This window comes from Phaenicophaeus curvirostris, chromosome Z (genome assembly GCF_032191515.1).
Source record: "Phaenicophaeus curvirostris isolate KB17595 chromosome Z, BPBGC_Pcur_1.0, whole genome shotgun sequence".
NCBI classification, from domain to species: Eukaryota; Metazoa; Chordata; class Aves; order Cuculiformes; family Cuculidae; genus Phaenicophaeus; species Phaenicophaeus curvirostris.
Window position 1 is genome coordinate 8,301,255 of NC_091431.1, and position 62,487 is coordinate 8,363,741.

The following is a 62,487-nucleotide window of genomic DNA, read 5'->3' on the forward strand; positions in this document are numbered from 1 at the left end:
ACCAGAATCTCCACAGAAGTAACTTCTCCCCATTGTCCCTCATCTTTTCCATGTGACTACTTGTAAAAAGGGAATCTCCATCTTCTTTGTGACCACTTCCTAAGTAAATGGTGATTATGTACCCCCTAAGCCTTCTTTTCACAAGGCTGAACAAATCCAGTTCTCTCAACCTTTCTTCCTATGGCTGGCCTCCCAGTTCTTTGATTATCTTTTTCACAGTTTTTCTGTTGCTGCTGTAGTTAAAGTAGTGATGGCAAACACAGTAATCATCTAGCTAGTAAAATTAATAAAAGGACATTTTAACTGGTCTAAAGCTTTTAATAATGGACCAAAGCTGTAAGGAAGGTAGCCCATCTGATGGCCAAATCTTTTGACTGTACCACAGAACATCTTCAAGCAATAAGTAGTTAGACAACAAGGAATTTTTTTCCACTAAAATAAATAGTTCTTTCTAGTTACCAGCAGCTAAAATTACAAAACGTAGCAAATATTTGTAGTTTACTGTGTCACAAATATTTTTCAGTGTTCAGATAAGGGATAAAGGTTAAATTCCTTATATCTGAGTTGCAGTTTTGTTGCCAAATTATTTCACCATTAAGGCAGCCATTATTCTCTTGCTGTTCTGGTCTGATTAATTCTTATAATATTAAGGAGCAATTCATTTTATCCCTCCGTATCACAAGTCCAGTCAAAGGAGATAAGTGACTGATAAAAGATCTTTGAGAGCAGTTACAAATTATTCACTTTAAAAGAATAATAAAGAAGCTGTGCAGAGCTGAGTAAATCGTCTATCTACTGCACATAGCTTACTTAGAAACCTTCAGCAAATTTCAGTCGATAATTTTTACTGTCAACTTGCTCTTCTCCAAACTTTGGCACAGAAATTTGTGTTTGAAACACAAAAGTTTAATTAGTTTTTAATGGTGAAGTTTATTTTTACTTAATCTAGTCATGTGTCTCAATTATTTTCTCTTTTTTTTTTTGTAGTTAACAAGCAATTGTCACTTCAGAAGCTTTCTTTTTCCTTCCTTCTGTTTTGTATTTCCCTCTTTGAAGACTCAAACTTCAGTGAAAATGATCAGCACACATCTCCTGAACAGGGACCCACTACAAGAACCCACCCAAGGTCATTTCCCCCAGGTCAACCCACCCCAGGACAGATTTCCAAGTTCGTGGGCTCAGCTATGAGGGAGGTAGTTGGTACAAAATTGGGTCTGCGGAGCATTGTTGAAAAGTACATACATGAGTGAAAAGCAATGTATCTTGCTTTATTTGAATGTAAATATCTGGAAGGAATGGGAACCATTGGTAAAATATGAATTTAGACATGTTATGGCTCTTAGGTGTGAGATGTGATGTGCAACCCATCCAGGGGCTAGGAAGAATAAACAACTTTGATCACTCTGAGCAGCAAAGGTCTCTGCATTTGTTTCTTATTCTGTGTTGAATATATAATTCAAATCTAATAATAATGTTAAAGGTGTTTTTTCTTATAATGTATAATTACCTCCTTTGGGCATCTAAGACCTGTGACACCTATGAAAAAGTTCACAAAATTTTATCAAATTATCTGTTTCTTCTTCCCTAGGCCAGAAACCAACTGAAAATATTTGAAGCAATGTAATTTCTTTCTCCCTTTAAATTTGATCTAAATAGTAAAAATATTGCATCTTTACTTATTGAATTGTTTACTAACATACAGTAGTTCATCATCAGGCTTACTATCATGGTCTGTGTTTTAGTAATCATACTTATGAAATTTAATCTCTAATGACGCAAACGTTTTATATGGTAGATGGCACTATCTCCTCAACTTAGGGCCTCAGGTCAGAGAAAAAAAAGTTTCCTCTTATCTCTACATTACCTCCTTTTTACATGACAAAATGAGTGAATTTGGTTTTAACCCAGTGCTAGCCATAGCCTGAGCAGTCTACTAAGAGAACTGTCTGCCATGAGGACTGCTCAGATGCTCCTGGGGCCAGCAGGAACAGTAGGTAATTTTGAGGACTGTGAGTCAGTTGAAAGCCTTTGGTTCTTTTGGACATATGCTGCACTTTTCACCGACTGCTCCTAACTAGAAGAACTTTGCGGTCCTTATAAGATATGAAGCTTCCTTGTAAATTGCTGTGATGCTATGGAAAGGTAGATTTCAGGAGAAGAGTATTGTTAGACGGATAATCTGGGCGGTGAGCAGTCTACATCACAGATTAATTAATACAGAAAAACAGCATAATTAGCAATTCCTTGGAAAGGTTATCTTTCAGACATCCAGTTGGAGCCATAGAAAATCTGTAGCGGTGAAATTAGCTGTCACAGTTTAGCAGACCCTAAATTTATTTTGTGCTTTAGGAAGGAAGAATACTATATCACTTGTTGTAAACAAGAACCAAATAGAGGACCACCTCCCTTGCACATCAAGATTGGTTAAAAAACAATGAAAATTTATTTACCAGTGTTTGCATATGATCCTCGGCATAGTAGTAAGTTGCCAAGGAGATGGGCTGTATAGAAAAGATATTACTCGTAAAAATGAGGTGGTGGTCAGCCTTGTAAGAAAGATGCTGTGTATTTTACACATGCTGTCAGTCTCACTGAACAAACTGTCAAGGTTTATGTCCCTAACAGCAGTGATATGCATGTGCTAGGCAGGGGGTCTTTATTATGATTAATTTCATAGAATCATAGAATCATAGAATCATAGAATTGCTAGGTTGGAAAAGAAGGGGACAGTCTCCATCCTACCTCTCCCTGTGTCACACCACACAGACAACATCAGATCCCCAGGGGTCTCTTGCTTGAGACCTACACAAGCAGAACTGAAAGGTAAACTCAGATTTGTTCTTAAACAGAACAAGTCAAAACAGCATCCTGCTGGTGATCATTTCTGAAGTTCCATACTTTGTTGACTGACTAGTGCTCCTACACTATGGCCAATCAATTATTAATCTTGCCCATACACTCAGAAGGTATTTTTGATGTATCATCTTTTTTGCAAAGAATGAATGGCTGATTATGCTGGGATTGCTACTTTGTAATAGTGATTTCTCAGTGGAATATTCTAAATTCATGTAATTGTTTGTGAGGATACTGACTTACAAGTTCTTTTTGAAAACAAGCTCCTTAACTTCTGGATTCCCGAACTAGTGACACTTTTAAGGGGTCTTACTGTCAGAGAGTGGTTTCCTAACTCCAACCTTTCCATCTTTCTCAAATTTAGCACTCCAAAAACTAAGATAGGGAGTAAATTCAATCCCATCATCATCATGAAGGAAATTGGGCTTTTAAGGGCTGATTTTACAAAAGGATGTCTGAGAAGGCACGCGTTGTTCTTGCATTATGTATTGTGTTGTGTGGATTGCAGAATAAAATTTTGCTCCTTGCCCTTTCTATCACTTCTCTTTTAATGCAACAATCATAATAACTGCAGAGAACATTTTATGAGGGTTCCTGATATATAGCATTTAATATCCCACAAACCCTATCACAAAGCGGTTTATAGAGCAACGAATTATGTTCTTGAAGTGCACTGACTTGCAAGCATACATGCCAGCCCTATCATGAAAAAAAGCAAGGCTATCATGAGTTCCTGTACTACTGGTATGTAAACTGCAGTGATTTACTGAGTGAGGGTGTGTTAGTCAGGGCATTGAGCCCACGCTCCTCTCCTTTGCTGAGTTGTCTTATGGGACCATTCAAATCCTTTACATGAACACATCACTAGGAAAGGAGCAAGGAGATTAAACATCTGTCTTTATGTTTCTTCCTGTCAGTTGTTTCCAGAGAAGATGAGAAGAAAAGTCTCATCCAACAGATAGTTTGCAAAGGGATTATAAGAGAATTCAAATGTCAGAAGAGGAAAAAACATAAATTTTCTTTAACCGTTAAATATCCCCAGATGCTGTTGAGTTAATTGGGTAGCACTGACCCCCAATGTCACACAGAAATGTATTCTTAGTAAGTGTCACATTGAAACAATACAATACAGAAACAAATTTAAAATTTTTCCAATATAAATGATGAATCACACAAAGCATGACCCTTTGTGGAACATTATAGCTCTATTTCTGCCATGCTATATGTTGATGTGAAGAATTCAACTGAGGGTTGTGATTTTGGAGTTGATCCTTATCTTTGTATATATGCACAGACACAAAAGAATATAAGGTTCTTCTCAACCTCCCAGGGAAAAAGAAAATTAAGGGACACTAATGATATTAATATTGTGGTACAGATCAGGCACTCTAAAAGTGCCTTTACCCACCTTTACCCACCTTCCTCCACTAATTCTCTCCACTAAGCTAACACTTCTTCCCCAAAGTTACCAGCAGGAGAAAGCTTATGTAACGTCGGCTGTCTGCAGAGGGACATTGAAGAGTGTAGCTGGATAGAAAAGTAAGATCAAGTACAGATAAGGAGGCAAAATATCCTAGATTAGACTTAAGGTCTCAGGGATTACACTTGAGTGGCTAAACTCCCTTTATAGATCTAATATTAAAATTATTAGCTAAGTTCACTGAAGTTCAACAGTGACGGGCTATGAAAATCGAAGAGTAAAATTAACTTTGCTTTGATGTTTAAACATGAACTGAACCTAACAGCAGAGCTGCAATGATATCTCTCAGTTGTAAGGAGCAAAATCCAAGCAGCAGATGGAAACAAGCTTCAGAGACTCAGAGGAATATGTATACTCCCAGTTCATGTCCATATTTTGTGATCTGCATCTGTTTCTGCTCATGACTGGCCAAAATTATGAAGATGTGAAATGGAGATGTGCTGATTTTCACCTTTTTGATAATGACTTCTGCCAATAAACATTCTGCTTCTCTTTGATTATTTCCAAAGGCAATGAATAGATTCAACTCCCTACATTATTGAACTTTAATTAGGAGACTAGTTTGCATACATTTTAAATGTTAATCACTGTTCAGTGAGCTACTGAACTTAGATGGGTCACAACCTGCTCGCTACTGGAATAGTTTGCAGCTCTCACTGCCTGCTGGTATTGATGCTGGAAGCCAGGATAGGACATGTCTGGACAGCACAGCAACCCCTTCAGAAACGTAGGTTCACTACAGAGGCAAAATCATTAAGCAGAGAATTTGAAGTGTTTCAAAGATGACTTCTCTCTGAACTGTGCCTTGGTGTCTATGTTTCTTCAGGCATTATCTGCTGGCAATAATTTCAAATACCGTTTTTAAAATGGTAAATGGCACCAGAAAAACTCACAGAAATTATATTTGTCATGCTATGCTTACAATGAGTAGCAATGTGCCAAGTAGAGAGTGTGACAAATTATGGAGCAAAAACTGAAGAAATTCAGTATCATCTGCAATTTCAGTAGTTCTCACCTGTTTTTATAGGGAAAAATAAAATAACATTTCAAAGGACATGTTGCTACATTTTGATGCAGCCAGGCTGATCAGGAAGGACAAACACTTGAAAAGTGCAGTTACACAAGGTGCTTGAAGATATTAATTATTTCCTTAAAGTGTTTAATCATGCTTTCCAAAACCACTTCCTCTGGTGACCTAATCACGTAAATCATAGTAAAAGGTTAAAGACGAAGTTCAATTGCACCAAATTATATGTGATAGTTTCTCTGAAATGGATTGCTTTCCATTAAGGAGTGAACTCATTCCACTAAATAACCATATTCTTTGCATGACCTCTGGACCAAAACCTGATACCCTGTCGCATACTTGTATGGATAGATTTTTTTGCCTCCTTAAAACTCTGCTACATGGGAAAATAACAACCAGTCAGCCACTTTGTGCCTTACTCTGTGCAATGAAAATGTTATGCGTGACATGGCTTCTGCCGAAATTCCTTGAAACTACCCTTATTTTAAAGCAGGGAGAAACAAAGCATAGAGGTACAATTGGAGAGCATGGAGCTGGGAGTTGTCCCACTCCTAGGCTTAGGCACTGCACTGTCTTCTTCCTCCTGGCCCCCAAAAGAGATGTTTCTATCGCAGATTTCTTGCCTTTGTGTATTTATTTTTGGTGACATCAATGTGTTTACTGGGTTAAAGTTTGGAGTCCTAAGGTCACAATGCTTCCAAGGAACTGGTGAAAGACCGTTACCATGTTGTGCTGGCTGTAGAGGATAAGTGTCAGTCTAGAAGCACTCTCTGAAAGCCAATAAAACTCCCAGACTAGGAGTTAATTTAAAGTTGATAAGGCAATAATAAGCAAGGAGACACAATAAGCCAGACCTGGCAAGGATGTTACACTGCCCCTACACATAAAATCAACAAAAACATACACCTGAAGAAAGTTTTATTGTATGCATCTTAGAAGATATTGGAGACTAACTAAAGGTTTTGGCAGCTGCCGAGTAGATGGCAGGCACACAAAAGTGCCAGAAATTGTGTGCTGTAACAGACATATATTACCTGGAGGAATCTCCTGTAAGATCATCCCCAAGAATGACTTAACAATCTTAATATTCAAAATATAATCTTTAGATTTAAAGGTCAACATTCAGCCCAGAAGAACTAGACAGAGTTTACACCTCTGATAAATGATCTAATTTCAGATTCACCTCTCATGAGGTAAACAGCATTTTATCAGTTCAGATAATGGTGTACACTTCAGAAAATGTATCCTTTAAATCTATGCCTTAAGGAAGTCCATGTACCTTAGTGTATATTTAAACAGATAAGGACATTTTAAAACTTTAGTAAGGCATTTCAAGTAATATTTTTAAATAACAAACTTCCCTAAATTTCCACACCATAAATTATTATGTAAGAAGACCCTAGGCCTTTTTGAAAAATCACCACCAAATATCTGCAATATATAGGAAAACCACAACTCACACAACCACAATTTTTATAGGCCAAATTGCAGCTGAGATTTTTGCTCCAGTGTGTGTGAAAGACAAGCCAACACACTGGCATGCAACCAGTTCCCTGCTGGTAGCCTGCTAATTACAAAGTAGTTTCAATAGAATACTGTAATTCTTAACAGTTAATTAGGACTTCATAATGTAGCTTTGATAGCACTACTTGAACTTAATTATGAAATAGGTAACAGTCTTGTCCCCACAACAGGGTAAATACATCATTACAGGGGAAATCACATTAAGAAACAAAATAAATCTAACTTGATTGTCATGCAGCTAGTAAAATTAATACCAAAAGCAACAAAGGTCCTATCAAATCAATAATACTTTTTAAAAGATTCACATGCAGTAAGATGTTTGAACTGTCCACATATGGAAATATGCTAGTCTTAGAAAACAAATCAGACAAAAGAGCATTCTGTACCACCTATCAGAATCTCAGGTTTTGTGTGAATCTGAACATCTGTGTACATACATGTGTGTATATATACATGGTAGGTATATACACATGGGCACAGCAGAGCTTATCAACACCAACTTAGCCACTGCTGCTTGTTTTGCCTCTTGAACCTACATGAGCAAGGTGTTCACAAAATGTGCAAGTCTTCCACCTCTGCAGCTGTGGTCTTGCTCATTCCTCAGGGGAAACTGGACCCAGCTATGCAGGTTGTGTTGAATTGTTCAAGATGACTGTGGCTGTAAAACATTTCCTGGAACCCTAAGCACTTTGTGGGAACATAGTTATTACATTTGGACCAGATTTCCCTCAGCAACTGTAGCTGCCTTTGTATAAGCATTACAACCCTGGTTTTGCTCTCCATTTCAAGCAGAAAATTTGAAAATATTAGTGTATAGTGTGCAGTCAGGCTTCCTTACTGGTGTACATCTGCTATATTTGCACAGCCTTTGCAGACAAATGTGTGCCTAGATTTTTTTTCAGGCAAATACGCACTCTAATATTTTTAGGCCCTGAAAACATGGTGGTGTAGGTAAAGCAGAAAACTCTGCCAAGAATACCATGTCATGTTATGAACTGACACGGCTTTTGACTGGTCTTTGAATGTAACCACAACAAGATCGAGAGAGACTCTCTGTCCAGGGAGGAAGATTGCCAGCAGCTCACAGAAAGCATGGCTAATAGTCACACCTTTATTTTTTAAACTGTTCCTAGACAAGTCAATAGGGTAGGCATTGACCTTCCACACCGTGTACACTCCCATGACTACTGGTGAGTCTTTTCATTGCATTCAGAACCTCACTTTACAAATAAAAGCTTTTAAGCTTCTAGAACTTTACAGGAGACAACCAGAAAATTTGGCTAAACATCCTCTTTTCCAAACAGACTCAGATTCCCCTAGTCCTAATTCAAAGTGAAGCAAGCAGTTAATGACATCCACAATATAGATTTGCTTTCTTCTCTTAAGGCTATTGTAATGTCAAGAAGGGACAATACAAATGAATTAATCTCAGGAAAGAGGATTCAGAAGAAGATTAACAGAAGGGAAATAGCTGCTTACACTCTGTGCTATATTATGCTCACTGGAGGGTTTTTGTTTGTCGGGGGGTTTGGGGGGTTATTTGGGTTTTTTTGTTATTTGTTTTTTTTTTGTTCTGGGGTTTTTTTTGTGTGTGTTTTCAGCATATTTTTTCTCGTATTGTGGCTCAGGCAGTACCTTAAGATGAGGGAACTTAAAATTTCTGGTCCTGGTAGTGGAACCCTCTTCACTGTAATTCCATCTCCTCTGTTTACATATGAGTAAATTTCTTTGAATACTTGAAAAGTACTTCACAGCCTCATAAGATCTGCAGGAAGGGCTAAATAATTCAAAACTCATGCACACTCAGGTTGAGAGACACATCTGTACTCACATATCCCAGTCATGTAAGAGCAGAATGTGATTTCTCCACCTGTACAGCCCTATTCCTTTATCATCTGATCCCTTAATCTAACCTTCCAGAGTAAATATGACTTCTAGCCATTCCAGTGGCATCGTATCCATGTGGAGCGGGAGAATTGTCTCTAAATGGGTCGCATTCCCATTAAAAATAAAGGCAGGGGAGGTTTGTTCTCTGCCTACTTCTTTGTGAAGTCCTTGCTTATCAGTTTTGCCCAAAGGAGTAATTCTCCAGATTTGTCAACCTCAACAGCAGTATTAGGAAAATATAATGTTGGTTCATTGCTTCATTGCCACTTTGAAGTAGAGGATAACCCTACCAGACTTCTCTATGTCAGGTGGAGTACCCAGAAATAGCCACTGCACACAGAAGAGCACTTTTGCACATAAGATGTTCTGCACTAGCCTACTGCTGCTTTATATGCATAATGACGTACCCACAAAAGGTCCATCATTCGGTCTGGGTTCATCAGACCAAACCGTTTTCTTAAAAGGATTTACGTATGTGCACTGGTGTTAGTCTACCAATCATATAGGTGCATCTTCAGTAGGTCCGGTGATGGCAATATATGGAGCCTGTTACTTTCAAATCAAGTAGCTGGGCTAGTCCTTACACTGTGTGCACAAAATGGTACACTGAATACTTTAAAACCACAAGCCACAGAATTACTATACATGATCTGGCAAAACAAGAAAAAGGAGTTCTTGAGGAAATTGTTCGGAAGAATAACTGCTTGAAGAAGAATTCTGTATAGTGTTTTGAATTTTCACCATCCCCAGTATTATAATCCACTGAGCATTTTTTGTACTACATTCTTTGTGCCACTGTCTTATCTTATGCTTGGCTTTTAAATCCTTCATCACAAATTCTTTTCTTTTTTTGCTGAGTCATAATAACACCTAACACAATGAATACAGATGTTTACCAATATGGCAAGACACTATTTGTTGTAACACTAAGTGACAATTTGTTGTACGTCTAATATATGCCGAGCCTCAAAACAAAGTGCATCCATACATGTTACTGCAGTTCTTTCCTGATTTGTAGCAACATAAAGCTAGAGCCAGCTTGAAAACACTCGACCCATGTATACCACACCAAGAAATGAAGTTTAAGACAATGCTTTGTACCTCATCCAGTGAATGTTTGGCTTGGTGATTCAACATGTTATGTAAGATTTTTATTCCTATATCTCTGTTGTGGTTACATCTGAAACACTTTTTTTCCTGTTATACGTGTCTGTCAGCTCTGCCTCTCATGCAGCTGAGATGTTATTCACTATAATGCAGAGGAGCATGAACAAAATATCTGTATTTCTTTTAAATCACCACACTAGGTCTTAATTAGGTCACTATTACATTGAACAAATACTCATCCTTAACTCTGATTGACTGTAATGGAGGGTAAGGCCACTTTGCCCTCATTTAAAATGATCAATAGGTGGAAGACTAGACTCTACAGGCTTGTCCTACTGCAGGAGTTGAGGAGAGTTTATATCGATAAATAGAGTGTGAGTTGATATAAACTCATAGAATCATAGAATCATAGAATCATAGAATAACCAGGTTGGAAGAGACCCACCGGACCATCGAGTCCAACCATTCCTATCAACCACTAAACCATGCCCCTTAGCACCTCGTCCACCCGTGCCTTGACGAACAACCCATGAAACTGAAAATCACTTCTTTCATATTTTGGCCTCAGACTGTAACCAACTTCAAAAATCAAGTTTACGATCCCATGGAAAGAACACTACACAAGGGAATTAAAATCAAAGGACTGCAACAACTGAAATGTATGGGGATTAAGTGGGTCAAAACACAACATATAACACAGCTTGTTTCCCCGCTGTCCAGGGGACTGCAATAAAATGTGTTTCAGAGAAACACAGTTACTAATATTTGAGTTCTAATATTCAAAACCTGATTCTTTCTACTCACTTGAAGGTAATAATTTGATAGCAACAGAACTGTATCTTTGTCTAACTCCAAAATGTTATATTATTATAGGTATATCCTAGTATCTAAAGAAGAATATAGTGCCAACTCATTCTTTCTGGTGTGATTATGTTAGGAGTTAGCTTCTAGGTGAATGACATCCACCTATAATTATCACATTAAGGCATTCATTAACTAAAGATGAGGTCTGATTTTATTCAATTCTGGTGTTAGTTGAATGACCCGTGGCATTTCTTTAATAAGAAAAAATTATTTCTTACCTCTTCTAGTAAAAGAAGAAAAAAATGTACATGCTATATTCTCATATAAGCATAAATCAGAATAACTCCACTGGGGTCCAATACAGTATAAGTATTTCTAACTAAGAACAATATGCACCAAACCATAAAATAGCCTTCCATGATCTCAGAGTTTCTGCTTGCTGCATAGGAAAACTCCAGTAGTACATCTTCAGAGTAAAACAACTAATTTTCTGTTTGTGATGTTGGAAATGAGTTACCCTAGACTATTTTTTTCATAGTAGTTTCCTTCAATAAATGTAAATTAAACATATTTTTCAACTCATTTTAAGCTGTATCCTCACATATTTTGTCCCACAGAGATCCTGACTTAAAAACCTCTGTTGGTTCTATAAATAAATAATACTCATAGACAAATTTGAAGCCAATTTCATGTTTAGTCAGTTTCTCTGAAGAAAAGAAGTGCACTTGGTAGAACTGGCAGATCAGATTCCACTGTTGTTGATGTGAATTCAGAGCAATATAACAAAACCAGTGGCTTTTTTTTTTTTTTTAGTTCTAGAGGCATCCATGGAATCAATGTGTGGCTTGACATTTTAAGCAAGACTAAGCACAAATATAAAACCAGATCAAAAATCTCATTGACTGTCTTCTAGCCCAATTAAATAAGCTAATTGGCTCAAGAGAGGGAAGTCTACCTCCACAATATAAATTCTGCACCCTGAATTCTAGAGAAGTTTTGTAATTTTTTTTGATCTCCATGGCTTACCCCATGTGTAATTTTACACAGAGACTTTGCAACAGTCTCATTGTTTTGTGGACAATGGATTAGTTACTGTATCTGCTCACTACTTACTTTCTTTTACAACAATACACTGCTCCCTAGCTGCCTCCTCCAGCACTATTCAACTTAAGTATAAACAGATACAATTGGTATTGCAATAAGATGCATAAATTAAAAGGAGCAATATTTTGTGCTTACCTTGGTACAACATGTTTCATAACCAAATGGAAGGGACTTTTCTGGCTTCCTTCACAATCCTGCAATGGGATTACCCTGGTGTAGGTTTCTGTTTCCTAATATTTCACTCATTGTGTCACAAACATATCACCAGTTTAAAAAAAAATCAAAAATTTGCAGATCTCTGGAAAAAAAAATAATTCCAGTAGCAGAGGCTATTAACATAATTCCACTATTTTGCATATCAATATCATCTATGTTAAGTATATTTTATATATAGCTAGGTAGGTAGATAGATAGATAGATAGATAGATAGATAGACTGAGATATCTATCTATATCTATATCTATATCTATATCTATATCTATATCTATATCTATATCTATATCTATATCTATATCTATATCTATATCTATATCTATATCTATATCTGTATCTGTATCTGTATCTGTATCTGTATCTGTATCTATATCTATCTATTCATCCAGCATTTCTTTTTGGCAACAAATTTGCTGGGCTGGGAATTGTCTGCATTTAACAGTTTAATGCATCTTGTAGATACTAATACAGAGAAATACAAGCAAATAAAAGGCCTATCACAACTTTCGTATCTCCTGTTATGTTGAAAGGTTGACACAACTGAAGGAATGGTAACTATAGTTATTCACTAAATGAGAAGATGAAGTTTTCTGGCCTTGATACTGGGATGCAGCCAAAATGTACCTGACTTTTATGTTCTCTCTCTCTCTTTTTTTTTTTTTAAACCAGTGGTGCCCTCCCATCTAAAAGGACAAGTTCAATTTCTCTTCAATTCAGCCCTCTTCACGTGGCACTGAACAGAATTAATAAATCCATCTATAATTTCTTGAAGTCTCTCACAGTTCTCTGTTCAACCAATTCACATGGTATGTACTTTTTAAAAAATGATTCTGTCACCTGGAATGAGAGGATACAAATACTGGACAAAACAGGATCAGACTAACTGTGTTTAATGACTAAACTCACAAAAAGCTTTATGGCAGGCTTCAGAAATACCCTCATGTTTCACCATAGCTGAAATAAAGCACTGATTTATATGTGACTGCTGATCCTCACCTTGATTAGTAACATCTTTAAATCAAAAAATGTTCATGAAACAGAAAGTCTACAGCTAGCTGAGTTACAGGGCATAGCTCTTGAGAGAAATCTATGAACCACTATCAGCCCAAATCTCTCACAAGGGTCAGAAAATTAGTAGAAACACAAAAAATATCATTTTACTACACAAGGCTGTATCACAAGGCTGTTATGGAGATTATTTGGGCCAGCAATCATCTTCCCCTTTGAAATGAGTCACTTTTCAATATGAGTAGTAGGAATGTGGCCTCCAGCTTAAGAAAAAATGTCAGGATGAAGTGAATGAAAAGTTAAGTTGAATATGGAAATACCATGACATAAGATATTTATCTAGGGTCAAATGCTTTTCCCGTGTGGTAGCAGTACAGCCCTGAAAGAAGGGAAAAGGGCTTTTGGAGAGGTACCCAAAAGAGAAATGAACACAATTACCTTGTGTTCCAGGTAATTCACAGTGATGGTAAGGTTAATTCATTGCTTATTCAGTGGCAGCATTTCACATTCTGTGTATTGGACTTGGCTCCCTTTGTGCTGCATGCCATAAAAGGGAAAAAAAAAAACCCCAAAAAAACAAAAACAAACCAAAAACAAAAACAAAAGGAAGATCTTGCTGCAGAGAATAAGGTGTAACATTTGTTATTTGAAAAGAAGCAACATCCCTGTAGGTGAAGCACGGTGGGGAGGGGTGGGGGTGTGGTAGAAAGTGGGGTGCCTGCTAAAAGCATCTTCTGACATTCATGAGTAAGAAAATAAGACCCAAAATAATTTTCTGAATTTTAGTTCGACTACTATGGAAAAGTGGAATAAATGTAATCAAAATATAAGAAAATTATAGAGGTATTCATTGTCTCCCTGCTACCAAAATGCTTCAAAAGAGACCTCAGGGTTGAATTGACTCGAATTAGCTTTCAAAAGCATGAAATGTATACCAGTCCTACAAAGCAATAAAAAGGACATAAGTGCTAAGTATTGAACTTCTAAGTTTTCTTCTTAAATATCTGAGTGAAATGACATCTACATCATGTCCTTCATGTTTCTTTACACTACTCAGAGTGAAAGGTGAAATCAGCTTCACTTTCGGACTCTTCCTGAACTCCAGTTAAAATAAATTTAAGTTTTTCATGTTTATTTAAAAATAGATATATGTTCATTAAAGCTCTTTTTTTACAGATGTGCTTGATCTCTCTTTATTGTGGAAATGTCATGACTATATACATAGATGCTTTTTTAGGAGCTAACAGGAGCTGAGGAGGCATTAAGAAATTACACTCAGTTCCAAATGAAATTTTACTATTAAGATTTTTGGAGTTTTTTAGACTATTAGTATTTGGGGGGGGGAGGGGGGGAGGGTGCAGTCCTGTATGTTCATTTAATTAAAAAAACTGTCAAGATTCAATCATGCACTTCTTTTTAGAGGTAAGTACTAGATGATACTGCCAAGAATCAGAGTTGCAGAATGTCTGAGTTTGGAGATAACTCTGGAGATCATCTAGCCCAGCTCTCCCAGCTCAGACCAGGGTCAGGGAAAGCAGGTAATCCAGGACTGCATGCAGTCAGGGTTTTAATATCTCCAGGGATAGAAATTCCACACATCTTGAATTAGGATATAAAAACCCTCAGGAACGTCTACATTTTTAACATCTCCTGAGGCTTAATTTACCACAGAAAAGAAATTTAAGTTTATAGTCCTGCACTTGGAGGTTGGATTTGACTCAACATTCTCTTTTATAGAAAAACTAGGGAATTATTTTGGAACATGATTCCAATGTCCCTAGAGTTTGTAAGAAAGATAACAGAAAGAGCTTTGGCTTCAACCTATGTCTTGCCTCTTTCCATATCTTGCTCTATGCTACATCATCCCCGATGGGTTTGCAGGTTTATGAATCCATGTACGAATTTACATTATTTTTTGCTGCATGCTCAGCTGTGCCTATCAGCCTATTAAGAAATTAATAGAGTCTCAGTATCTGTCATTGCTAATTTTAAATGGGAACAAGGACATGCCAAGCCATAATATTGATGCATTTGAAAATATGTTAATTGTCTTTCTCATTATTCAACCTACATAGCTATTTTCCAATACTACTTTTCTAAATGCAAGTCATGAGAGCTATTTTAACATTTTAAAAATCATATCTGACTTCCTTTGAAATATCAGAATTTTCTTACTATTTGCTATTATAGAAAAAGAAGTTTCATGAGTATTTTGTAGAGAAATCACCAGAGATAAAAGTTAATGTACATTTGGTGCACACTATCAGCTGCTTTTCAACCTTAATTACTAATGAAAATTAGTTATCTGAACTCAGCAGAAGTGCTAACTATCTTTCAGTATCAGCAGTTCTCAACCTGAGTTCAGAACAGCTGCAAATCTTATGTTGCAAAATATCTGTGGTAGCTGTAAAATGGGAAGTAAGCAGGGGAGTATATTTTTCTCAGCAAGCCTGACTGATTGCTACTAATTCTAATTAATATAGGCATGCCTGTGCAATAATGACTCTAGATTCCACTCAGACTGCAAAATGACAATCTTACAGCATATCAGTGTGTGTATAAGGAAGCATCATGAATATTAACTATCATTGAATGCATAATTTTTCCAGTTTCTCTGGAGAAACCTGGAATACTGGAAGCTCCTACTCCATTTTAGGTTTTGAAATGACAATGCAGGAGGGTTGGATATGTATGAAGTAATAACTCATTTGATATTTAGATGTCAAGCTCCCCATTCTGGTATTTCATTCATGGGCTGCAAATATCTTTTGTCGTGCCTGAGATCTTAACTACACACATTATTTTTTTTTTAAAAAAGTGCCTTTCAAGTGATGAAGATAGATGCCTGAGCCTTTCAAGTAATAAACTGGGAAACATCTCCCTAACAGTGAATACACCCAACAGAGGGACAAAGGAATGTGTGAGTCTGTGTGGGTCTACGTGTATGTGTGTGTGTGTGCGCATGTGCACAAGTGTGCATGCAAAATTGATGATTTTGCACAAAAAAAATCTGGGGACGGACTTCTTACAAAGACATGTAATGATAGGACTAGGCGGAATGGCTACAAATTGGAGAGGGGAAGATTTAGACCAGACATAAGGAGGTTGGTGGGTCAGTGACACAGGTTGTCCAGGGAAGTTGTGGCTGCCCCATCCGTGGAGGAGTTCAAGGCCAGATTGGATGGGGCCTTGGGCAGCCTGATCTAGTGGGATGTGCACCTGCCCATGGCAGGGGGTTGGAATTAGATGATCTTTAAGGTCCCTTCCAACTCAAACCATTCTATGATTTTCTCCATATATATGTTCTTTAAAATTAGTGGCAAATATCTTATGGGCTATAACTCCTTTATCTCTATTACTCAACAAGATTTTGTGCATCACTCTTCCCTGACACTGGAGGAAATTTTTTGTTCAAAGGGTGCAAATAAATCTCACTTATTAGAACTACAAACCACACTCATTTTGCACATATTCATGTACATAATAATTCAGATCAGCAGCTAAATACAAAGAAGAAGAACAAAAGACATGATCCAACTAAGAGATAGAAGAGGAGGATATGGGTTCAGAATTTCAAGAGAGAAGAATTTTGCTTCTGCAATTTGTTCTCAAAGGAAATCAATATCTTCAAGCTAGAAATTCTCTGCAACTTAAGGATTTCAGCTTGGATTTTCAAAGAAACCTCTGAGTGATCTGGCACTCAAATCCTGCCAAGTTCCATGTAAGATATTCAATAGGTTTTTAACAACTATCCATGCAAAGAGAGACAAGGGATGCTTTGCATATCTGTAAAAGTAAGCCTAGAGTTCAATATTATTTTTAGCAGAAAGCAGGCAGAAAATTCATGTGTATAAATACCACAGTCCACACAGAGTTATGTAACTTCACAGCACTATGTAGTACTGCTCTGAAGGAAGAAAAAATTCATGAAAAGCAGAAGAAAAAGGAGGAATCAGCCATTTCTCTCATGGTCTTAGACTAGCAAAAATCCCAGCAGACTGAGAGAGTTGAGTCCAAGGCCATGACAATTAGAGATAATGAATTTTCAGCTGCTGGACAATAGTGTGTTCAGGGGCCATCCTAAGCCCAACTAGACTGTGGTGGTGACTATATATGAAAAGCTGTAGCATCTTTCTGTTGATTATTAGCTGTTATGCCTTAGCTTGGGAAAGAAAAAGTGTTAGAGGTTCTTATAAAACTGATCAGGTATTGACTTCGAATTGCTTGTTGGCTCCTGCTGAGGGCCGAACCATTCATACTCCATGTGGATTTCAAACAGGAATTTCATCTGATGCTGCAGTGACAGTGAGCATCCAGCATTATGGGAGAGATAAAGCTTTGATAAGATGCTGCAAGAAGGTCTCTCATGGTCTATTTGGAAAGTCTGTGTCCAGACTACTACTGCACTGGGAGACTTTCCCCCATAAGTGGCCCTGCTGGACCTTTAATTAAACCCTAATTCAAGGCCAAAAGCCAGCCCCAAGCTGTGCATAAAAGTAAACACATACTTCATTTTCTCAGCTTACAAAAACAAGGCAAAAGAGAAACTCTTCTGAAAGGGGCGATATCGCCCATGTATGGCTTGCAAATAAAAAGAGGTTGTTGAGTTTGACTGAGTTTGAATTCCTTTTGACAAAACAAACAATAGAGGAAAAATCAGAACCTCTCACTTGTTGAAGTTAAAATGTTTCTCTTTGCATCCTGCCAGTGTATACACGAAATAACTCCAGAGGCAAGGTTCCTGGTATACTCATTGGACCACCCTTCCAAAGCCATATTACACTGACACATATTTTGCATATAATCTTGTCTCTAGTGAAGAAGTACAAGATTCGTCTCTCATTTCATTGCGGGCAGGGCTTCATATTTTGGTAGCCTCTGGCAAGGACATTTAGTGTTCTGCCTGGTAAGTGCTTTAGTCAGTTTTTAAGCAGCATTAACATATACTTGGGCTGAAGAAAAAGCTGTGGCCAGTAACAGCAGTAACTTTATGCTAGGTCCTCCCAAACTGACTCAGCTGCAGTCCAGGCCAGCTGTAATGCAATGAACAGCACTGAGCTGTGAAAGACAAAGTAATTATAGCGGAATGCTGCCAACCAAAGGAACCTAATAAAGACATGAAGACAAAGAAATAGGAATCAGAAGCATTAAGGGATAGAAGACAAAAGAAAGCACAGATCATATTGCATCTCTGTGCCATGCATCTTATTAGTACTACAAAGAAAGAAATCATGACAAATCTTCCCTCATTTATTTTCCTTTTACACAATGGATGCCTAACACATTTGGTCACTACTCTCCTGCAGTAATCAAGTGGTGCAATAATATACACTCATAACAGTGACTATTATATCAGTAACATTTTAAATCTGCTTCTCCAAACTGAAGAAATTTGTGTTATTTGGAAAAAAATACAAAGACTGACAGAAAAAAAATAAAAAAGCTGTCTACGTTTGTGTTTCACAAAATTTAAAAATACTACAGGAAGCGACACTTACACTTTTCACTTTTCCTACTTGCTCAGCTCCTGATTTGCTGTGACATTTATTTGTGCCTTCCATGCATTTTTTATTACCCGTAGATAAGTGTGTCTGCACGGGATACACCAAGCTTTACCAGTTTCTTGAACTGTCTGGATTATGTGTCTAGTTCTAATATTTCTTCCTGTATAGCTGACACTGTATGTGTACTCCAGCAGCTGAGGGAGATGGTGGAGTGTCATCCTTGCTCATCTTTCATTCACTCTCCAGGAGGCAGGAGAGAACTAAATGCAGAGGTTGAGGCAACTGTGGGGTAGGATTTTACAGGAAGAGCTACTCTGGGTCTAAGCTATATGTGCCATTCTAAAATCTCTTTCTTCTGCCATTAACATCCAAAAATCAAGAGAAGAAGCAAGCAAAAAAATGTCATTTTCCAGTTCCACTGGTGAAGAACATGTGTTCTTACGCCAGGTAATCCAGTTCATGGGAGCCATAATGATGCTTAGAGTTCCCCATGAAAAGAAATCTCAATCTACTTGTAACTCTTGTTATTTTTTATTTATTTGTTACTAGGATAATATCTTCTTTAGGTCCCTCTCCAAGGTGCACACCTGTGTTTTGATATGATTACTTCCAGAACTTGGGCAACTTACTATTCATCATGTTGAGTTTGACTGAGTTTGAATCCCTCTCTACACTTTTGACAAAAAAAACAATAGAGAAAAATCAGAACCTCCCACTTGTTGAAGACAAAATGTTTCTCCCTGCATTCCCCCAGTGTATACATGAAATAACTCTAGAGGCAAGGTCCCTGGTATACTCATTGGACCACCTTTCTAAAGCCATGTTACACTGACACATATTTTGCATAATATTTAGTTCAAGTGCAAGCAGGTAGCTCCCAATATACTCTGGAGACACCATGTTTCAATTTGCAGCCTGTAAAGTCCAATGACAAACTCAGTAATCAGAAACAAATGACCTCCCCATGCCCAAGATGTGAGGCAAGGAGTATGCTTTCCATGAGAAGCATCACCTGGGACATCAGAAATAAGAAATTAGAGCAGCTCTTCACCACCAAAGCTTGTGTTAAATCAAGCTGTACAAGAGAGAGCTTGCAGCTATATTTTTTTTGCACATAATCATCAGTTCGGACAGGACCAGAAGTGTGTGCCCAAATGAAAGGAGAATATACCATAAAAAGGTCAAGGAGGAGGCAAGGGAGAGTGGAGGAGAAAGGAACATGCTCCTAACATTATTTTTGGGTGCTACATCTACATTAGCAACTAAGACTTGCTATTGACAAAGACATAGAAATAACTAGGGGACAAGTGATGTCCTACCTACATGGAGAACTATCTCTACTGTAATGTTGCTTAATTCATATTATTCATATTACAGTAAATGCAGGATGCCTCAAAGGAGACTAGGGTCCTGCTGAGTGCAGTGGAACTCACAAATAAAGTATTCCACATAATAATGGCTCTAATCCAATGGCCCTTTCAGTTTCCACTAATTCTCCAGTAACCAGGACAGATCCCAAAGACCTGGCAGCAGCTGCAGAGACAGAGGACACAGACTGACATCCAACTACACACACACTGCAGAAGGGTTGTTTGGCTCAGCTTACTGCAACCTTTGAGGAGATCTGGGCTCCTTCCTCCACTATATAATTTGTTGTTGCTTTTTCAGTCTGGAAGAAAGAAGCAAAAGGCTAGTATTTTTCCACTTAAAGATACACAGCACAGGAAGAGTTAAAATAAGAAAGCCTGAATGTTTAATCTGCCAGAAACATATGAGAAGAGCAATCAAATCTGGGATAAGTAGCTCCGAATGAGGTGTGCCTGATTGCTTTAGGCCATGCTGTTTGTCAGTCTTTTAAAATTCAAGTCATTACCAGATGCTGATCTGCTATAATATTGTGATATTTTATCTGATTACACTTATCTGATTGTGCCATATCTGCTATTTGCCTTCCCATTTTTCCATGTATATTAAATGCAGGTGGTTTTATTATTCAGAGAGCTAGAAAGTGTTGACTGCTCTGAATATAAATGGGGATATTATATCATTACCTTGCTCTGAAAGCAGAGTCACTCAGTGCGTAAATCATATGCAAGGTACCTAGTGTAGGCACAATAAACCATAATGTCTTGAGAGAGAAAGCAATGAGGAAGGGATAAGGAGATAAAAATTTAAGGCATTGTTAAAGAAGGATAATCTTCATAATCCTGTTTAGTTCTTTCAAACCATCATTTGTTGATAATATAACCTTTATATTCAAAACTTTTTAAGTTCATCAAGTATCTCTTGGTAAAGTTATTGCCACATGGCACATTATCAATAAGGAGACTGAATAAAAACCAAGATCACCAAACAACCAGGCACTACAGCTGCTTTCAAAAGGATGCAGAAGAGACCCATGCATTTCTGCAAAAGTTCTGTAGATCCTTCCCCTCCTCGCCACAAGGCTTACATGGGTACAGGGCTTCAGAATTCCCTGGAGAAATGTTCCAGAATCACTTACAGTATATCTGAACAGTAGATCAGGGTAGCAAGACAAACAGACTTCATCTGAGATCAATAAGCAAGTAAAATAAAGTTAATCTGGGAAATTGTTTTTGCTTACAAGCAGAATTTTTACATGATTATATTGTGATAAATAGAAAGCATGATAAATACCACTGTGAAGATGCTTAGAAATGTTACTAAATCACAGAAAGGCTGAGATTGGAGGCATCTCTGAAGATCACCTATCCCAGTTCCCTTGCTCATCTAGAGCAGATTGCTCAGGACAGTGCAGCTACCTTTTGGATATCTCCAGGGATGGAGACTCCACAATCTCTATGGTAATCTGTTCTTGCACTCAAAAAGACATGGAGATTAAAAAGTGTTTTCTTGTGTTTAAATGGACTTTCCTGTATTCAGTTTGTGTTCATTGCCTTTCATCCTCTCAGAGGGCACCTCTAAGCAGAGTCTGGCTCCATCTTCTTTACATCCTTCATGAGGTATTTATAAGTATTGGTAAGGTCACCTGTGCTCTCTCTTCTCCAGGCTGAATAGTCCCATCTCTCCCAGCCTATCTTCAGAGAAGGGATGCTCCTGTCCTTTCACTGTCTTTGCAGCTCTGCTCTGGCCTCTCTCCAGTATGTCTGTGCCTCTCTTTTACTGGGGAGCCCAGGACTGCACATAACACTCCAGATGCAGCTGTCTCTAGACATTGTTCCTCTCCTTAACCTGTTCTAGTGTAACTTCTAGTGATCCTGTTCAGCATCTTAAGCCCCTGATTCGACAGTGGCAGGCAAGTGCTCAACAAACAACTACAATCACAAAGTACCTAATGCCTCCCCATCCCCGCCCCATCAACTCTGCTTGCAACAGTCAGAAGGACACCATGCGTATCAAGTACCCCAGACAGGTTACAGCAAACAGCAACCCTTACGCACCTCCATTTACATGAATTATTTCAGATTGCATTACTAGAAGTCCAGAGGAAGATTAATATGTCAAGTGGACAATAACTCTAAGTAAAGCTGGAAAACTTTATGTTACTGGTAGGAGGTGGAGGGGAGCACAACGTGCAGAATGCAGCTGGGGGAAACTTTTATAATTAAAAGACAGCAGAAGCCAACTTCTCTAAAAAAGAAGAATGTACAAAGAAAAAAAAAAGGAGGGGAGGATCAGTCAGCACAAAACCAAAATGAACCTAGGACAAAGAGCCAGAACTATCGAAAAAAGTAAGAATTAGTGTAATGTGACAGAATTAAAAGTAAAGATGAGTTGAAATCTGAGCTGAGGAAAGGGTACCTTATTGTCCTGGAACCACAGCATATGTGGTCAAGCTCTCAAGGGTATCTTCAGTACAAGTGTATACGTAGTCCAACTAATCCAGAGGTAAAAAGTGGCAGAAAGGCTCCCTGCCTGTAAAATGTGAATGCAGCTAGCAGAAACAAAAAATAAAAAAAACCTGTAAGAAGGTAGAAAAAGATAGGCTTAATCCTCAAGGAAGTGGTAAGAGCCAAATGGACAAACTACTGCCTTAAATGCCTCTCCCAAATCTTCACTTATTTTGTCTGCCCAGATGATCTTCAACATAGGGTAGCAGCCTAATGACATTGATATACAAGTCGAAGCACTAAGGGAATTAACTGTCAAGCTTGCTGTAAAGTTTGTGATTTTATCATGAATATCACAAAATGTGTTGTTCATAAAGCCTCTGTTCCTAGAGCCGTGTAACTAAGGGAAATACTTGTTTCATGTTCATAATTCGAAAGGAAGATTTTTGTTTGCCCTTGTGTTGAGAAAAGATTGAAGGTGTCAGCCCAAGGTTAAAAGAGCAGTAAGAAAACAAAAATAACTTAATACTTAAAAGATATATTTTAAAACATTTTAAAGAACGTAATTTTCAAAATTTTGGAAATCTTGATTCACCATGCTTGAGGTCAGTCTCACTCCTTTTTTCAAACCTCTCAGAGAAAAAAGCTAACAAGTGCCATACTTCTCTTCCAGGATAAAAAGCTGTCTTGCCAATCACCACCTCATATGTATAAATCTGATCAATGGAGGAATGATGGAGAAAAAAAATATGCAGAAATTTCCAAAACTTCAACAGTCGCTGGTTAAAAATCAGTGTCTCAGTTCACAATATAGAGGCTTCTGTGTGGAAAACACTTGGCAGTAGCACTGAACTAAGAATATCTAGAATTTTTATTTCCCTGTATTAGCAGTCTCCAGAGAAAGGATACTGGGTTTGTTCTGTTTTCAGAATGAAACTAGTTATTACTGTGGCACAGCAGTTCACATCCATGTCTTCTTAGTTCTAGCAGCAGACAGAGGTTTTCAAGACCAACTGTGATCAAACTGAACTGTTTTTTCCTGTTAATCAACTTCTAAGATTAGGGGATAAAGGAAACAGGAGGCTAAATTAACTCTACTTGGAGAATGGTACAGCTTTCAGCATTTTTATGAAAACTTACCTCAAAGCTCATTCTGATTTGTCTGAATAAAATACAAACTTTTACAGAGACAAAAGTGGAAGATAGTGGTTTAAATTTCTAAAGACACATATTCAGGGAAAAGGAACTATGTAAGGCTTGGTTTTATTTAAAGCCTTGTTTGTACAGTTTTTAAAGGGAATAAACATTACTTTTCTGAAAGCTGCAAATTGTACCAAATGTAGGGAAGCTGCAGACACTGCAGACACTACATAAAGCAGAATAAAATCAAATCTCTTTGAGGTATTAGAAAGATAGATTGATTAAAATAACCAAATAAAGCCATTTCCGTAAGACACTCATTTAGTACAAAGCTCCTTATATACTGTATTTCAATGGGGCAGTGTACCTAGTGTCGTAGGCTTTCTTGGGCTGCATGTGCTACATCACGAAGACCCAAGAAGCCACCTTAGTTAATCTGGTCATGAGTGGACTGGTATCAGATTTATTGGTGGGAAGAAAATACCTGACTTCTGTGGCTTCAGCCACCACTGTGCCGAGGGAAAGGCTACCTGGAGCTCCGCTGCAGGATTATGCTAATTGAAGTCTCTGCTTCAATGGAGAAATTCATCTTCTCAGAAAGGCTTCAGCACAGTTTTAACCTTTCATTAGCTCTTAAAAAGCTAGGCATGAATTCCTGTGGGATAATATTAGCTTATTACTAAAGAAATACATTGTGTGTTGCCCATGTCCTCCCTTTTAAAGATACATAAGCAAAGTCCATTCCTGTTCTTACTTAGAATTTTTCTGCTTACACATGGAGAAATTAAAATGTCCTTCAAGTCTTTCATAATGCCTTGTCTATTCTTCCCTCACTGCTACAGCTATACTGACACTTTCATTAAGCAGTGAGGAAAGAAAATCAGAATTTGGCATGGAATCTAGAATGTCTGTGAGATCCCTGACTGAAAGGCAGGAATCCAGAAGATAATCATATTTCTTAAAAAGCCTTTAGTTCAGGCACATTTGCTGAATGAGGGCATTCAGCCATTGTGTACACTGGCAGTGTTTTTTCATGCAACGAAAACATGTAATTGAGGAAAACATTAACAGTTACTGATTTCAATACTTGCCATGATTTATCTTTTAGTTTTCTTCCAAGATCTGTGCAGAGACCTCATCCATCCAGTCTCCCATACTGCTTTTTTATCCATTTCCCAAGGATGGCCTTTGTTACCTCCATCTGTTGGTACAAAAAAAAATAGAGTTTTCTTATTTATGTACATACATACACATATGCTGCCTGTACATGCTCAAAGAGGAAGAAGTACCAGAGTGCTTTACTTTCTTTTTATTCACATGGGAAAACCTGATCAGACATGGGAAAACCTTCATAACCCAAGAGTTTTGCTGCTCAATTAAATTTTGTAGTATGACTAGCATACTAATCTAGGCAGACTAATGAACTATTTAAAGAAGTGTTCCTCATTCTTTGCAGATGGCCCCTGCAAATCATATCCAGGTATGACAGCAGTGCATTCATTAGGACTGTTAGCAAAATAAATATTTCAATAACAAAAATACATGAAATGAAATGGAAATATTGAATCAGAGCATCATATAGTATACAAAGGCACAACATATTCAGGCAATTCTTTTGTTTTAATTTAGTTACCAATAAATACATGGTGCATGAACAGGACGGAGAATTATAGGCTAGTTATCTGAAAACATTTGGTCTCATGTAAGGGGCTACGCTACATTGGTGTGAGACAATACAAAGACTTTAATGTGGAGCATGCAGTTCTTCAAAAAGAAGTGTCTTGAGCTGCTGGGAATGTTCTCCCTCATTTTCCATTCTTTACTAGTAGCACCGTAGGCCCTTCAATGAAGAAGAGATTTATAATGCTATTCATCACTCATGCACTTCATGACCAGCTTTTCTTTTAGCTTGGAACTTTGCACCACCTGAGTACTGAGACATTTTTTGTCAGGTATCTGCTGCAGAAAATAATTGTATACTTGATTTTGAGAAAAGCTGTTTCCCTAAGAACTGATGAAAGTGTTTTCCCAAAGATAAATGCACATTGGATTTTGTCCGTTTTGTTGTAAGGACAATGTTACTTTGAAACACCAAGAAATAATATTACCAACATCATTGGACATAATAACCAAAACCCAACAAATTCTCTTTATGAAATAATATATCCTCCTTCTTTCTTTTCATAATATATATATAAAGCACCTGTTCAATACTTTTTTCCCAACAGACCAAAGAGTATGTTAACAACCTCTAGTTGCTGCCAATAAAACACTTGGTGGCTGTGAACAACACAAATCCTTTCTGTTGTCATTATCTGAAGGAAAGATTTAGCTCATTAAAACTAGGCTGTGCTTCACAAACAAAGAAGGAAGGGAGAAAGGATATGAAAGAGACAGGGTCAGGAAAAGTGTCTGGCAGGTATGGATGCTATCGGTAATTGTTTTCCTCCGTATAAGCCTCAGGATTACCCCAAAAACTCACTGTACTTTTAAAGAGAAAACAGAAGATCCTAGTTTTCTGGGTAGGCATATTAGGATGGTCTAAGAGAGCAAAACACTGCAAAACAGAATGTTTCACTGAGAGATTGAGCCACAACCTAGAATCAGAGAGATAGGAGCAAGGGGTATGATAAACAGATGCAGTAAAAATGAAAACCAGAAAAACTAATTTGAACATGAGTGCAAAGACAACCACTCTGAAGATGAATGAATTCTGTCTTTATGAAAACCCCATTAGTATTTACTGTAACTACACACCAGCTCTAGGCTTGGAGGGAAGTCTGCATGACCAAAATTTATGCACTGAAGCAAGAAGTTTTATAGATTATCAGTTTGCCAAAAGAGAGCATCAGTTTTCTCCCATATTTATGAAAGAAGTATCACTACTAAATGCTAGACCAAGGGCAGGGCAAGAGATGATGCCAAGGAACAACAAAGAGGATACCTGATGTCCATTTTGGGGGAAAAAATATAGAGTAACCTTAAGCCTCACTCAAAGAAGCAGCTAAAAAATGTCACTCTAGTAATCATCATGACAATGCCTGAGTAGTTTTGTGGACTGAACTTCAAATCTCTATACTTCATATCTCATGTCGGTAAAGGAGAACATAGGATTGCCCTGTTCCTAAGAGCAGTTCATTAAGACTTTCCTTTATTCTAACTAAAAAGGGTAAAAATAGGAAGAATGAATTTTCTTTACCATGATCACCCAAAAGTAAGATCAAGGAGCTGATAAAAAATGTCAGGAATCCCACATCCACAACAGCTTATCTCAGAATTTGGGACATTGCTGCAGGAAGAGATGCTTGAGTAATAATGACATGAAGTTATCAAGGAGTGGAGAAAAGAGACATACTGTTTAGTTGGCATGAGTGCTAATGATAATAAAATAATCTTTCTAGTCCAAGTGTCCCTCCCAGAGAGACCAGGATCAATGGGAGGAAGGGTCCACCTGGACCCCACTCCTGCACCCTCCATAGGGCAGGAGCACTGTGCAGCCCTGTTTTGGGCAGGCAGAGCCCCTTAAGTAAAGCCACTGGGGCCAGGGACATCTCTTCAGCAGGGCTGAAGAGGGTGGAAATTAAGGGAAGTGTTTTCCCCATAAGGACAGATGGGCAGTGGGAGGCTCAGGGAGGTCATGCCATCTCCTTCCTTGGAGAGTTTTTAGCCCACACGGGATAATCTCCTAAGCAACTTAGTCTGACCCCACAGCTGAGCCTGATCTGGGCAAGGGCTTAGAGTGCAGACTACCTAAGGTCCCTGCTGGTCTGAACTATCTTAAGAGGATCCAACGTTCTCAGTTGAAGGAGAATGACAGGATTCCTAGAAGACCTAATTAAGGATGAATTAAGTAACTGGAAAAGGTGAACAGGAAGATCTTAAGGATCTCAATCTTTTTACCTCATTAGTGGCAGGTTAGTGGATACATTGATGATATTCATTAAGTACCACTTAGGAAGCACAAACCTGATAACAGAGGGCCCTTCAGTCTGAGAGGAGAAGGTATAACAGGATCCAATGACTGAGACAAAGAACAGCTCAGAAACAAAAAACATGGACATTTTTTAGAATTAACATAATTAAGTATTTAGTTCGTGGAAATCCTCTAGTCTCAGGGGACTATAAGTAGGCTCAATTATAGTTGGCATTTGGGTCTTTTATTCTGGGAACTTTGAGTATTGAGTAATGTTTCTTTTTCAAAAAGGATCTACACAGGACAGACAAGAAAAATGAAAGATGAGTATCATTTGTGTACCAAGAAGATGCAAAAAGTGTAGGAGAGAGTCTATAGAGAGAAAGAAATCGAAGTCCAAAGGAAACAAAACCATGAAGTTGCACAGTTGACAACTATATGCTGACATTATACGGAAGATTGAAGAGAGACTTGCATGAATTTAATTCTTTCTGGCTTTCTTGTGATAGCTCTGCAGGATTACCAAAAAGACAGATCATCAGCAAATCAAGCCTTAGGTCTACAACTTTGCAGTGTATAGTGAAAAGGGAATTTATGTGGGGCAGGAACCATCTTTCTGTTTAAGGGAAGGTTTTATGCGACTTGTATTGCTACTGGCCAGTACCATTAGCAGAGTATAATTTACTGTTGTCACTGCACAACAGCAGCATGCCTGACTCAGGATTCACACACAGAGTATTTCTTTATTGTGTCCTGAGCTGAAACCAATGTGGTGCAGGGTAGAACTATGCTTTACAGTTCCATGACAACTAGATGGAAAGGTGAATCAGAATCTTAAATAAATGTCAGACAGATAACAGCCCGTACATGATTAACATTTATTTCTGAGTAGTACAAACACAACAGAAGAGAGCAATAATCATTCAGTGTGATCAGGAATGTGCTTTCTGGTCAAATCAAACTCTTTTAAGAGACATAGAAAATATTGCCAAATGTTCCTCTTTTTATTCTAGCCTGGACATTGCTTTAGTTACATTAGGGGTTGTTAGTTTGCTAAGTGAGAGAAGAGCCCAGACAAAGAAGAATGTAGAGTTGGTCCAAAAAAATGCAATCCTCGTAGGTGTGGTTTCTGGTGTGAAAAAGTTCGAGGATGCCTTCCAGGCACTGAAAATCCCTTTCATAACACTTAAGCAGCCAAGTGGCAAGATTCATTGTATCTAAAAAGCCCAGTATAATTCCCTCATTTTCATTAATGTTGCCTATTTCCTAAGTGCTGCACAGATACCTAGTGGGCCAGAGGCTGAGCTGTTGTGAATGCCATGAAGTACTACATCAGCCACATACCATGCAATGCAGATGGTCAGGATAAGGGTCCTAAAAAAGATCCATGCAACAACGAGCATTCCACAGAAGCAACTCATGAACTGCAACAATCTCCTCTATAAGCATATTCTTCCAGCTGCCCTAATTATCTTTGATGGAAAAATGGTCTTTATCTAGGCCTTTCAGACTAAAAATCCTGAAAGGAATTGAGTTAAAGAAGTGAACAGAATACCAGTATTACAAGTGCAATGACTTCTTCAGTCTGAATTATATGAGCAAGTTACAGTAGCACCATAAATTTCACTCTGGCAGCATGCCTCCAGGGTTAGTGTTTCATCCTGCTGTTGGACAGTGTGGTGGGAAGGTCAAAACAGCTGATTTTTAGTTTATCTGTTTGCTTGTTTTCCAGTCTTTATAGCAATGACCCTATGTAAGGTTAGTAAAACCACATGATACATTCAACTACTAGAAAATATTTCAAATTATGCATGCTTAAAGAACTGACCAATCTGTTCCATAAGAGGGTGTATGTCTGATAGTACAGAACTTTTGCAGGAACATGATCTTTATTTATCCTGTTCTCAAATGATGAGTGATTAGCAGATGCCTACTAGGATCAGGGACTTTACCCATGATTCAGCACCAACAACCCTTTTTCTGTGAAAACAGAAGAATCTTGCCTATCAGCAGTGTTTCCCTCCTGTAAATTGCACTGAATCACTGCAAGATGCTCTCTTAATAACCAGTGCTGCAAGGATTTTTTTATAAGTCAATGAGCAGCTGAAATTTTGTTTAATTGCTGAGTAATTTTTTTATTATTATTATTAATTTAATGCATTTTAAAGGCTGTTGTGGCTGGAATGGAAAGAAGACTGTTAGACTTTCAAATATTTCTCCCATAGGCAGACAAAAAGAAGCTGTCTCTTACTTTGATAGCAGTGAAAGACAGCAAATGAATCATTGCTTGAGGAAACCAATTTATTTAGTCATTCGGTGTCGCTGTTATTTATTACTTGTCAGCACATGCTGTTAGTCTAATTAAATATAAAAACCTGAAGTTGTCTTCCAGCCCCCCTCTCACCCCAATTTTTAAAAACACACAACAAACAAGAAAAAATACATGCATCTGAAGTGCTAAAGCACAACCCTATGGGTTTATTATGCTTTTCTTGTTTTAATTAAGCTTTGTTTATCAAACTTCTGCAGATAAGGTATGGGATTATTAATCTTCTTCAGTAGCTAAGCATAAAAGTTAGCAGAAAGAGAGGACATTATACAAGTATAGTTTAGATTTCCCCACTGAGATACACATAAAAAAATGAAATTAAGTAGTGAGACAAAGTGATAACCACAACATTTCCTCAATAAAATACAGGGAGCTGCAAATGGCAAACATTTTCTCCCTTTTGCATGCAAAGTAATAAAGAATGAAAACTCCTAATTTTTATATATGGGCATGTATGACATTTGTAATGTCAGCAGCAAATGCACATGCTTTCTCACAATTTATCACAAATGTACATGAAGTCGCACATGCATTTCAGTACTACTTTTCTACCTGCGTCTCAATCCTTGGCTCAAGACATGATGAGGGTAAATAACAGAATTTTTATTCTTTATGAAAGGTTTCATTGTTTTTTGTTTAACTGTACAGTAAAATGGAAGTCTTCCTTAGAAATATAAATATAAAACATGGAATAAATTATATAAACATATAATCTGTTGGTCCACAGAAAATTTGGTATTTGGAGATTTACTTAATGTGTATGATTGCTAAAGTAACAATAAAATAAAATTACTCTGCCCAAACCCCTTTCCAACATTAAAAGGGTATTCCTGGTAACAATTCTAACAAGGTTTACATGTTGGCCATGTCAGATACTGCTCACTGGTTCCTGACTCCGATTCCAATTTTAAGTGATAAGCATGTATTATACCCCAACAGCTTCGGGAACAGCCATTCTTCTGACCACAGCTTTCACTTAAGTTCATTCCCTTTGGCCTTTTGATATTTAATGAACAATATTGGCAACTTTACCTTTTTCTGCATCAAGTGGAGGTATAATTAGGGGCCCAGTTGTTCCCTGGTGTCCCACTCTATTGTTTATGGCTTGGCTTCCCAGTACAAACTTCAGAGTTAGTTTAGGGCTGCAGCAGAGAAGTATCATTTTCAAAAATGTTTCGACCAAAAAAAATGTTTCACTCATTCACATCTCTGACATGTCATACTGTTCATGAGATAATTAAAATATTAGTGAACTTCATTTTTCAGTTCTCAGAAGGTCAATGTTTTTATTTAAACATCCCAACATAACAAAACTGCAATAAGCATGACTCGCCAGACAGGAACTGTAGCATGCAAACAGACATAGATGTTTGCAGAGCCTCATTATTCTTGCTTCAAGATCAAGACTTACCAACAGGTGATATAGTAAAATCATGGTCTACCAATTCCTGTATCAGTTTACTTCACCAGATGAGTATTTTACTGATGATAAGCATCATCATGCCAAGATGTGTATAGAAGCGTACACTTACAACAGTGAAAGCACAGAAATTGTAACGATTTGTTGTCCTGAAAAGCAGATACTACTATTGTTTTTTGATACAAATATGCAGATTAGTTAGTGAAACAACTGGCGAAGTTCTAGGATTATGTGACCTGTCACCAATATTTGTCAACAAGAAACATATTTGAATGGCCTAAATTCTACCTAAATCCTAATACCTAACCCATTCCATTAGTGGGTTCTAGCTCTTCAGATACACACACACAATAGGAAAGAATAGGCTCAGGAAACTAAAGGGAACTTAGATTGCCTAAAATGGCCCTAATATGGTAGATGCTACCTATTTTAACTTCCTGGGAACAATAACAATAGCTCTATGGCATTTCAGTACAGAGATAAATTCCATAAGAAATTTATTGCTTTAAAATATCCCTTTTTACATAGTTAGATAAGAAGGCAATCCATTACTAGATCCACTGAGTACATAAGAGCTAGCAGAAAGTGAAGATCAAAAAGGCATTACTTGCCTTTACAATAGCAGGAGGTCCCTCCAGCTATTTTTACAATACTGCATCTACTCCAGCTTCAGTACACCTCAATGTCAATGTCCTGATGAGGCCTGGAAATCAAGTTGGAGAAGATATCAAACAATCACAATTTTGCTTGGGATACAGTGCACACAGCTTCCTAAATGGATAGTTTTAGAAGAGTCTGTATTCATTATAAAGCAATCCTACAGGCTGTAGAGATACAGAAACTGGTGTAGCCAAAGAAATACAACACTAAACAAAAGCACTGTAATATGTGGTACGCAGTGTATAGAAATTCTGCTTTGTGAAGGAGAAAATGCTGCAGTTGCTAACTCTTGATGAAGAGCAACATATCTGCCCCCAATTCCAGCAAACTGAATTATGCATCCTCAGTATGAAGTACCACATTAGGACTTAAATAAGGTTACTGGCCTTTCCACTGATCTCAAGACAATGAGAGTATTGCTTCATTCTTAAGCTTCAACATTTCATCTAAGTGTACATATAAAAAAAATTCCTTGTTCCTACCTAATATTTGTCTAAATTGCAAGTCATTCTTTTTTACTATTCTGCTCCTATCCTCTTTTTTATGTTGGGAAAAGTAATGCTTACAACTTGTTTATACAGTTTGGGTTCTGCTCCAAGTACGTTGTTCTTTGAAAAAGATATTGCTAAAGCAACACAGCCCCCTAGTGTGGATGCAATTCAAAAGTTTAATTTCCATGCAGTAGTGAGACATTAACTTCAACCAGACTACACATGGTAACAGTTACAGTGATTATCCTTAAAAAAAATCACCAACCTATGAAGACTGTCAAATTTAATAGAGAAATCACTTAAATATGAAGTAGTTCAGCTGCCGCTTTTCAGTGAAGATCTCTATCACTTCAATAAGATGGAACTAAACCATGGACCTTAACTGTGATAGCTCATCCCTCACGAACTGGAAGAACTTGGGGTATCACTTGGATAAGACGATCCAGCACTTTTTACAGCAGTCAGATTTTCACTAGTTATTCTGTTGTGACAACGCAGTAAATTGGATAAGAATGCTCATTCATGTGGGGAGAAGGAAATTAACAGGAATTCCTGCTCAAATGAAGTTTCTGAGGTGGTTCTCTATATACCCATGCAAACACAAGCTGTGTCAATTGGGTTTACTTGGCAAGGTTTTAGTAGCAGGAAAGCTACAAGTGTGGCTTCTCTGAGAAGCTGCTAGAAGCTTCCCTCATGTCCAACAGAGTAAATGCTCTCTGGCTCCAGGATGGCTGAGCCCATTAGTGATGGTGAGGTAAGATATTTAATAAGGGAAGAAAAGTTGCTGCACAACATCAGCCAAAGGGAGGAGCAAGAATGTGTAAGACAAGCAGTTCTACAGACACCAAGGGCAGTAGCAAAGGAGAAGGAGGAGATGCTCTGGGTGGTGGAACAGGGATTCCTCTGCTCCCATGTTGAAGATCATGGTTATGCAGGCTGTCCCCCTACAGCCCATGGAGGTCCACAGTGGAGTAGATACCCATCTGCAATCTGTGGAGGACCCCACACCAGAGTAAAGGCGGCTGTGACCCCATGGGAAGCCTGTGCTGGAGCAGGCTCCTGGCATAACCTGTGTACCAACAGCGAGAGGAGCCCACATTGGAGCAGGTTTGCTGGTAGGATTTGCAACCCCATGGAGGACCCATGGTAAAGCTGTCCATTCATGAAGAACTGAAGCTCATGGGAAGGACCCACATTGAAGCAGTTTGGGAAGAACTTAAGGTCCACCTGAGGAGGGGAGTGATAGGGTGTCTCGATGGGAATCTGACTTCCAGGTAGGGTCACCCCACCGCAACAATATTGGGACAGGAGGAAGGAGACAAGAAGTTAGTCTGAGAAGAAGTCACCTAACTCAAATGCATTCATAGTTCCTCACTAGTATTCATGTTCAGCTTAAACAGTTTTTTTCCAGTATTCTATTTCTGTCTGTCTTTACAGGCAAGCTTCAACATGTTTAGACTACACAAGCATGTCTTATGTTCCCTCTTCCTCTGATTACCTCAAAAGTCTTTGTTTGCATTTCTTGCACTCCCAGTAGATACATCTTCCATACAGACATACAGAATTGCTCACAATATTCCAGGAGAGTAAAGCTGACATTTTATACGTAAAGTAAGATTGACTGGAGTAAGAAAATGGAAGATGGGGTGCAAGATCACAGATTTTACAATTCACGGTGTGAGATATTCATCTCAACTTTGCAGAATCATTAGATACAAAAGGTGAAAATTTAGTTTTGCGTCTGATGATAATCAAGACAGATCCCATGAAAAAAGACATTTTCTCATGTGCTAAGAAAGCCATGATGCACTGAATGAACATGCTTCCTTTTTTTTTAACAGAGATGATTTCTTGTGCACTCCAGTTTAGTAACTATGCAACATTGCATTAATGTTTTTGAAGTTGTTCCCTGTCTGAATATTGACTCAGCTTGATTAACTGGTATGTGGCTAAATCTTTTCACAGGCTTCAGGTTTTTCTTCACCTTTTATGAATTCTGTTTACATACTTTAATATTAATACCAAGAAAGGCCCATGAAACAAGAGACCTGAGCCCCCCACCCCTCCCAAAAAAACCCACCCCGATCTAGTATTTTCACATTTAAATTTGGTCATAAACAAGGTAAACAAACTTTTTTAATTCTCTCAACATATTGCAGATTGACTTAGCAACAAACATGAAGTTATATATTACTGAGACTAAATTTCAAGACTTCATAATCAGTTTTTAATTTGGTGTCTGTGCTACTAAAGTTAAGCTGTTCTTTATGTTTCTGCATAAATTAACCACCTCATCTCTCTTCCTGACTAAGGAACCTATTTCACAATTAATCTTCAATTATCTTCTGTGAAAAGGGCACGTTTATCAACATCAGTGATCTCATAAAGCTAAATCAACACTCATAATTTTAACACGGGCATATAAATTGCCATACAACTTACTACATGTTCACAAGCACAAAGCCTTCCTTCAGCTGCTGCTGTTTAGAAAGCCCTTGACGTGCTTTATGAAAACAAAGTAATTTTAATTAAGACAAGCACTTCTGTAGACAAGCATTTAAAAAATAATAGTAATAACCAAGCAGTCATTTACAATTTTTAAAGCTCTCTCTATGTAGGGAATCAGCTGGTAAAGAGACATTTTGTCCCATGATTGGGTTTCCCCATGGCAGCTGCTGTTTGTGAAATCATGCTCCTTCAAATACAGACAGTCACACAGGTGACATTCAGCTGCCTCGCTTGGCGAGATTCACAATGCAATGCTGTACCGCTTATGTTTAATGTGACATTTCAACAGCATCTTAAATCATCTGCATGCTACATGTGTATCTACTTAGAAGCAACCTGTAGTCAGTGATCAAAACTTCTGTTCAACGTGATTAATAATGTCATGGTTTAGCCCCATTCTGGCCAATTTTGGTAACAAAAACCAAGCCGTTGAGCTCTCAGTTAGTGTCACTCCCACCCCTACAGAAAAGGGAAAGGGAAATGAGACTTGTGAGTTGGAATCTAGAACTATAGCTTTAATGAAATTATAGTACTATTATTAATAATAAAATAAGATATACATAAATATATGAAATTGTGCCCCTACCCCTCAATGACTACACATCACCACAAATACTACAGATGAGACACGAGGGAAAGGGTCTGAGGGTAGAAGGGAACTGGGCTCATTAACTGGATTTAGGAACGCACAGATCTGGGATCAAGGGCAAACAGACAGACAAGGTCCTCACTGGATGTCGGCCATTGAAGAAGAGAGTGAGACCTTCATGATCTGTTTTATGCCAAGTATAACATATATGGGATGGAACACTGCTGGTCACTTCAGAGTCACCTGTCCTCTCTGCCCCTCCCTGCAGGTGTGACCTTTTTCATCTCATTGACTTACTGCACTCCACCAGCTTGAGAATGGCCTTGGTTACTATGGGAATAAGTATGAGCACTGTCCTTTCTGCATGCCAGTGCCCAGTGTTATCACTTCTAGAGAGATACACTGTCTGAAAAATATGCAGTTAAATTTCAGAAAATGGAGTCGTTTAGGCAACACAGCGCTGAAGTCAGAAAACTGATTCTTCTTTAGGTCAAACCACAAAAAATTGTTACAATGATTTTAAACAGCAAGGAACATATAACAAAAATCAATATTTTGCGGGGCAATATGTCCTGTAATGAAAAGTGTTACAAACAGAACTAATTCTTTTCTGAGGAAATACCTGTGATTCGTCTCTCAAAAGTGGCATTTTGAAGTCTAATTATTATTCTATATGAAACCACCATAAAAATAACATCAAAGCCTCTAAACAGAAACAATAGATGCTTCAGACTCTCTGAGGGGTCATGTCTTTTTATTTACCTAATACAATCAACCCTCCTCCTCAGAAAAAACACTCTCCTTCATCTATAAGGACAGCTGAAACTCATTAGAAAATACTTTTGTTGCAGTCCAGAATATAATCAGGATCTTTTTCCTCATGCTGACTAATATCCCAAAAAAGCGGTTGATCATAAACTGGTAAAATTATTTTAAGGTGTCATAAATAATTCATGACTGCATTTTACATACCAACAGCCTCTTCCTGCGAATGAAATACTACACTTATTTTTCAAGGAAAAAAATCAGATATATTTAAAAGTGAAGAAAAGTACTGTTGCACAACGTATTTTTAAATCCTTCCTCCACCCTCCAGACGGCCCGGGCCAGACCCACCAAAAGGACACATGCGGATTGAGGTAAGACGGGGCTTATAAAAGGACTCCCAAGGAACCAGGTGGGGTCCAGCTCTTGCTCTCACTCCCGCACTTCGATCGGACCAGCCTGGACCACGCGGCCTGGAAGAAGCTGCTGCTGCCACCGCATGTTCCCAAGGTCTGCTGCTGCCGTTGTCGATGTGGTAATTTCTTTCCTTCTCCTTGTGAGAATTTAATTGATAAGTTTTGCTGCAGCTGGTTTGTATGTTTAATTATCTTGTCATATAAATCTGTCTTGTATCCAGAGATAACATGCAGACAATCTCCAGATGTGATGTTTACTTGTTTAGCTAGATGTAGTTGGTTTAGGTCAAGAGGTAACCTGAAGGAAGTCTCTGGACATGGTTGACTTCTCCAAAAATATAATGAGCAACCTTGAAGAGATTTATATGCTTCTTTGTCTAAAACTAGTATATATACCCGCTGCTTTTGTGGGATTGTATGCCTTTTTTAGAAGGGCATCCAATTCAGTGCTGAATTGTCAAATAAAAAATATTATTATCTTTGCTTCGAAGCCTTTGCCCTTTTTAATATTTTACCTGTGAATGAGTGTTTCTCACAACCTTCTCTCTTTCTTTCTGTCTCCCTCCCATTACCTTATGGTGTGCGTGTTGGATCGGATCTGAGGGACCTGGGTTATCTTATGAGAAGCGGCTGAGAGAGCTGGGGTTGTTTAGCCTGGAGGAGGCTGAGGGGAGACCTCATTGCTCTCTGCAACTACCTGAAAGGAGGTTGCAGAGAGAAGGGATCTGGCCTCTTCTCCCAAGAGACAGGTGACAGGACAAGGGGGGAATGGCCTCAAGCTGCACCAGGGGAGGTTCAGGCTGGACATTAGAAAAAAATTTTTACAGAAAGGGTCATTGGGCACTGGAACAGGCTGCCCAGGGAGGTGGCTCAGTTGCCTTCCCTGGAGGGATTTAAAAGACGGGTGGATGAAATGCTGAGGGGCATGGTTTAGTGATTGATAGGAATGGTTGGACTTGATCCTGTGGGTCTTTTCCAACCTAGTGACTCTGTGTTTGGGGATCCGTTTCTGTAACTTTAGGTAGTTGCACCCCCGTGTCTTGGCTGTGCGCCCCAGTATATTGGTGCATTTAGGATTACCGGAGCCAGAAACAAATACTGCTTTTGATATTCACGCTGGGAGTGACCTTATTGGCCTCTGGATCACCACACAGACAAACAAATCCACTTCTCCACCCCCAGTCAGGGCCAATGCAAGCATGTGGCTTGTGGGTCCAAGTTGTGACACTGTGCAGGGAAAGGAATCCATGTAACTTTGCTGACCTGTTTTTAACACAAGCAGCAATAGCATAATATCCTAAAAATGAATTAGCCCTTCTGTAACCAATCACACAAAATCTCTCTTCTGATATATGTATATTTTATTTTATTTTTGTAAATAGCTTAATGTAATTTTTGTGGAATCCTCTTTTAATTTCAAATTTAAATGGGCTGTAATTACAAATCTTCTGTCATATGCATAGTAAACCTGTTTCATCTTTGTCACAATACAAATTAAATTTAGCATTTACTAAATTAAATTTAGTGTTTGCAATTTCTTCATACAGACCTTGAAATAATCCTTGAAATCCCAACATGCTACAAAATTGACTTCTAAAGGTGACCTGGAAAACCATCAAGAAAATGAAACTCGGGTCAAAAATTAATGTCATATACCTTCAGTAAACAGCATGACAGAACCATATTCTAGGCTATTACTTCTAGCAGTGTTTCCTTGCTGCGAAAAAACTGCAAATGTATCATTATGCAACATCACTGAATGGACTCTGCACCTTTGACTGTATCAGTTCTTCTGGTGACACAGGAAACATAGTACCAATTAAATCTGATATACATTCTGTTTACCTAAGACACCCTAAGTTATGCCTCATCAAGGCACGGCTTCTGCATGAAGTGATCTTTTGCTCTTCAGTACCTGGCAGTAATGCATAGGAACCACGCAGGAGTTTGCAGGTGATTAAACCACAGGTGTTAGGAGTAACAGTAAAAATGGGAAAGTGTAAGTCTAGAAACATTTGCATTGTTAATCAGCTATTACTGCACTGTACATTTTTCTTCAATATTAAGAACCGATTTTTTTTTTCTTTTCATATTGCTTGGGATTTCACAAGTTTCAGCAATGATATGGCAGATTGTAAAACTTTCAAATGGACCTTGAAACAAAAGAAAAGAGGCAAACAGTAAGGAACAAGTATTCCTATAGGCTGAGGTATACAGGGTTGCACAGTAGGACTGGGAAGCAAATGTCCTTGCAGGCGAGCTGTCTCATTTCCACAGCAGGCAAAGTGAGGTATTCAGAGCCTCAAGGATCTGCATACAGCAGCAGTAAAACTTACTTTTACTGTCTTAAACAGTTCCAATAGACTATGACTTTACAAAGAACAAGACAGCACATGGAGATTTTTGCCAAGTCATTTTCTCACTACCTGCTTTTGTTTTCTCTGTACTCAAATAAATCACAAGTTCACCAAAACGCAAAATGAAATTAACTGAAGACAACACACACATATTCTGAGGCACTAATCTTTTGAATCAGATATATATATTCTAACTCACATACTCAATTTGCTAAAAAATAACAGAAAAATGTTGTTGCCACATTGAAGTTATTACAGTCAGGGGAAATTTACCAAGGTCACTGTCATCATTTAGTGAACGCACACCATAATTTTCTCAGCTGCACTTAGTGAAGGTTTTAGTTTATAATCAAATTTACCTGCACCTACCATTTTACTTACAGTATTGTCGATTGTGGAGGAAATCAATCATACTTTAGGAAATGTACAAGAAGCTGGCTACTAAAGACAATGTACTTTGCTAACAGTAAAGAATGGGAAAAGGGTAGAAAAGAGGTTAAAAGGAAAGGAGGAGAAAGATTAAAAAAGAAAGGGGAACAGAATAAAGAGAAAAAGGAAAAGGAACAAAAAGAAGCAGAAAGAAGAAAATTACAAACCTTGCAAGAATAGAAGAACGTCTGTAGTGACATTACAAAATAACGTCTAGGAATTACCTATGCTGCTGTTGCAAAATACCTAATTTGGTTTCTAACTAATACATCATTTTACTTAACAAGGAATGCATTGATAAACTTCATATCTCTAAAAAAAAATTGATGTGTGTGCATGTAAACAAACACAGAAATATTTTTAAAATTATTTGGTGCATTGCCCTAGATATTATGTCAAATAATCAGAAAGAAAATATTTGCAGTCACAAAGAAACTCTGTTTTCTTTATTTCAGTTACGACACAGAAGATAAAGCAGCAGAGTAACAAAATTAAATGACCAACAATATAAAAAATCTGGTATTTGTCACTTTCAGGCACTTACATAACTCTGAAAACATTTATTTGAAAGGAAAAAAAAACCCCTCCCTTCAGGAATTTAACTTTCTAAAAAATAAGTATGTTTTTAAGTGAATCATCATTCATTTTAACTAGAATAGCTTCATTATGATGAGCTGGGCCCCAAGGAGAAAAAAGCAATCTCAAATCCCATCACAGAATGCTGAGGGCAGTCACATGACAAAAGACTTCTTCAAAATGGTATTTTTAATGAAGTATATATAAATCAAGTTTCTCATGTAGTTTAATAAATTGCTAATAAATAAAGTAGCTGGTGATTTCTAACCATGGTTTTATAAACAATGTGATTCTCCTAACCTTTCTGGAAGGCACCATGGTCCTGGCCTAGCTCTGTACATTGTGTAACTCCTTAAGGAGATAACCCAGCACAAAGAGACTCAATCTCAATGAAGCAGCAGACCACACTGTGCATGTCATGAAAGCAGCACGCTAAAGGCAATGAAACCAGCTACTAATGGCTTAAAACACAAGTCAGGATACACAATGGGGTTTCAATGAGGAATGTCATACCCCACCCAAACACATTTCAGCACTGAAGAGAACAGACACCACAATCTTCAAAACAAACCCTGAAATTAAACCTAAACAATCTCAGAGCTGTTTTTTTACATCACCAGCTTTCATTAGAGCCTTAATAGCTCTGGCCCTCATCTCAAGTTCCAGAAGCTCCAGCTGCTGTGCTGATGGCTGAACATCTTCTGGTGGAGGAATGGCTAAAGTTGCTGCTTTGGGCTCCTTGGGGCTGGACTCTGCCAGCCCCAGTATCTCGTTCACGCTCTTCTCAATGTCCTTCTGAAGGTCATCTATCTGACCAGCTCCACTTCTGACAGTGTTTTCTTGCACATCTGGGCCATCTTCTTCATTGCATGGGCCTTCTATGTCACTATCATATGCATCTGCATTTATGCTGAGGACATCACTATCTTCACCTTTGCCTGTAACACAAATTTAACAACCATGTTAGTCGCCTAACAGAACCATTCTGCTTTCAACTTTCTTTCAAAATCGCTTCTGCTTAAATTGTTCCTCTACAGATTAAAAGTGGCAAAAGGATCTATGAATTTAAGACAAGAAATTCCTCTTCTTTTTTTCCTCCAACCTCCAAGGCTGATCTAATTTAGACAAGTGTTAATGCATTTTTATGCCAATTTAGAAGAACATGCAGTATAGCCAAGCAGCAGTACCAGGAATATTCAACCCATCCTATGAAGTTAAATGATCTATTTTTCAAATTAAAATGTCATAAGATTTTATATCACAAGGAAGCCTCTGCAGTGCAAAAGTGATTATTGTTTATTATGTTTAAAGTAAACTTAGTTTTCAAAATGCAATTTAAAAATGACACTTTAAAACTATTTTATGTATTTTAAAAGCAGTGGAACATTGTAGTCAGACACAGTACTATAAATTAACAGAAATTCCACTTATACTGCAACTACTCATAATCTATCACAACCATTTCAGACATATTTAACTCAGTAAAAACATAAGGAAATTTATGGCATTGGCTTTTAATGCTGTCTAGAAGTTTGACTTTATTAAAAAAATATAATTATAAGAGACAGTGCAATAAAATAAAAGCAAAACTCTAACAGAGCCTGAGTAACTGTTCTCACAATTTGGCTACAAAAAGACTACTGCTTTTGACATATTTGCCTCAGAAATTTTAGCAGTACCACTATCTAACGGTATGCCTGCGTTCCCTGTTAATTAACAATGAGTGTTTAGAGGTAAAGTTTTGTGTGTCTGAAATACATTTAATTTCTTATGAACATTCTGTGACAGTTAACATTCCTATGTAAGCTCCTTTAGTCTATAATGATTCTACATATCAAAAATATTCTTTATTTAATATATATCCAGATGGCATTGCAATCCTGTTCTGCTTTTTTTTTTTCAATTGTCTTTAATTCTCCTGAAAAATGTGGAACAGCATTAAGACATGGGAGCCAGATTCTTCTCAGTATTGCACATTGTGAGGGACTAGTGACAATGGGCAAAAAATAAAACACATGATTTCCATCTGAACACATGTAGAAATTTTTTACTGCGAGGGTGGTCAAACACTGCAGCAGGCTCCCCAGAAAAGCTGTGTAGCCTCTATCCTTGCACATATTCAAAACTTGACAGCGTGCAGTCCTGAGCAACCTGCTCGAGCAGACCTCCTTGAGCAGGGAAAGCTGGTTCGATGACATCAAAACAGCCCTTCTAATCTAAACAATTACGTGACTGATTCTTAAAATTACCATGTTGACACACAGCTTTAAAAGATTCCCTTTCACCAAACTGTTAGTTTTTTGGGGGAACTGCTAGTTTGATCCATCCATAACTTTGGTTCCTGAACCTGTATGCCTACTAGTACTAATTTGCAAGGATTGTTCATCAACAACAAGACAACCAACACACTGGAAACACAAGCAAGTACTTCCTCTGTGACATGTTCCTTTTTAATATCAGGCAATCAGATTCTTACTGACATTCAAACTATAAAAAAATCCCTCAATGATAAAGCAGTCGAACACAGCAGGGACCTGTGGCTTTAATACCTTTAACTAATTATAATCCCATCACTGGCTTTTTTGCTCAAGATGCTCACAGTTAATGTCTTACTGTTGGAAAATTTCCAGAAATATTTTTTTAGCAATTATCCTCAATAAGAATGCTCCTTTGACAAATTCAATGCAAGCAATTCTCTGCTCTTTCAAAAAACAGTAAGGCATCTTTCAAACAATATTTTTAGAAGTCTTGTTTTATGCTATTTATGTTTCACTGTCTTATACAGGAAATGTTTAAAAATGCAACAAAAAGGATGTGAGACTTTTCTTGAAAACACAAGCGTGAAGTGCAAAATCTCTCTAGGCATGTAGTGATTGGTATTTTCTTCCTGAGTTTTTGTGCAAACTCCTTACATTAGGTGGAAGTTCTGTACAAAGATTAGCAGTACTGCACAAATTACAAAAATTAAACTGCTCCTTCTATAAAATCAGTTTAATCAATCAACCTAGAAAGAGACCACTTTTAATTTTAAAGGAAAAACAAACAAGGCTCTGGAAAAATATCACTCTCTTAAAATGTTTTAGAACACCTTTTGATATGTGCATACATTTGGTTTTAATTCACGAGTCGTGCAGAAAAACCTTATGAAAGGCAGATTTTTCTTGGGGTTTACAACATGCCTGCTATCCTGAAGGTGTGAAAAAAAAATCATTACTGACTACAAAGAAAGCTATAAATGCACTTTCTCTGCTTAAAAAAAAAACTAAAACAAAGGAAGAAAGAGAAAATAATACTTATTCTGTTCAAAAACTCAATCAAATCAGTTTTATAAACAACAGTAATATTGTAAAACACAACTCCAAGGGTTTTATTGATTCAGGATTCAAGATATTTTTAGTACATATATCTAAAGAAAAATATTAAGATATTGACTCCTGATCACAGGCTATGGTTTGTCGCAGCATTTAAGTCCCAATTTAGGAATACTGCATTTTACCCTAACTGAGAATGCCCTCCTGATTTAGGATCCTACATAGTTATCAATTCAGTAACTTGTAACACTGGTTTATTGGATTGCAAAAACTGGCCATCATTCTAGTAAACAGACTATATAAGGAACATAGGCAGCTAACTTATGTGGCACCACCAACATTCTAATCAAAGCTGACTTTGTACCAGGTCTGTATGGAATTAAGTTCTTTTTTTTTCACAGCAGCCTGCATGGCACTGTGTTCGGGATTTGTTTCATAAACAGCACTGATAACACACCAGTGCTTCTGCTAGCGCTGAACAGTGCTTGCAAAGCCTTGGGGCCTTCTCTGTTTCTCACCCTGACCTCATGGCAAGTAGGCTGGATATGAGCAAGAAGTTAGGAGAGGGACACAGCCAGGGTAGCTGGGCCCAGCTGACCAAAGGAATATTCTGAACCATGTGACACAGTGCTCAGCAAAAAGATTCAAGGAAAGAAGGAGAAAAGAGGGATGTTCACAATTAAGGCATTTGTCTTCCCAAGTAATTGTTATGCATGATGAGGCTCTGCTTTTCAGGAAGTGGTTAAAAGTCAGGCTGCCAACAACAAGTACTGACTAAACCCCTTATTTTCCCTCATTTCAGTGCACAGCTTTTACTTCACTTACTACACTGTCTTTGTAAGTCTTTCTCACTTTTCTCTTCTGTTTTGTCTCTCATACTCCACTGAAGAAGAGTAATTGAGCAGCTGGCAAGTGCCTGCTGCTGGCTGTGGTCAACCCACCACAGGATTCCTTTTGGCATTAGTCACATATGATGTAGAAACAAAACATCAACAGTCATTCTTGTCTAACCTAGAATTAGTATGGACCAGGAAGCTATGCAAAGCCACTTTGGGTTCCATTTAGAATTTGGAGCATCCAAAACCGTGTAATAGTGTTCATACAAACTTAATGGCCTACAGTTTAATTAGCTGATGGGCTTCAAATCCCTCTTTTGCAATTGTAATTTCACCCAGTAATAAAGATCATGGTCGGCATATCTCACTGTCTTTTTCACTTCAAGAACTTTTACTTTTTCCTTCAGCTACAGTTGTGAAATTCATTTTAGCATATTTAATCTTGGTTTTTAACTTTATTTTATCCACTTCTGCTTAGCATCTCGTTCTCTTTTTTATTTTTTCACCACAGACTGTAGCTGAGTAGAAGGATCAGTTATAGTTTTAAATTTATACTGATATTCTCAAATGCTATTTAAAGCTAACATCTTGAGAAGAGCCACTCTTACAGCTCAAAGCTATCATGATATTCTGGTTGATTAAGTCATAAAAAAAACACCAACAAAGCAATAACCTGCAACAGTCATCAATTCCCCTTGATAATATAAAGTGGAAGACATCATTTGGAAATCTGTCAGTTCTAAGGTCATTCCATACAGTACAACAAGCAGCACTTAAAGCACTCTTCACAAAACCACAGCAAACTGCTCCTAAAAGTTTTGATGCTTCCATTAAGACCCTACTTCTCCATTTAATTACCCTCACTAATTACTTCAGAACAAACATGTTTCACAAAGTTATTCAAAGAGATATTTTTCAGACAACTTTCTGACTAGTGAAATAGGAGCTGCAGGAAGCAAATAATGCTGAACTTCACAGAAAAGAAATATAGCTTACAAGAATTTATAACATGCTTTTATTGGAAAGGCCATTTCTGATTCGACTGCACACAACTAGTCCAAATAAAAATAAATAGACTGAGACAGAAACACATACAATTCTAGTGCTTCATGTACAAAATAATACTGGCAGTTGTTATATGGTGCTGATTTAATGACTGGAGTGAAACAAATACTGCTGCAGGTTAAGAAAACTGTTTCCTTCCGCAGCCAGTTCTCAAATGTGTACAACTAGTTTACATATTTCTCCATTTTCTGTTCTGCCAATCACTGTAGTACCTGAATGTCTCATCCACTTCATTTTTTGCTTTTAAAAATGAAAATTATATAAGAGAAAATGTTCACCTTCAGAGATGCAAGGATCTGAATGTTTACTTTCACTGGCACTGCGTTCAAGTAACATATACCAGTTATTAGGACTAGTGGGTGTTAAGTACTATTCTGTTGGATCTCAGCACTGCACAATCAAAGCAAGGTACCATACATATATCAAGACTGAACAAAACTATTAAATTAGAAGCAGCCCTCTAGAAAACAATTATTATAACAGATTTCTATTAATGTCAAAACAAAGTACTGTAGACTCTCATGATCATCTCAACAGAAAGTAAAACTGACTCTCAAAGAATTCAGCAAATGGCAGCAGCCGTATTAGCAATCACCTATATACCAAGAAATTGAAATGACTGGAGTCCCTCTTCAGCTGAAAAACCAGGTACGAAGAGTCAAATGAGATTTTCAAGATCTTCAGTCATGTTCCAGAAGCAAAACTAGCAAACTTTGAAGAGCTGCAATTTGCTTCTAGACATAAAAACCTCTCCATCTCACTGAATTAAGAAGAGCAATGAAGCTGGTGAAGGGGCTGGAGAACAGGCCTTGTGAGGAACGGCTGAGAGAGCTGGGGTTGTTCAACCTTGAGAAGAGGAGGCTGAGGGGAGACCTCATTGCTCTCTATAACTACCTGAAAGGAGGTTGTAGAGAGGAGGGTGCTGGCCTCTTCTCCCAAGTGACAGGGGACAGGACAAGAGGGAATGGCCTCAAGCTCCACCAGGGGAGATTTAGGCTGGACATTAGGAAAAAAATTCTTCACACAAAGGGTCATCAGGCACTGGAACAGGCTGCCCAGGGAGGTGGTTGAGTCACCTTCCCTGGAGGTGTTTAAGGCACGGGTGGACGAGGTGCTGAGGGACATGGTTTAGTGTTTGATAGGAATGGTTGGACTCGATGATCTGGTGGGTCTCTTCCAACCTGGCTATTCTATGATTTCTATGATTTATAAGGCAAAGTTCCTACATCTCCTTCAACGTTCCCCTCCTCTTATGTGAAACTGAGCACAAATAGGGGTTTGCAAACCTACACCAGCTAATTTCTAAGAAGATGATTCTCTGTGATTGCAGCTACTGCTCAAAAGAGAACCAACAGCTGACTGGAATTAGTTGCTGCCCAACATGAAGAAAACAAAATTTCAGCTTTCTCCACTACATACCTTGTTTTGACTCCTGACCTTCCAGCTTGTTGTCTTCTCTCAGAGAAGAAGTAGAGTCTATACTGCTGTCCTGTCTGGAAACAAAGATGATAACATTTTAATCTATTTCTTTTACCATTTAAGAGAACTCTTCAAAGAAATATTTACTTTAATTAAAGAAATTCAGTGGTGATAGGCCAATACAGTATGAATAAACACAAAAGGAACAGACAGAGTGCTAATCTAAGCACTTGACAATGAGAGGGGTTTTTTTCCGTTTGCCTAGTGATATACAAGGATAAAGCAAATATTTCCATTACACCGTATCCTTTCAGAAGAACTACTAGCCTCTCCCTAATACCAGTTTTTCCTTAAAACTCAGAAAAAACTGCCACCCAGTTAAATGATTTGAAAAAAGCTATAGTTGTAGTTGCATTCAAGTACTATTTACTGTTTTCTTTTGAAATTAAGAATCTATTTTCATGAAGTTACCATCACCCCACCACCATCCAGCTCTCCTACAACACAATCTCACAAAAGGCCAACTGATTAAGTCATTAAAAAAGGGTGTCACAAAGGGCCACTTATAAAATGAAAAGCAACTTAACTGTTAAGTTGTATTCATTACCTGCATTTCTCTATTTCTACTGCTTAAAGATTTCTACCTTTGATCTGTAAGGTTGCGGCTGCTTTGCAGAAGGGATAAGGAAGAAATACTTTTGTGAAAAGTTCATGTCCTTCAGGTACTTCATGTGTATTAGTTATATAAGCTATGAAAATGAAATATACTGGAAGAAGGAAGGCAGAAGGACCCAGAAGCATAGGAAGATTCAACTGCCATGTTTAGTAAGTATTTTGACAGTAGAATTGCCAATTTCCTACACCAAATGCTGGTGTGGCACTGGTTACATACATACTAATACAGAATCAATGCAACTATCCTGCTCGCAGGAGCTAAACAGCACTATAAAAAGGATAGCAGTATTCTGGTATCACAGATGTAAGTATTACAACTCTTAACAATTTGTTTTTCAGTAATGGCATGGAGGCTTTTCCTGAAATTGAAAACAGATCTATCTTCTCTTGATCTCTAAGATACTTTTTTTCAGGTGTCCAATGGCTATGTCAGGAGGGAGAACACCTCAATACTTCCGGTCATCTCAGTTTGAAAGACAAGAGTTGACAGCTTTTTCCACTCCTGTAGTTGCAAAAGCTGCAAATCAAAAGACTCTTCTGTTTCTTCCACTTCTTGTTCCCATTACAATATGTGTGTGGTAGTATGCAATAATAGATTAAAGAGAATGTGTCGCTATTTTCATATGCATACAACACCTGAAAAAAGATTTTTAAATGTTCTGCAACGTAAGTATGGAAACCCCAAAAGAAATGTACTGCCCAAGACACTGTAATAAACTTGTGGTAGACTATTTACCGTGATACATTTTTCTCAGAACTCAGTGGCGTATATCCTTTCAGTTTGCTTTCCTACTTGGTCAACTCAGTAAGGATTCTTCCAAACTTTTCACTTCTGTTGGGCTTTCCATTCTCAGGCAGGACTGACAGAGAAGGAATGGGTACAAACTAGATATTCAGATGGCTATGCTGAGTAGGAAGTTCTGTTCTTCAGAAGTTTTCTGTTCTTCAGAAAATTATTTAAATTTTGCCTCTTCACAAACAGAGTTCACTCTTTTGTTTTCTATTCCAGTCATCAGTCTTGCACTACAAAGGCCAGAGGTGTTGCAAGATGGATTACAGCCTTCACCTGGTGTATGTAAAATAAGCCCAGGAATTCAACAAATAAAATTAGGTCTGCTGTACGTGATGGTTTAGGCATGTTAACTAGAATTTCAGTCTTGCTGTCATGGGGGGAAAGGAATGTCGGCCAACATTACATTACCAAGTTGAATTTGTTAAGTGGACAAAACAGAGGACAAACTGTGAGAAAAAGCTGTGCACTCATTCACACACCTGTAAGGTATGTTAAAAGTTAACTAAGACCCATCCCAACTACCATCCAGTGAGTTTGCACAACTGAGGCCAGGAGAAACATTCTCTTAGAACTCTCAGTACCAGGCCCCAGGCCACAGCTTTGGACCAAAGCCTAACTGGTCCTCTGCTTTGAGATAGCACCAGAATCACAGGCAGCAACATTTCCCTTTCCACTTCCACCACCGCACAGTGTGAGGCCAGATGCCAGCACAGACCACCAGCTAAATCTGTCCTTGATGCTGTCACAGCACACCTTCCCAGGAATTTAAGGTTTTGCTCTCCTTCCATCACTTGCCAAGGCTGTTGAAATGGTGATTTGTAAATGGTGGGATGAAATGTCAACTGTAATGTGTTAGAAACAATATTAACAACTAAGATAATAATAACGAGATCATTATCTCCTTGTCCGTCAGTCACTGAGATTGGCCACTCAGATATGGCCACACCTTAATGACTTGGGGTGAGTTTGATCTCATCTCCCCCTGTATATGCAATGAGGTTCCAGGAATGAAGTGCGCTTGTCACTTTGGGGAAAACATGGATATGGAAACAATTCTGTGTATATTAAGTTCTCTGAAATCACTGATCGGCTGAAGCACTCTGAGGACAAATCCCAAACCTCCTTGAGGGGTGAATAAAGTGTACCTGCCTCAATGGTTAAATAAAACTGTTAAGCGTAAGTTTCTTTGTTTTACTATTACACTCAATTCTCTGTTGCATGTCCATTAGGTTATGCGTTTAAGGGTGTCACCACATGCACAAAAGCCCATGGAGGAGCAGAAGAAAACTGCAAGCAGAGGAACCCTAGTAGCTTCATCAGTGCAGCGAACCACTCTGCTCCAGTTTCTCCTAGGGTTATGAAAGAAGAGCAAACAGACTACTTCCTGGGCACGAAACTACTAAGAGCAGTCAGCTAGAGAAATCACCTTATCGGCTGAAAGATGTTACTGTCTACATGAGCAGGGGAGTTTCTAATGGATGCTGGGGAAGAACATTCCAGGATTGCATAAAACATAATGGTAGATGTTTTTAAGGTCAGTGCAGGAATGTGTAAGGCAACACAGAATGTTCAGAGAAAGAAAAAAAGGTGGGAAAAAAGACAGAATGAAGCAGACTGATGAAGAACAAGCACGGGAAAAAGAAGAGGAAAAAGCAGCTAAAAGGCCAGCAGAGCATAAACAGGTCACTGGACAGTACACTTGTCTAGCAAAGCCCTAGACCTGACCACCAGTCTGTCCTGCCTTCTTTTTGAATTTTATTGCTGTACTACCTATTTTTCTAAATGAGAGGACACTATTCTCTGTATATATGTGTGTGTTCAAGTGTCAGGAGTTGCAAAGGGGACCACAGGTCAAAGGGGCCTGCAAGACTCTGCTGCCAGAAACTAGACAGAACAAAAAATGTGCACACATCACCAGGGAACTTCAGTGCCATGTATGCAGATGCTTGCAATTCACAGTAAAACTCAGAGCAGTCCAGCCAGCAAGTAGTAAGAGAGATCTGGCAGTCAGGTACCAGACAGACTGTTAAGATCAGAGCAGAAATTCCTGAAAGAGACCAAGGTCTGCAAGAAAGCAAATTGAGAGACCATAGCTCTGCTACACATCCAAGAGATTAACAGTCTAATTGTCAGCTGCTGGTAATGATCACGCAACTGCATCAGTACTCAAAGTGTCTGTGTGTACAAGAAGGTCTGAGCAGCAACTGCAGCAGGGATGTAAACCTTGTGGGCTTGAACGTCCAAGTGCCAGCAACCAGGCAAAGCAGTGGATTTGGGGCCAGTTGCTGGTCAACAGATCTGGAAGGATTTACTTTTTTTTTTTTCTTTTACAAACATCTCCTAATGATTTGTTATACTTAGTCACTTAAATCTCGATTAAAATAAGGTTGTGATACATTCTCCACATCTCTTAAGAGCAAAAGCTGCTTAGGCTGCCCCTACTCCATCCTGTCTCCCACACATGCTGCATCATTTCAAACTGAGGAGTCATCTCTGCCGTGGACAGCAATGTGTCACTTAGGAAAGATCAGTCTTGCACAAATAGTATCCAGGCAAGAAACTTCACATCTCTGGTATCACCCTGAGCTCCGATGCCAAATTTCGCCAAGGAATTACAATCACTTCTTTCACAGAAAACTCAAGAGTGACCTCTGTGGTTCAAACACTAGCTGTGGAATTACCTGCACCCATTGTAGCAGCTAGTCAAAGGCAATTATCAATTGACCAATCACACATTTTAACTAGTTGTTAATGTTTCCTTCTGTTGCCCTGACACTATCACAGCTTACAGGAAAAACACGATTCTTTAAAGACTACCTACTGTCAGCAAAAGAATTTTTATAACATCAAAATACTTTTACAGCACATTTTGCTCTTCCAGAATTGATTGGATTGAATTGCTGATGGACTCTAACTGGTTCATTTAATAGGTGGGTATTCTGCACCATCTTGCGGCCGAGCAAATGCATTTCAGTTCACAGTTCAGTTTCGCTCTCAACTTGTTAACCTCCTTTTATTTGCTAGTAAGAAATACTTCTTTCCCTTTATTATTACCTATACCGCGGTATAGATTTAAGGGTAGCACAACATCACGTCTCCAAACAATGGGAGCCACTAACCTAAAACTAAGTCACAGTATACAAATTTAATGCCCCCCTCTTTCATGCCGTGCTAGTAAGCGACCACAGGAATTTAAAGCTCCCTCTTTTTAATCAGACCTTAAAGATACGTCTCCCTCACGATGACATTAAGTGGAAAGCCACTCTTCTAAGAGATTAACTCAGCAATATATTTTTTTAATAGAACAACATTTGCACAGCATGTTCTTTCCAGCAGACAGATTGTAACTCTTGCAGTTTGTTGCTGGCTGTTAGGGTTTAACCTAATGCAGAATCAGTTTCACGACTTCAGCTAAGTCTTGTCTAAGTAACTTAATTTCCTGAAAGTTAATAGTCTTATTCCTATTGTAACCAAGGCCATCCTCGAGCTGGTGGAGTGCCATAAGTCGAAGAGGTGAAAAAGGTCACACCTGCAGGAAGGAGCAGACAGGTGACCTCAAAGTGACCAACAGACTGTTCTGTCCCATATACATCATACTCAGTTTAAAACTGAGAGATCACAAGGGTCTCATTCTCTTCTTTGATGGCTGACATCCAGTGAGGACCGTATCTGTCTGTTTGCCCCTGATCCCAGATCCATGTATTCCTGAATCCAGTTCCTGAGCCCAGCCTCCCCCTAGCCTCAGACCATTTCCTGCATGCCTCTTCTGTATCACATGTGGCGATCTATAGTCATTGAGGGGTGGCATGGGGCCATGATTTCATATATTTGTACATATTTTATTGTTTTCTTTATTTTTCTTTACTACTATTATTATTTTATTAAAGCTGTACTTTTAGTTTTCCAACCTGCAAGTCTTTTCCTCCCATTTCCCTTTTTGTGGGGGTGGGAGTGATAGGAACCGGGAGCCCTACTGCTCAGTTTCAACTGCCAAAACTGCTATGCCAGGGACAAACTGTGACAGTGACAAATGCTGTAAATTTAAATTTGCCCTATGCTAGGCACACTCCATGCTAATGCAATGCTCGTCCGGGCTCACAAATATGGATTCTATACAAAATCTATTACTTTCAAGAATCTGCATAACTAAAGATATCTGGGTCTGAGGTTGATTTAGTATCACAACTCCCGCAGATTATACACAGTTAGGTAAAACAGTAACCCAGGTTAGGAAAAGGGCTACTTGTCAGAGGAGTGGACAGCTAAGGACTAAGCTGATAGCACTGCCATACTAGCGGCTAGGATTTCAACCATCAGCAACAACCAGCTGTGACAGAAAAGAATATGTTAATGTGCTGAATTTAAAAGACACCTGACAACATTAGATGCAATCATACTGTTACTTTCCTCACAGGGCTTTTAATTGTCACTAAGAAACAGTCACTTAAATATCTGGAGTGAGGCTTCAGTACCTTTGCTACTGCAACACAACATAATGTACCCTCCTAAATTAAAATTCACCTCTGCCGTTCCAAGTCTTAAAAAATATCCATAGAAGCCACAAGTCCTTGCAAGCTTCCTACAGATTTTTGTTCCAAGGGCAGTTTTCCACGACAAACGAGAACTAAAATAATTAGCAACAAAAAAATTTTAAAAAATAAAGCAAAAAAAAAACCCTCCTGAAATAGTGTTCCTCCAGAAAGGTATTCCAAACGAGAGAGGTTAATCAAATAGTTTAATGTGCTATGAAATGTTCATCAGTCTGCTTACAGGTGAAGTTTGAGAGCACCATGGAACAGAAGAATGTGAACAGATGTCAAGTTCTAATCTAACTGTTCAGTGACTCATGTAGCCTATTCTTTCACTGACTCCAAATGGTGAAGATAAATCAAATTGTCCAAGAGGGGTAAATATCAGATGGCAATTACATCTGCAAGCAGCCCAGTACCCAGGAGCAAAACATGTGAGTTTCTAAAGTGCTAACCTTTTTAAAACAAAACAAGCAAAAATTACATTCATAACTGCAAAGCAGTAAAAGGCCTATAAATTCTTGACAAAGCAAGTATTAAACCTCAAATTTTCACACAGTGAAAACAATAAACATATTAGAATTTTCAAAGCAAAATATCGGTGACTCACATTACACACACAAACATATGATCACTATAGTGATATCTGCATGCTTGTTCTTTAAATACATTTTTTACTACTATAGCAAATCATTTACTTTGTCCTTCTATTGGTAGGTATTTAAAGAGCCAATTCAAGGAACAGGAAAGAAATGGCTCAAGAACACACTAATACCTTGTGAATGAGATGGAAAGAATGACTGCTTAATTTTGCAGGACATTAATTGACCAACTCCTTAAAATTAAATGTGTCCTTTTGTTGGAACAATTCTTTTGGTTTAATGGTATTTCATTGTTGACAGTAACACAGAAACAACAACAATATTAGAACTGCATAGTTAATACTCCACACAGAGCTGACAACTAACAATGAAAATTTGTTTTAACAGCAATTTCCAGTTATTAGCAAACATAGGCCCTGCTTCTTCAGTTCTTCAGAATCTTCCAAGATTTCTAGTGTCTACCTCAGAAGAAGCTGGTGATAAAATAACAAGTGTTTTATGTGCTAATGGAAGCATCTGAAGCTTTTACAATGCTGACATTTAGCCTCAGGACCTCCAGTTCTCATGGCAGAATAAGGATATCAGCATCAGAAAAAAAGGAAGGTTCAATTTACAGTTGGAGAATTGTAAAGCTTCAGAAAAAGATCTTAAATTTGTAATCTTCCCTGCACTTGGAGAAACTTCTCTAAATTCCTGCTACCTTTAGAACATAAAGACAGGAAGGTCTTTAGAGACAGGTAAGTATTTGCATATTTTAGGGAAAAAGAAGACACAGTACAAACTATGCCCTTCCAAGAAAGCCTGTATGTTTTTATACACATTTAATCTCTTCTGACATTATGATTTATTCTACTGATACTATGGATACTGCTGAAGCTATAAGTTTGTTGCTTTATTTTTTTTTTAAGGAACAAGGATGAAAGGATAACTGATGTTATCAATCAAATTAATAAATTTGGAGTAAGACTTGCTATTCACATTCGTCCTTACCATGATTACATGTTCATGAAAACAACTAAGACAAGTCAGGCTTAAACCAGAAAAGCTTTAATGTTGTATCATTAATAGAATGCAGAAAAAGTAGTCATTTACAAGCAAACCATGAGGAAAGAAGACAAACTACAAAAAAAAGAACCAACAGTGAGAATATAAACACAAACTGTCTTTTTCATTCTGAAACGTATTTATAAATGAATTCACTCATTTAAACTCAGATGATAATTAAAAACACATTAATCATTACAAACAAGCCAAGTTTAGCTCAGCAATGCAGTCTTCATTGTTTTTTCACTGTTGCATCTTTAGCCTCCCTGCCTACTGACTGACTTATTGCTGTTCTGGCTGAAACACAGTTTTGTGCAAACTTGCAGTTATATTTATTTACACACAGGCTGCAAAAAAAGGTTAACCTAAATTGCCAAACATTAGGCCTATTTAGTAAAAAGGGCTTGAGACATTTCACAGTTATAAAAGCATAATATTGTTATACTTACTGAGCACTGGGCTTAATTAACACAAAACCTCAGTTGCACCCTTGCTTCACCTGTTTCTTCCTAACCTTGTATTTCTTGGGTCACTCAAGCAGCTCTCCCTTTTAATTTTTTGTTAAAGCTAGCTTGCAACTGAACTTATGAGTCAAGGTTCTAAGACAGCACCTTTGTGTGTAGCACACTATTTTTTAACCCACATTAAAACGGGAAGAAAAGCCACAACTCTTAAACCAGCTTTCTTGCCTGGCCAGTTTGGAGGGGTCTGAAATATTAAATTATCAGGATAGAGATATAAAAGCCAGGGGCACCTCAACCACTGCATTGGTCAAAGGGAGCAATTTGATCCATAGCTTTGATCAACATCTCTTAGTTTCTTTTAAACACAATTTTCTCTTGACTTTGCTGTCAATTACTGCTCGTATCTGTCTCATCAGCAACATAAGGTGACCTAACTTTGTCAGGTTTTCCTAACTGCAGCAATGGTTAAAGAACTTGGTCAGTTTTAATTCTGCTGTACTTCAACTCAACTTTGGTTTACACACTGCTTAGACCTGGAACGTTATCTGTACTGTGTAGAAGCAGGAGACTACTAAACTTCAACAGAGATCATAGACAAGTTGTTTTCCTGAAACCTTCCTACTTGCCATGGGCATATGGTTTAATTATCTTCAGATACTTGCTAGTTAACAAATGGTAGATAGTGCTTGCTTTCCTTATTTTGTTTTTTTTATTTATTTATTGACAACAAGAATTTTCCTTTTTTAGGTTTTTACCAGCCCAAATCATTACTATATTTGCATATAAGCAAGACTGCACTCAATCTACTGTAGCTAAGAGTCATAAATATATATATAACAACAGTAGCTTTGAAACACCTTGCAACCATAGAACTACCTTCCTGAAATCTACAGCTTGTGTATTAGGCCTTAAAAATTCCTATCAGTTTTTCCAGATCCTTAGTTTCCTTAGTCAGTAAGTTTCTCTTCTCATTCTATTTAAAAGCGCACTGGCAAATCACTAATCATTTAAAAGAGACTCCCTTGTGTAAAACCACCTGATATTTAGTGTATTTGTTTTAAATTTTTTATTTTGCTTTTGAAACAGCCTGAGGGCAACATCCAAAATAAGAAAATTAGCCCGTATACACGAGTTTACTGACACAATTCACAATCTAGGCAGTAAAAAGCAAAGGAGGAGATATAAACACAACTCAGCTCTAAACAAAATCCTAGAAGATATGGTGATACTGTTTTCATACTCTCTGATATATGAGAAGACCTAAGACATCACCTAACTTACTATCACTCCATTTTCTAGTTTCACTTAAAAAAAAGAAAGAGATGTTTTCATTCAGTAAGTTCATAAGTTGTTTTGAATCAAAGACAGGATCAGAAAACAAGTCTCTGTTAAATTAAAAACTGTATTACTATCACTGCCTTTCCCATCCATTTGTTCCTACTTTGGAAGTTTAGATGAACTAACCAAACCAGGAACTAAGAGGTACTTCAATCTGCCCAGAACTGGTGTATTGTCTTGTATCATCTCAGAAGCTTGTTAATTATGATCATTTCTCCTGAAAAAAATCTGTATTGCTCAATATTCTTAAGATTTAAGCATTTTGTCTTTTACTCACTGACTGACTGATTCACCTCCAATCTTGTCTTCTCCATCTGCTTCCTCATCCGTATCTGAATCAGCTCCGATCTTGCCTAGATATACACAGTTTGAAACATGAAAATTTAGGCAGGTAATCAATTAATGCTACATAGTTAGACTTATTCTTAATGATTAAATCTATTGCAATAATCAGCAGAAAAGGTTTTTTTCCCAGTTGTAACAGATGTTCTAAAAGTAGACTCATTCAAACTTCATTTTGGTTACATTATATTACAAAAAAACCCATAATAGCTAGTGCTAGTACCATAGTATAGGCATTAAAAATAAAGCACAGGACACAATCAACAGAAGGAACTCCATCAGTGTTCGACGAGTTCCACTCAACTGTGAAGCATGATATTTACAAATAAATTCTACAGCCCTTAAATATGAAGCAAAAGTTCAAGAAGACACTGAAAAGATGGAACGTCACATCTTTAATCGAAGTACATGAACTGGGTGTCTCAGCAGAACAAAGGGATCCACCAAGAATCCTTTAACTACACCAAATACTCTGCTGCAAATGCTAATACAATTGAACCACTATTGCAGTACAACAGATTTCACCTGCAGATAACAGCAGGCAACTTAGTAGTCAGTTTACCTAAAATAATGGATTTCAAACAATACTTCTGCACTCCTACCTTTGTTTTTTCCACCAAGCCAAAAGTTTTGTTCTTAGTCCAGGTACTTAGGAAAAGAAGCTCATACTACTGTTTTCTGAATATGTCCTTAACAGTTTCTAAATCAATGGATGACTTCATCCAAGCTTGAAAGATCAAAACTACAATATATACGTCCTAATAGCTTACTAGCACGTGTGTATATGTGTGTGTATATTTACATATTAGTAGCTAAAAACAAGAGTGATAATACAGTTTAGAGGCAGACTATTCTGTGGTACACAGTGGCACCTAAAAGGTACATTCATACCGTCAAGTATCTTCAACAGTTTTTTTTCAGATAACAGTTCCAACTGCTCCAGGCAAAGCCTTTTGATTTCATCCATGGAACAGTCCTATGAAGACAGATAAGACACACAGCAAGGTACTAAAAATTTCTGAGAACAGAGTAATCATGAACAGTAAGTAGTACTCCAACTGTAATGAATAAAGAGCTAATTCAGATGGCAAGTCTCTTCCCTATTCTGACCTACATTGATGCAGTTACTGAGGAACACCAGGTAGGTGTTTCAGTTTTGACAACTACCAGAAACAGGGTGTGTGGGGTTTTTTTCTGAAAAAAAGCAATACACACTATCAGTTACTTGACTTTTCACTTGGACTTTTCACTGCAGATGCAAGAATGAGCAGCAAAAATACTGGGCTGTGTGAAGCATGGAAGAACAAATAAATGTAGACCTGATTGCTTCTAATTCTCCGTTCCTCAGAAGCAGGTAGATTACATAACTAAGCCTGCAAAGACCAAAGCCCACTGTCAAACCCAAGCTCATGAACTAAAGCAAACACTGCTGTCGACAACACATCAACAGACATTTCAGTTACCTCCACATCTTTCAAACTACTTGGTGTCCTGTTGGTGAAATAAAGTAATAATTTCACACTTTAAAACGAATTACGATATCATATACAAATACTAAAACTAGAAAGTGCTCATCATATTGTAATATTCACAACTCTACGGTACATTTGGTTCTATTCCACAAGATGACTTCCTTTCAAACCCAGCAATGACTTTATATCCAGCTACACCAGACCTCTCCTCCCAGAGACAAGAAATGGATAAGACCACATACAATTCACTACGCGCTTAAAATGAAGTCCTGTCTCACTTATTAATACAAGTTAAAGACAAAAATTTTAAAAATATTAACACCAGCATTTCACCTGCAGTCTTATCTGTACAGGCTACTAGCCTAATTTCTTTTTCACCAAGTCCTGCAGTTCACAAGACAGAAAAGACATGTGTTTTAAGCTAGTAAAACTCTAGCTATACTACCACTAGAGTTCACAGAAGTTACTGCTTCATACATCATTTATCCAGAAATGGTCTTACTGCCTTCTCTCCAACCATACAGAGAAATTTAGCTGACACAAACATAAAACAAACTTCTATTAACAAATCAGCATATTTATTACTGAACCACACTACTGAATTTACTTCATCCAATTATGAAACTTCTCTTGTATTCAAGTAAGCAGTACAGACAGATTGTATAAAAATAAAAAGTCTGCAGTTCAGCAATGGCCAAGCAGTGGAAAAAGGAGTGAGCTTGAATAACTATATCAGATCTCAAAAAAAGACACTTTCAGAGACATATACACAGGTACGTAGGCTGCCACTAGACTTGAGAGATAAGTGTGCTTGGTTACATAAGCATTCAAGCCTCTAAAAAGCATATAAAGATAAGGGTATTTCGGTACCTTTAAAATATCAGGCAGCATTTTCTGTAGTTTCTTCTCTCCTATGACACAGAAACACTGTTGAAGCATTTCTTTTTTGTCTGCGATGTAGAAACTGACTGGTTTGAGTGACATGCTGAGATCTAACCCTCCTTCTTCTATATCACTAGGTTGTTCGGCTTCTTCCACTTTTTCTCCAGATGGCACATTGCACTTTTCTTCCTAAAATAAAGAACAGCAAGTATGATTTTCACATTTTCTAGTGAACTAAAGAAGATAGAAACATGTCTTCATCTGTACTTACAACTGTTTTCCTTTTGTAAACGCAAGGTACATATTCATGTAACTTCTAAGCTTTCAAATAATACCTTGGTTTGCGAGGTGACTTAATTGCAGAAGATACATTTTTGGTTACTGAAACCATTCTTATGCTAGAGGAGATCTCAAAAGCTTCAAGAAGACAAAAAAGTACTTCCAAATACTAACCGGAAAATATTATCTGCAAATACCTAGCTGCTGGTAGGCAGAAGAAATCCACTTCTCTGACTTGCTCTGCAATGAAATCCTTCACAATTCACAGCTAATCTGTTCTAAGAACAAAAGCAGGCTTCGTATCAGGAAAAAAATAAGTTTCACACATCAGCAGAAGACCTCTAGAGCTGAAAAGAAAAAGCAGGCAGAAATATACTTTGACGGCTCACAGTTCTCTCGGGGGCGCGCGTGACGCCAATTCGCGTTCTCGCACAGCGCCCAGAGCAGCCTCACAACCCTGCGAGTACCTGGCTCCGGCAATGCCGAGGCCGTCCTTGAGCCGATGGAACGCCGCGAGATGAAAGAGGGCGACAAACGATCACAGCCGCAGGGGGGAGGGACAGGCGGCCCCACACTGACCCCAACAGGGCGTTCTATTCCGAGCAAGCAGGGCAGCGGGACCGGCCGCCCGCCTCCGCCCCGGGACCCGCAGCCGCTCCGACTGCGGCCCTGCCCGGCCAGGCCTCGCCCCTCCTTCTCGCCCTACCTCCGGGGCGCCGCGGCTGGACTCGGTGCTCCGCCTCTTCCTTTCCTCGCCAGCCGGCGCCGAGGCTCCCTCCGGGCAGCAGGAGCGCGAGCGGCGCCGCTTCTTCGCCTTCGAGGACCTGCGGCCCGGCATAGCCCCACCGGGCCCGCCCCGCGCCGCGCCGCGCCCAGGGCGAGGCCGCTTCCGGCACCGCTGCCGCGGGCCGCGCCGCCACTTCCGGGGGGGAGGCGGGGGGGTGCGTGCAAGGTCCTTTGAATCACAGAATCATAGACCCATGGAGTCGCGTGATCGCTGAGTTATAGACTCCTAGACTCACAGAGTGCTTTGAATTGTGAGGGACCTTGAAGATCATCCGGTTCCACCCCCGCCATGGGCAGGGACGCGTCCCACCAGACCAGGCTGCCCGAGGCCCCATCCAGCCTGGCCTTGAACACCTCCCCGGGGATGGGGCAGCCACAGCTTCCCTGGGCAACCTGTGCCAGTGCCTCACCACTCTCAACGTGAAGAATTTCTTGCTAATGTCTAGTCTAAATCTTCCTCCAGTGTAAAGCTGTTCCTCTCATCCCATAACTTCACACTCCCTTCCCAGCTTTCCTGTAGCCCCTTCAGGTACTGTGAGGCTGCTATATGGTCTCCCTGGAGCCTTCTCTTCTCCAGGCTGAACAATCCCAACTCTCAGCCTGTCCTCACAGCAGTGGTGCTCCAGCCCTTGGATCACCTTTATGGCCCTCCTCTGGACCCATTCCAACAGTTCTGTATCCTTCTTATGTTGAGGATTCCAGAACTAGGACACACTCCCTCAACCTGCTGGCCATGCTTCTTTTGATGCAGTCCAGAATATAGTTGCCATTCTGGACTGTGAGCACACATTGCTAATTCATGTCAAGCTTCTCATGAATAAGCACTCTCAAGTCCTTCTCCGCAGGGCTGCTATTAATCATGTTATCCTGCCCCCACCCTATACTGAAACTTACGGATTGTCCCAACCCAGGTTTGGATGGCTTTGATCAGCTCTGGTTGCTGTTAGGTTGGTGTGTCTTTGTTGTCACGGCAAGCTGTGGATTTGCTTGCTTTGGATTTTGCTTTGTGTCACTGCTTGCTTTGGATTAAGCTGTCACTGAACCATGTTCATGCAGGACAGCATTTTAAAGCACAACATTCGCTCTACTGATATATGCAAATGGTTTTGGCTTTTTGTTGTGGTGTAAGCTAAAGCAGATTCAATTTTTTAACTTCTCAGCTCAGGCTCATCTGAGTAACTTCATCTTCTTAAAGTCAACTGCTTTTTTTCCACACAGTGTTGCTTTATAGAAGTGGTAACACAAGGCATCAGTATGCAGAAAGACCATTGCTTATACTTAATTCCCATGGAAACAGAGGCCGTCCTTGAAGTGATGGAATGCTGTTAAATGAAAGGGGTGAAAAACAATCATACCTGCAGGCAGGAGTCGACAGGACAGGTAGCTCCAAAGTGACCAACATGGTATTCTATTCCAGTTCATCGTACTCAGTGTAAAACTGAGGGTTTATGAGGGTCGAGCCTTCTTTGATGACTGGTGTCCAGTAGGAACTCCATTTGTCCTTTTACCCCTGATTCCAGAACTATGTATTCCTGAATCCAGTTCTTGAGTCCAGCTCCCTCCTGCTGCTCCAGCCTGAGACCCTGTCCCTGGGCCTGCCTTGCAGTAGGAGAGGTGACGTAGTCATTGAGGGGGTCAGTTTTGCATAGATTTAATTATTTTCTTATTAATAGTATTTTATTATTATTATTTCATTGAAGCTGTTTTAGTTTTAATTTCCAACCCACAAACCAAGAGTTCTTTCTCATTTCCCTTTCCCCTTTCCCAGCTGGAGGACTGGGAAAATTAGAACCACAACTCGTCACGTTTACCTGCTGATCAGGCCAGACCAGGCCAGGGTTAAATTGTGAAAACTGTTCTTTTTTATATTACACTGTCAAATTGAAGATAGAAGAAAGGAAATTTGACCAGTTCTGTTGTATGAGTTCAAAAGCAGACATAAAGCAGTGGAAACTGCTATCAATATCTACTAATGGCTTTCTGTGAAATAGCTGGACTGATGTGAAGCATCAGAACATGTGCCCAAACCAAAGCTGCATCAGAAGAAGACTTTGGTCACTGTTTGGTGGTCAGCAAGTGGAGTCATCCACTATAACTTCTGAATCCTGGTAAAACCATCACAACAGAAAAGTATTGCCAGAAAATTTACCAAATGCACCAAGAACTGTAACATTTATGTCTAACATTGATCAATCACTAAGGACCAATTCTTCTCCATGTCAACGCCCAACCACGTCTCACAAATTACTCTGCAGAAGCTTTATGAATTGGGCTACCAAACTCTACTTTACCCAGCTTTCTCACCAGACCTGTCTCTCACCAATGACCACATTTTCAAGCATTAAAAGGACTTCTGCAAAGAGGAAGTTTTCCACAACCAAGCAGCAGCTCAAAATTCCTTCTGAGAATTCATAAGTTCCAGGACTCCAAAATTCTATGCCAGCAGAATAAATAGACTTGTTTCTTGTTGGCAAAAATGCCCAATCTCCCCTGTTTTCCATAGGATGCAAGGAAGCAGGACTTGCAGAAGAGAAGCCCATGAAGAGAAGATGACCACGCCGTGCAAATCAGTGAGATGCTGATCAGTCTTACCCACCAACACCAAAACCAACACCAATAGCTATAGAGGAAGACACCAATTAAAGAAGATAGTGAGCCAAAAACTAAAGGCAAAGTGATTGAGTTGAACATGGGCAGAATGCAGGAGCAACCACAAAACCACAGATAAAATGAA

The 62,487-nt window shown here is 38.5% G+C and overlaps 1 protein-coding gene across 1 annotated transcript; it reads right to left on the reverse strand.

The window, feature by feature from the left end:
• Nucleotides 1-39,757: 39,757 nt before the first annotated feature.
• Nucleotides 39,758-59,848, reverse strand: CAAP1 (caspase activity and apoptosis inhibitor 1). The gene is made up of 6 exons (XM_069880627.1): nucleotides 59,674-59,848; nucleotides 58,677-58,877; nucleotides 57,226-57,310; nucleotides 56,270-56,345; nucleotides 46,548-46,621; nucleotides 39,758-40,854 (listed from the first exon to the last, which is right to left on the reverse strand). Exons 1-6 carry the CDS (start codon nucleotides 59,803-59,805, stop codon nucleotides 40,511-40,513), a joined length of 912 nt encoding a protein of 303 aa, XP_069736728.1. The 5' UTR covers nucleotides 59,806-59,848; the 3' UTR covers nucleotides 39,758-40,510.
• Nucleotides 59,849-62,487: the final 2,639 nt, after the last annotated feature.

Excerpts from the sequence above, each read along its gene's own strand:
- CAAP1 (XM_069880627.1), bottom strand. The coding sequence starts at position 59,805 with ATGCCGGGCCGCAGGTCCTCGAAGGCGAAGAAGCGGCGCCGCTCGCGC. Across the intron at positions 46,622-56,269 it reads GGAGGTGAATCAGTCAGTCA|ACAGGACAGCAGTATAGACT; the intron begins GTGAGTAAAAGA and ends CTTTGTTTCCAG. Across the intron at positions 40,855-46,547 it reads AGGTCAGGAGTCAAAACAAG|GCAAAGGTGAAGATAGTGAT; the intron begins GTATGTAGTGGA and ends TTTGTGTTACAG.